This window comes from Oncorhynchus clarkii, chromosome 7, assembly GCF_045791955.1.
Source record: "Oncorhynchus clarkii lewisi isolate Uvic-CL-2024 chromosome 7, UVic_Ocla_1.0, whole genome shotgun sequence".
Classification (NCBI taxonomy): domain Eukaryota; kingdom Metazoa; phylum Chordata; class Actinopteri; order Salmoniformes; family Salmonidae; genus Oncorhynchus; species Oncorhynchus clarkii.
Window position 1 is genome coordinate 70,272,723 of NC_092153.1, and position 71,635 is coordinate 70,344,357.

General features: G+C 43.5%; 2 protein-coding genes, 2 non-coding genes and 1 pseudogene across 10 annotated transcripts; 3 read left to right on the plus strand and 2 right to left on the minus strand.

Annotated features, from left to right (window-relative positions):
• The window catches only part of LOC139413779 (nucleolar protein 56-like), a 3,381-nt pseudogene extending 363 nt beyond the window's left edge, over positions 1 to 3,018 (plus strand).
• LOC139414523 (small nucleolar RNA SNORA26) lies at positions 470 to 593 on the plus strand. Its single transcript, XR_011634899.1, has one exon. It is a non-coding gene; the product is annotated as a small nucleolar RNA SNORA26 (small nucleolar RNA).
• On the plus strand, positions 2,311 to 2,377 carry LOC139414521 (small nucleolar RNA SNORD57). The gene has a single exon (XR_011634898.1). It is a non-coding gene; the product is annotated as a small nucleolar RNA SNORD57 (small nucleolar RNA).
• A 9,381-nt stretch (positions 3,019 to 12,399) lies between the features above and the next one.
• Positions 12,400 to 42,869, minus strand: LOC139413781 (ubiquitin-associated protein 2-like). 4 transcript variants are annotated; one of them, XM_071161526.1, is made up of 28 exons: positions 42,806 to 42,869; positions 41,147 to 41,284; positions 40,875 to 40,952; positions 40,257 to 40,367; positions 35,415 to 35,583; positions 31,464 to 31,598; positions 31,304 to 31,370; positions 31,100 to 31,197; positions 30,784 to 30,836; positions 30,418 to 30,488; positions 29,798 to 29,948; positions 29,330 to 29,621; positions 28,660 to 28,925; positions 23,905 to 24,092; positions 23,314 to 23,587; positions 22,967 to 23,003; positions 22,704 to 22,872; positions 19,362 to 19,410; positions 19,150 to 19,263; positions 18,762 to 19,107; positions 18,532 to 18,623; positions 16,514 to 16,564; positions 16,321 to 16,411; positions 15,790 to 16,158; positions 15,577 to 15,681; positions 13,929 to 13,999; positions 13,498 to 13,680; positions 12,400 to 13,159 (listed from the first exon to the last, which is right to left on the minus strand). In XM_071161526.1, the coding sequence occupies exons 2-28, from the start codon at positions 41,240 to 41,242 to the stop codon at positions 13,064 to 13,066; spliced, it is 3,822 nt and encodes a 1,273-aa protein (XP_071017627.1). In that variant the 5' UTR covers positions 41,243 to 41,284; positions 42,806 to 42,869; the 3' UTR covers positions 12,400 to 13,063. The 4 variants fall into 4 exon arrangements, with proteins under 4 accessions (XP_071017627.1, XP_071017626.1, XP_071017628.1 ...); XM_071161525.1 differs by having other exon boundaries at positions 18,762 to 19,017; positions 19,060 to 19,263; XM_071161527.1 differs by having other exon boundaries at positions 18,762 to 19,263; positions 31,515 to 31,598.
• A 302-nt stretch (positions 42,870 to 43,171) lies between these two features.
• Positions 43,172 to 58,873, minus strand: LOC139413787 (DDB1- and CUL4-associated factor 12-like). Of its 4 annotated transcripts, none has more exons than XR_011634833.1 (9): positions 58,411 to 58,855; positions 52,799 to 53,089; positions 52,336 to 52,611; positions 52,154 to 52,214; positions 51,837 to 52,030; positions 51,643 to 51,708; positions 49,268 to 49,430; positions 48,267 to 49,157; positions 43,172 to 45,496 (listed from the first exon to the last, which is right to left on the minus strand). XR_011634833.1 is itself a non-coding variant. In XM_071161541.1 (9 exons), the coding sequence occupies exons 1-9, from the start codon at positions 58,471 to 58,473 to the stop codon at positions 45,338 to 45,340; spliced, it is 1,452 nt and encodes a 483-aa protein (XP_071017642.1). In that variant the 5' UTR covers positions 58,474 to 58,873; the 3' UTR covers positions 43,172 to 45,337. The 4 variants fall into 4 exon arrangements, 3 of the variants coding, with proteins under 3 accessions (XP_071017642.1, XP_071017641.1, XP_071017644.1); XM_071161541.1 differs by having other exon boundaries at positions 48,267 to 48,445; positions 58,411 to 58,873; XM_071161540.1 differs by having other exon boundaries at positions 48,267 to 48,445; positions 52,312 to 52,611; positions 58,411 to 58,861.
• Between the last annotated feature and the right edge of the window lie 12,762 nt (positions 58,874 to 71,635).

The following is a 71,635-nucleotide window of genomic DNA, read 5'->3' on the forward strand; positions in this document are numbered from 1 at the left end:
CTCATAGGGTACGTAGTAGTAGACCCAACAACCATCCACTTGGCAGTCTTGCTAACATGACCAAATGATTACTATACCAAATCTGTCTATCCCCTAAACTCTATATTGCGTGTTCCATTGGTGCTGACAGTCCCGCAGTATAAATGTCAGGTATGCCTTCAACCTGGTTAAGACTATCCTAACATTTCCTAACTTTTGCTCGCCCCTCCCCTTCTGCTTTATAGTGAGTGGTATGGCTACCGCTTCCCAGAGCTGATCAAGATAGTGACTGACAACTCTACGTACTGCAAGATGACCCAGCTGATCGGCAACAGAAAGGAGCTGAGCGAGGAGAGTCTAGAGAGCCTGGAGGAGGTAGTGATGGACAGTGCTAAAAGGCCCAGGCTGTCCTGGAGGCATCCCGCAGTTCCATGGGTCAGTCGCCAAGCCACACAGTATATTATACACACTTATAAAACCAACCCCTTTTTTGCCCATCTGGGACTTTAAGTGTCCTATATGACCAACACAGAGGGGAAGAGTATGATAGTTCTCTCATAAACCTGTAGTGTAGGCTCAAATCCTCACTGCGGATCCTGTCGGGAGATACAAAACGTATATTTCAGTCTTCACAGTAGAGATGTTTGTACATTGAATTCCCGTGTCTGGGTATCGAGACTGCCGCTGAAACTGTTTTCCCCTGGCTTTCTGTAGGCATGGACATCTCTCCCATCGACCTGATCAACATTGAGAGGTTCTCCAACCGTGTGGTCTCGCTAGCCTCCTACAGGCTGGAACTCCAGGAGTACCTGCGCTCTGAAATGAGCCAGGTGGTCCCCAACCTGGCTGCCCTTATAGGAGATGTGGTGCGTAGTAATTAGGTTCAGCAACTGTCCAATATACATACTCTTCCTAAGGGGACTGAATGATGTTTATACCAAATCTGTCAATCCCCTGAATTCTTTGTGTTGAGTCTTCCATCGGTCCTGACAGTCCCTGACACCTCAGCTCATGGTGAAATGTTCATCGGCCGACCTCTGACGTGGTGTTTCTTCCTTCTTTAGGTGGGAGCACGTCTTATCTCCCATGCCGGCAGCCTGGCCAAGTACCCAGCCTCCACCGTGCAGATCCTAGGCACCGACCGAGAAGGCCCTGTTCAGGTACTGGGGCACCCACTCCCTGCTGGGCGAACTGGCAGCTACTATGATGGCGGGGATGGGGCTAAGCAGAGAAGGGTGACTGGTGGTGTGACCCCTTCAGCGTGATCCCTCTCCCTTATGCACCCCCACAGTCTGAGCAGCTGCCTAGTGCGCAGAGGTAGATACTGTAACTCCAACATACTCAACCAATCATTTATTGTGTAGAAAAATCAACAATCAATGGTTGTAACATGTTTCCAAAGTGACTTTCACTGGAAACCCAACATCCATTCCCCACACAGGGCTCTGAAGACCCGTGGCAACACTCCTAAGTACGGTCTCATCTTCCACTCAACTTTCATCGGCCGTGCTGCAGCCAAGAACAAATGGCGTATCTCCCGTTACCTTGCCAACAAGTGCACAATCGCCTCACGAATCGATACCTTCTCTGGTGAGTTAAGATGTCTGTTAACCCATGAGGAGAGCAGAGGACAAACTTAGCTTGGGCCTGGGAGATCAAGGTCCTCTCGGCGTTCTGTTTCGGGTCCTGTTTATTATGACCCTTTTGGATTATTTGCAATGATGTTCTTATTTTTCGTCAACAGTAATCCACCTCTGGGTACATGATGGTGACTAGCTAAATACTGAGCTTTGGTGTCTTGACTACTGCTGCCACGTGCTCTCCTGTGGTGGTATTGACGTTTCCTCTCCCTCCCGCTGACAGAGGTGCCCACCTGTGTGTTTGGTGACAAGCTGCTTGACCTGGTGGAGGAGCGCCTGTCATTCTACGAGACGGGTGAGGCACCTCGCAAGAACCTGGATGTCATGAAAAGAGGCTGTGATACAGGTGAGCTATGTCACTGGCGTGGGATTAATTTTCTTGGGTTTGTGAGCATGCTTTTACAGCATTTGTACGGGAATAAAAATCTGGGGAAAGTAATGGAATTTTAAAATTGTGATTTCTAGGCCTGGAAGGGTTTTAGAAAGTCATCAAATCTGAAACATAATGGACATTTCTGTTTGTAATTTTAAGCATGGGATCAAAGCAGCCTCCCAGTGTCAATACATTACGTGTACTTTTGTATGCGTTGGTCATGAGAAATTTGGTTACAAGTAATGAAATTCCATCTGTCAATGTGTATGAACCCTGCTTTTAGGACTCTTTTTCCTTGTAGATGTTTAGCTAATCTGCTGTGAGTGATGACAACACTTTCCCTGACTCAAACGTGGGGGTTTAACTGATTTAATGAGCCTGACACAGCGCCAAAGCACATCAATGCTACTAGTAGCTAGTCTTCTATAAGTATTTGCTGTTTACCCATGCTGTTTGGCTTACCACTCCTAGGCAGGAGAGGTGGCAGCTGAGATAAAGATCAGATTGGAGAAAAGGGAGAAGAAACATAGGAAGTGGGAGAAGAAGCAGGCAGCCCTTTCCACAGGCGATGAAGAGGTATGTATTGGTTTAGCTCTGTCCGGAAACTGAAAGCATGTTTAGATTTGACCCTTCTACGTGGTTCTCTCTGTGTATGACATGCTAAACTAACTTGACTCCGAACCATTGGCTGGTCTTCTACTGTAGACCAAATCACTGAAGTGAATCGGACATTACAGCTCTTATCATACTGCAATTAAAACTAATGCCAAGGGGAAATTATGTAACATCCTAATGTGTTTTCTATTATGGGTTTATGCTAATGGGAGAAGGGAGAATGTGACGTCGCTGTGGTAAAGAAGCATGCAGCAGAGGAAGCTGTCCAAATGAAGGAAGAGGCTCCAGCAACAGAATGGAGACCCCATAGCCAAAAAGAAACGAAAGAGTGAGGCAATAGAGGTGGTGGCTGAAGAGGCCCTAGAGACCCCCCAGACTGAGAAGAAGAAATGTTGAATAGAGGATTTGGATGAGACTGAACATTTCTTAGTTTTGTACAGTTGATTTTTTTTATAGCTTATTTTTGACTTAACCCACCCAATGAGGTTGGAAGCAGATTGACTTGTGTAATCAGTGTTTGTCTCAATTTTATACCTTCCCATCCTCAACGCACTTCACACTGAAAGTGAATATTCAGCTCAGTGCCTTGAAGTTAATGTAATTATACAGTCGCATTATGTAAATACTTTCATGTCCATTTTCTCTATTAAATCTGTTTAGCGTCAACTTGCTTTCAACCATTTGTCAACTAAATATTATATACGCTACCTACCCGATGTGTCTGAAATATACTGAACAAAAATATAGTGTTGGTCACATGTTTCGTTTCTTCAGCTGAAATAAAGGATGGCAAAAATGTTCTATACACACAGCTAGTTTCTCTCATTTGTTTACTTTCCTGCTAGTGAGCATTTCTAATCTATCTGCCTGACAGATGTGGCATATCCATAAGCTGATTAAATGGCATGTGTATTACACAGATGCACCATGTGTGTTTAAAGACCACTAAAATGTGCAGTTTTGAGTGAGTGCAATTGGCATGCTGACTGCAGGGCCGTTCATTTCTCCACCATAAGCCACTGTCATTTTGGAAGTATGTCCAACCAGCCTCAACTGCAGACCTCGTATCTGTGCCAGCCCAGGACACATCTGGCTTCTTCACCTGGGGGTTGTGAGAGCAGCCACTCGGACAGCTGATGAATCTGGGTTTGTGCAACCAAAGAAGTTCTACACACACCTTTTCTCAGTGAGGCTCGTCTGCAATTCTTGACCTGACTTCAGTGGGAAAATGCTCACCTTCGATGGCCACGGACATGCTGGAGAAGTGGGCTCTTCACTGATGAATTCTGGTTTCAAGTGTACTGGGAAAACCATGTATGGCTTTGTGGGTGAGCGGTTTGCTGATGTTGACAGTGCCCCATCATGAGGTTATGTTATGGGCAGACAAACTACAAACACAATTGCATTTTATCAATGACAATTTGAAGGCAGAGGTAGTGATGAAATCCTGAGACCCCATTATCGTGACTCATGTCATAAGGATCTATGCACAATTCATGGGAGCTGAAAATATCCCAGTTCCTCCATGGTCGGCATACTCGTTACCCATTGAGCATGTTTGGGATGCTCAATATATATTTTTTAGATTTATTTAACCAGGTAGGCTAGTTGAGAACAAGTTCTCATTTACAACTGCGACCTGGCCAAGATAAAGCAAAGCAGTGTGACACAGACAACAGTTACACATGGAATAAACAATCCAATGACACAGTAGAAAAAAAGAGTGTGCAAAAGGCATGAGGTAGGCAATAAATAGGCCATAGTAGCGAAGAATTACAATTTAGCAAATTAACACGTGTGATAAATGAGCAGATGTGCAAAAGAGCAGAAAAGTAAATAAAAACAGTATGGGGATGAGGTAGGGAGATTGGGTGGGCTAATTACAGATGGATTATGTACAGCTGCATCGATCGGTTAGCTGCTCAGATAGCTGATGTTTAATTATGGTGAGGGAAATATGTCTCCAGCTTCAGCGATTTTTGCAATTTGTTCCAGTCATTGGCAGCAGAGAACTGGAAGAAAAGGCGGCCAAATGAGGTGTTGGCTTTGGGGATGATCAGTGAGATATACCTGCTGGAACGTGTGTTACGTGTGGGTGGTGTTATCGTGAGCTGAGATAAGGCGGAGCTTTACCTAGCATAGACTTATAGATGACCTGGAGCCAGTGTGTCTGGTGAAGAGTATGTAGCGAGGTCCAGCCGACTAGAGCATACAGGTCACAGTGGTGGGTGGTATATAGTGATTTGGTAACAAAACGGATGGCACTGTGATAGACTGCATCCAGTTTTCTGAGTAGAGTGTTGGAAGCTATTTTGAGGATCGGATCGGTAGGATAGTCAGTTTTACTAGGATAAGTTTGGCGGCGTGAGTGAAGGAGGTTTTGTTGCGAAATGGAAAGCCGATTCTAGATTTGATTTTGGATTGGAGATGTTTAATATGAGTCTGGAAGGAGAGTTTACAGTCTAGTCAGACACCTAGGTATTTATAGTCCACATATTCTAGGTCAGGACCGTCCAGGGTGGTGATGCTGGTCGTGCGGGCAGCAAACGGTTGAAAAGCATTTATTTGGTTTTCCTAGTGTTTAAGAGCAGTTGGAGGCCACGGAAGGAGTGTTGTGTGGCATTGAAGCTCGTTTGGAGGTTAGTTAGCACAGTGTCCAAGGAAGGGCCAGAAGTATACAGAATGGTGTTGTCTGAGTAGAGGTGGATCAGGGAATCACCCGCAGCAAGAGCAACATCATTGATATATACAGAGAAAAGAGTCGGCCTGAGAATTTAATCCTGTGGTACCCCCATAGGGGGGGAGGTTAGGACAACAGGCCCTCCGATTTGACACACTGAACTCTGTCTGCAAAGTAGTTGATAAACCAGGCGAGGCAGTCATTAGAGGAACCAAGGCTATTGAGTCTGCCGATAAGAATACGGTGATTGACAGAGTCGAAAGCCTTGGCCAGGTTGATGAAGACGGCTGCACAGTACTGTCTTTTATCGATGGCGGTTATGATATTGTTTAGTACCTTGAGCGTGGCTGAGGTGCACCCGTGACCGGAAACCGGATTGTGCAGCGGAGAAGGTACGGTGGGATTCAAAATGGTCAGTGATCTGTTTATTAACTTGACTTTCGAAGACTTTAGAGAGGCAGGGCAGGATAGATATAGGTCTATAGTAGTTTGGGTCTAGAATGCCACCCCCTTTGAAGAGGGGGATGACCGCGGCAGCTTTCCAATCTTTAGGGATCTCGGACGATACGAAAGAAGTTGAACAAGCTGGTAATAGGGGTTGCAACAATGGCGGCGGATAGTTTTAGAAAGAGCGGGTCCAGGTTGTCTAGCCCAGCTGATTTGTACGGGTCCAGGTTTTGCAGCTCTTTCAGAACATCTGCTATCTGGATTTGGGTGAAGGAGAAGCTGGGGAGGCTCGGGCGAGTAGCTGCGGTGGGGGCGGAGCTGTTGGGCGGGGGTTGGAGTTTCCAGGTTGAAGGCATGGCCAGCTGTAGAGAAATGCTTATTGAAATTATCGATTATCGTGGATTTATCGGTGGTGACCGTGTTACCTAGCCTCAGTGCAGTGGGCAGCTGGGAGTAGGTGCTCTTGTTCTCCATGGACTTTACAGTGTCCCAAAACTGTTTGGAGTTAGAGCTACAGGATGCAAATTTCTGCTTGAAAATACTAGCCTTTGCTTTCCTGACTGACTGCGTGTATTGGTTCCTGACTTCCCTGAACAGTTGCATATCGCGGGGACTATTCGATGCTATTGCAGTCCGCCACAGTATGTTTTTGTGCTGGTCAAGGGCAGTCAGGTCTGGAGTGAACCAAGGGCTACATCTGTTCTTAGTTCTGCATTTTTTTAAATGCTTATCTAAGATGGTGAGGATATTACTTTTAAAGAACGACCAGGCATCCTCGACTGACGGGATGAGGTCAATATCCTTCCAGGATACCCGGGCTAGGTCGATTAGAAAGGCCTGCTCGCATAAGTGTTTTAGAGAGTGTTTGACAGTGATGAGGGATGGTCGTTTGACCGCAGACCCATAGCGGATACAGGCAATGAGGCAGTGATCGCTGAGATCCTGATGGAAAACAGCAGAGGTGTATTTGGAGGGCAAGTTGGTCAGGATAATGTCAATGGGGGTGCCCATGTTTACAGATTTAGGGTTGTACCTGGTGGGTTCCTTAATGATTTGTGTGAGATTGAGGGCATCCAGCTTAGATTGTAGGACTGCCGGCGTGTTAAGCATATCCCGGTTTAGGTCACCTAACAGAACGAACTCTGAAGCTAGATGGGGGGCGATCAATTCACAAAGGGTTTCCAGGGCACAGCTGGGAGCGGAGGGGGGTCGATAACAGGCGGAAACAGTGAGAGACTTATTTCTGGAAAGATTAATTTTTAAAATTAGAATTTTGAACTGTTTGGGTATAGACCTGGAAAGTATGACAGAACATTTGTTATATAAATAATCTAATATCAAGCATTACTAGCAGACCAAAGCTCTGGTTAAACTGGATGCCCTCAGATAACTCTGGGCCCAGTGTCCTCAGTCAAGTTTAGAGCCTACGTGCAATAACATGATTATCCGAAGGACACACAGCTGCCATCACGCAAATATACTCCCCTGTAAACTACAAAGAACATCCTGCAACACTAACGAGCTTAGAGTGCCAAACTATCTCACTGACATTGACACTTGCATGCACTCCTGCAAAGACAGGAAACACCTGAGCCTAAAGCAGACATTACCAGTCCCTAAATCCACGCTTCCTTGACACACATACATTTCATGAGCACTGTACACTCACACTCTACCCCCCCCCTACTGGTCGAGTGCCAAGAGCAAAGGACTTTGCTGTGCACCAATGGGGCTCCTGCTCTGGCTAGAGCAGACCCGCCTCCAACTCTTCAGGACCAGTCAGAAGACCAACACGACAAGACTCCACCTACATTATTCTGTGTATACATTCTGCTGTAAACTCTGGCTAAGCACCCTTTTCTGGGCTGACTCCTTCTGAGCCAAAGGAATAGGGTCCGTGCACGTTAAACTGCAGGACAAGATATCTTTTGACTCAATATACTGCCTTTTTGCTATACTTGATTACACTCTGTCTAGCGTCCATGATTTGGTCTCACTCTTCTGTTTTACAACACCAACACTTTGCAGGCTATCTCTGCAGTAGATTGCAACTCATCCCCCTTTGGCAGTTCTATCATGACGGAAAATGTGGCCTTCCTAAACCAGGATTCAGACACGGCAAGGACATCAGGGTTGGCGAAGTGTGCTAAAGCAGTGAGTAAAACAAACTTAGGGAGGAGGCTTCTGATGTTAACATGCATGCAACCAAGGCTTTTTCGATCACAGAAGTCAACAAATGGGGGTGCCTGGGGACACGCAGGCTATCAAAATCTGGTCGTCTAGAGCGTTGGGGACAAAGAATAAAAGGATCAGATTTCTGGGCGTGGTAGAATAGATTCAGGGCATAATGTGCAGACAGGGGTATACGTGTACGACAGCATGTTCTAGGTACCGCCAATATCCAACAACTTCGCACAGCCATTGAAGAGGTCACCAGATACTGTTTTTATGATCTACACCCCTATCTTAAATTAGGCCCTAATCTATGGAATACAGATACCTTATTTCAATTGACTAACTCAGTAAAATCTGTCACAAGTTGTGTTTATTTTGGTTCAGAGTATTTCCATGTGGCTAGAATTGCAGCTAATGCTTTGTAAACGGGGATAGTTACCTTTGAAGTTCCCTGAGCCAGGAATGACTGCAGCTAGTTGCGCGCTCATTGCATCATTAAAAGAAGCAGTAATAAGGCCTCTTGAAAAAGCCAAACCTTGACCCAGAAAATATAACAAACTATCGGCCTATATTGAATCTTCCATTCCTCTCAACGTTTTTATAAAAAGTGGTTGCGCAGCAACTCACTGCCTTCCTGAAGACAAACAATGTATACGAAATGCTTCAGTCTGGTTTTAGACCCCATCATAGCACTGAGACTGCACTTGTGAAGGTGGTAAATTACCTTTTACTGGCATCAGACCGAGGCTCTGCATCTGTCCTCGTGCTTCTAGACCTTAGTGCTGCTTTTGATACCATTGATCACCACATTCTTATGGAGAGATTGGAAACATGGACAAGTTCTGGCCTGGTTTAGATATTATCTGTCGGAAAGATATCAGTTTGTCTCTGTGAATGGTTTGTCCTCTGACAAATCAACTGTAAATTTCGGTGTTCCTCAAGTTTCCGTTTTAGGACCACTATTGTTTTCACTATATACAGTGGGGCAAATAAGTATTTAGGCCCGGGCGGTGTGTTTGGGATCATTGTCATGCTGAAAGACCCAGCCACGTTTCATCTTCAATGCCCTTGCTGATGGAAGGAGGTTTTCACTCAAAATCTCACGATACATGGCCCCATTCATTCTTTCCTTTACACGGATCAGTCGTCCTGGTCCCTTTGCAGAAAAAAGCCCCAAAGCATGATGTTTCCACCCCCATGCTTCACAGTAGGTATGGTGTTCTTTGGATGCAACTCAGCATTCTTTGTCCTCCAAACACGACGAGTTGAGTTTTTACCAAAAAGTTATATTTTGATTTAATCTGACCATATGACATTCTCCCAATCTTCTTCTGGATCATCCAAATGCTCTCTAGCAAACTTCAGACGGGCCTGGACATGTACTGGCTTAAGCAGGGGGACACGTCTGGCACTGCAGGATTTGAGTCCCTGGCGGCGTAGTGTGTTACTGATGGTAAGCTTTGTTACTTTGGTCCCAGCTCTCTGCAGGTCATTCACTAGGTCCCCCCTTGTGGTTCTGGGATTTTTGCTCACCGTTCTTGTGATCATTTTGACCACACGGGGTGAGATCTTGCGTGGAGCCCCAGATCGAGGGAAATTATCAGTGGTCTTGTATGTCTTCCATTTTCTAATAATTGCTCGCACAGTTGATTTCTTCAAACCAAGCTGCTTACCTATTGCAGATTCAGTCTTCCCAGCCTGGTGCAGGTCTACAATTTTGTTTCTGGTGTCCTTTGACAGCTCTTTGGTCTTGGCCATAGGAGTGTGACTGTTTGAGGTTGTGGACAGGTGTCTTTTATACTGATAACAAGTTCAAACAGGTGCCATTAATACAGGTAACGAGTGGAGGACAGAGGAGCCTCTTAAAGAAGTTACAGGTCTGTGAGAGCCAGAAATCTTGCTTGTTTGTAGGTGACCAAATACTTATTTTCCATCATAATTTGCAAATAAATTCATTAAAAATCCTACAATGTGATTTTCTGGATATGTTTTTTTTCTCATTTTGTCTGTCATAGTTGAAGTGTACCTATGATGAAAATTACAGGCCTCTCTCATCTTTTTAAGTGGGAGAACTTGCACAATTGGTGGCTGACTAAATACTTTTTTGCCCCACTGTATTTTCCCTCTTGGGGATGTGATTCGAAAACATAATGTTAACTTTCACTGCTATGCGGATGACACACAGCTGTACATTTCAATGAAACATGGTGAAGCCCCAAAATTGCCCTCGCTAGAAGCCTGTGTTTCAGACATAAGGAAGTGGATGGCTGCAAACTTTCTACTTTTAAACTCGGACAAAACAGAGATGCTTGTTCTAGGTCCCACGAAACAAAGAGATCTTCTGTTGAATCTGACAATTAATCTTGATGATTGTACAGTCTTCTCAAATAAAACTGTGAAGGACCTCGGCGTTACTCTGGACCCTGATCTCTCTTTTGACGACTGTTTCAAGGACAGCTTTTTTCCATCTACGTAACATTGTAAAAATCAGAAACTTTCTGTCCAAAATGAATCCATGCTTTTGTTACTTCTAGGTTAGACTACTGCAATGCTCTACTTCCGGCTACCCGGATAAAGCACTAAGCAAATTTCAGTTAGTGCTAAATACGGCTGCTAGAATCCTGACTAGAACCAAAAAAATTTATCATATTACTCCAGTGCTAGACTCCCTACACTGGCTTCCTGTTAAGGCAAGGGCTGATTTCAAGGTTTTACTGCTAACCGACAAAGCATTACATGGGCTTGCTCCTACCTATCTGATTTGGTCCTGCCGTACATACCTACACGTACACTACGGTCAAAAGAGGCAGGCCTCCTAATTGTCCTTAGAATTTCTAAGTAAACAGCTGGAGGCAGGGCTTTTTCCTATAGAGCTCCATTTTTATGGAATGGTCTGCCTACCCATGTGAGAGACGCAGACTCGGTCTCAACCTTTCAGTCTTTACTGAAGACCCATCTCTTCAGTGGGTCATAATATTGAGTGTCGTCTGGCCCAGGAGTGTGAAGGTGAACGGAAAGGCTCTGGAGCAACGAACCGCCCTTGCTGTCTCTGCCTGGCCGGTTCCACTCTCCACTGGGATTATCTGCCTCTAACTCTATTACAGGGGCCGAGTCACTGGCTTACTGGTGCTCTTTCCTGACGTCCCTAGGAGGGGTGAGTCACTTGAGTGGGTTGAGTCACTGACGTGATCTTCCTGTATGGGTTGGCGCCCCTCCCTTGGGTTGTGCCGTGGCGGAGATCTTTGTGGGCTATACTCGGCCTTGTCTCAGGATGGTAAGTTGGTGGTTGAAGATATCCCTCTAGTGGTGTGGGGGCTGTGCTTTGGCAAAGTGGGTGGGGTTATATCCTTCCTGTTTGGCCCTGTCCGGGGGTATCATTGGATGGGGCCACAGTGTCTCCTGACCCCTCCTGTCTCAGCCTCCAGTATTTATACTGCAGTAGTTTATGTGTCGGGGGGCTAGGGTCCGTTTGTTATATCTGGAGTACTTCTCCCGTCTTATCCGGTGTCCTGTGTGAATTTAAGTATGCTCACTCTAATTCTTTCTCTCGGAGGATGCCTCAGGACTACTACCTGGCATGATGACTCCTTGCTGTCCCCAGTCCAACTGGCCGTGCTGCTGCTCCAGTTTCAACTGTTCTGCCTGCGGCTATGGAATCCTGACCTGTTCACCGGACGTGCTACCTGTCCCAGACCTATTATTTGACCATGCTGGTCATTTATGAACATTTGAACATCTTGGCCATGTTCTGTTATAATCTCCACCCGGCACAGCCAGAAGAGGACTGGCCACCCCTCATAGCCTGGTTCCTCTCTAGGTTTTGGCCTTTCTAGGGAGTTTTTCCTAGCCACCGTGCTTCTACACCTGCATTGCTTGCGGTTTGGGGTTTTAGGCTGGGTTTCTGTACAGCACTTTGAGATATCAGCTGATGTACGAAGGGCTATATAAATAAATTAGATTTTATGTCAACTCGAATCCCTAGCAATCTGTATTGTTGCTTTTCTGTAATTGGGTTGTGTACAATAATTTACAACTGGAAATATACATTTTAGGAGCCTGCCTTCTGCATAATGGTATTCATGAAACTGCAGATTGCAAATTTAAGGACAAAAAAAATGTATGAATCAAATCATGGACAGTCCCAGCTTGCTTATCCTTGAGATTGTTGCCCGGTAAACGGGGTGTCATTCGATGCGGAGTAGACAATTCCCGAACACAGCTAATGGAACTTTAGTGAACTTTGAATAACTAAAACAAAGTACAAGGCATGTTGTGACTACATGTAAGCAAGCTTCCAAAGATCAAACCTTTGTATCTTAGTTTCAAAGTGGGAAAGGAGTTTATTTCACCCTGTGAGTTGAGTGACTAAACCAATGGTTGAGTACATGTGTTGAATCACAAGAATATGCTGAGTGACTGGTTTACAGTACGGTATCATGTGGACCTGCAATGTTTTATATAATAATCCAATAAAATACATTTATAATTCATAACTGTTCAGAACTTTTATTTGTTGGACAATGAAGATTAAACCAATGTTATTGACATCCAATGCCTGGCTGTCACACGTCAGCCAACTAAAGGTGGGAATCAAATGTTGGAATAAAGGGGCGAAAAATAAAAAACTCAAGCTATCAACAACTTAAGTCACCCTCAATAGAAAAGAGTTCAGATGGGAGAGACCGAAGTTACAAAAAAATAAAATAAAAAGCTTTTAAAAAAGGCTTCACCATGAAAAATGATGCTTAGCAGTAATGTACATCAGGGTCATGTATGCATACAAAAATCATCCACGCCACATGATGCTTGTTCTGGTTCAAGTATATTCACCATCAACTTCATAATTACTTCTCATGATCTTTGATGCTCATCTTCCTGACATTTTGAAATAAAACAAAACATCCTTCAAAAAAAATAAAACAAATGCAGAAAACCACATTTCATGTCCTACCAATACATATATACTGTATAAATACATACATAAATATATTTTACATACAACAGCCATAAATTTGAAAAGGGGAATATTGAGTAGGGGGGGATGGGTGGTAGTGTGTTTTAGCTCGGTGCTGTAAAATGGTTTGTCCTTCGATGGTCTGATCAGTCAAGATAGGTGGGCACGCTGCAGTATATACACTCAGACACACAACCCTGTCAGTTGCCCCAGTATGGGGAGCTGCCGTAGCTGGACTTGTTGACCTGGCTCTTCTGCTGGATGCTGCTAGACTGGCCTCGCTGGCTAGGACCGCCCTGCAAACGGAGATGAGGACACCGTCACAAACTGGACATGACCATCACAAGTAAGGTACCACACTGATACACAACAAAGACGTAATGGGAATATAAACCAAAGGTGGGCTATGTGATGGCTTGTGTGAGTGCAGACTTTTGTTCAAGCTGCAATTTATCTGATTGACCTAAATCAGTCTTGATTGAAGACTTGACGGGTAGATACTGCTTGGCTGGAACAAAAGCCTGCAACCGCACCAGCGCATTGTAGGATTGTCCACCACCATCTAACCAGTGCCGTTGTGTGGCATGTTAAAGCAAGTTTATGCAGATGAGTGTTTGAGAGGAGTGTGTGTTACCTGTCCGTCCTGAGCCAGGTGATGGTGCAGCATCTGGGAGTGGGGTTGCTGGTGGGCAGGCTGCAGGATGTGGAGGAAGGGGGCAGGAGCATAGCCCCCTGGGGCCCCTCCAGGACCCCCCAGAGCTGAGGGCAGGTTGAAGGGAGGGGGAGTCCCCGTATGGAAACCCTGCTTATCAAAGGACTGGAGAAAGACGGAAGGAGAGCAAAGTAGAGGTCAGCGATTAGGTTTCTCTGGTGGAAAACAAACATGGAGAAACAAATAACATCTCTGTTAAGCCCTGGCAAGGACTTGAATTTCAATTATAATTGACAAGAGATAATTATTATTGTGTATCTTATCCTAGGAAAATAAGCCCTGGTGGACTAATGGGTATTGTAATGAACTAAACAAAATTTGAAATACAAACATGACTACATCAAAGATCTCACCTGGGTCTTGTTGTAAACACTGCCACTGATTTCTGGGATCCCGGTGTTGCCTGACGTCACAGAGATGCCGCCTAGCGTACGACAAAATATAAAATACTATAGTTGAAAAAAAACATTCAAATCACAGAATTACTTTAGCAATAAGTCCTGAGGTGTGGTAGTGCCTTCAGAAAGTATTAAGACACCTTGACCTTTTCCACATTTTGTTAAGTTACAGCCTTAGTCTAAAATGTATGAAATAGTTTCCCTCCCTCAATCTACACACAATAACCCATAATGACAAAGCAAAAACAGGTTAAGAAATGTTTGCTGATTTATAAAAAGTAATAAAACCTTACATAAGTATTCAGACCCTTTACTCAGTACTTTGTTGAAGCACATTTGACAGCGATTACAGCCTCGAGTCTTATTGGGTATGACGCTACAAGCCTTCTCTGCAGATTTTCTCAAGCTCTGTCAGATTGGCTGGGAAGCATTGCTGCACAGCTATTTTCAGGACTCTCCAAAGATATTCGATCGGGTTCAAGTCCGGGCTCTGGCTGGACCACTCAAGGACATTCGGACTTGTCGCAAAGCCACTCGTGTTGTCTGGTCTGTGTGCTTAGGGTCATTGTCCTGTTGGAAGGTGAAACTTCGTGCCAGTCTGAGGTCCTGAGCACTCTGGAGCAGGTTCATCAAGGATCTCTGTACTTGGTTTCATCAGACCAGATAATCTGGTTTCTTATGGTCTGAAAGTCTTTCAATGTCTTTTGACAAACCCCAAGTGTGTGGTCATGTGCCTTTTACTGAGGAGTGGATTTCGTATTGCCACTCTACCATAAAAGGCCTTATTGGTGGAGTGCTGCAAAGATGGTTGTCATTCTGGAAGGTTCTCCCTTCTCCACAGAGGAACTCTGGAGCCCTGTCAGAGTGACCATCGGGTTCTTGGTCATCTCCCTGACCAAGGCCATTCTCCCCCGATTGCTCAGTTTGGCTGGGCGGCCAGCTCTAGGAAGAGTCTTGGTGGTTCCAAACTTCTTCCATTTAAGAATGTGTTCTTGGGGACCGTCAATGCTGCATAAATTTTTTGGTACTCTTCCTCAGATCTGTACCTCGAGAGAATTGTGTCTCGAAACTCTACAGACAATTCCTTTGACTTCATGGCTAGATTTACCACAACTACAATCAAGTTGTAGAAACATCTCAAGGATGATCAATGGAAACAGGATGCACCTGAGCTCAATTTCAAGTCTCATAGAAAAGGGTCTGAATAATCCCCTTATTGCTATTATAAACTGGTTACCAACTTAATTAGAACAGTAAAAAGTAATTTTTGTCATACCCATGGTATAGTCTGATATACCAAAGCTTTCAGCCAATCAGGGCTTGAACCACCTAGTTTATAATGCCTCAAAGCATGCCAGGACAGCTTATGACACTATACTTTCAAAATAATGTATCAAATGTTATTGAAATGACAAGTTACTGACAATATTATGTATTTATTTAACCTTCATTTAACCAGGCAAGTCAGCTGAGAACCAGTTACAATTTTCAAAAATTAAAAAGACAGAAACATGGACAACTCAAGAGACAAAATAGTTCAAGCATGGTAACAATAGGGGGACAGATGGTAGGTAAGATGACAGTGAAGTGATGGGTGATGTACCTTTACCAGCACCTGTAGCAGCAGATTTGGCCTGACTCTGGGATGAGTTGCTGTACCCTTTGCTGTAGTCCACTCCTGCTTGGCCCTGGGTCAGGTCCTCATACCCTGAGGACACCACAACAACATACTGACATCAACTCTGTCCTTTCCTCAGAGGTCGACTAGATTGTTGGTGTTTGTGTGCGTCTCGCTCGCTATCTCACTGTAACCGACCTGAGCTGAAAGTGTGCTGGCCGTAGCCGCTGGGCTGCTGCTGGAAGGGGCTTGCTGAGGGGTTACCCAGACCCACACCATGCTGTTTGGCTGGCCCTTGTCCCTGGGGCATGAACATGGTGTGGCCGTACTGGAAGGCAGCGCCGGGCATCCCGGGATAGTAGGGCAGGCCCGTGTAGCTGTAGCCCGGCGGGAGGAAGGCCTGCTGCTGCTGGCTGCTGTGGTGGCCCTGAGGCTGGGGCTGGCCTTGAGGCTGAGGGGGTTGAGGCTGGGCCTGGGTCTGGCCTTGTTGGGGCTGCTGTTGGGCTGACAAGTTGCTGGGGGGTGCAGGGGAGGTGGAGTCACCCCTGCCAAACTTTGTGACTTCACCTGCAGAAGGGGTGGGAGACATGGAGGTGTCCGCTAAGTGTCTGTGATTGTGTCGGATGCTATTTTCAAACAAATACAAAAAATTACAGGAACTTGTTTCAATAGGCTGATTCCAATAAGTTGACCGACGAGTTTGAGAGTAGCGATGCCAGAGTAGCTTACCTGAGTAGGGGTTATTGGCGAGGCTCCCATCTCTGCCAGAGAGTGCTGTGGGGCCAGGGAATGTGATTCCATAATAATCCTGCAAAGAGGGCTTTACACAGAGAGACAGGATCAGAAAGGACATCCTAATGCTTGTCCTGTCTTTTCACAAACACTTTCATTGATTAGTGAAGGGTAAAGGGTTGAGACTCACCATAGGCAGTCTGGACTGCAGCATGTGGAGGTCCTCATAGCCATAGATCTGCTGTGGAATACACACAGGGCAAGTACAGTCAATTGGAGGAATAGTAAGTCCAGATAACAAAAGACAGATGCTTTGAAAGTAGTTTATGGGACAGGTGAGACAGTTGCACGCACGCACACTAGTGTTACCGAAACCAGATTTAGTATCATAATATTCAAATCAAATGTTATTCGTCACATACTTCATAAACAACAGATGTAAACTTAGTCAGTGGTGGAAAAATGGTGATACTTGAGTAAAAGTATAGATACCTTAATAGAAAGTTACTCATGTAAGTGTTAGTCACCCACTAAAATACTACTTGAATAAAAGTCCAAAAGTATTTGGTTTTAAATATACTTAAGTATAAAAATAAAATCTAATTGCTAAAATACACTTAAGTATACCATTTTTTTAACATTTTTTTTTAATATACTTGATTTTACATTTTAGGGATAGCCAGGGGCACACTCCATCACTCAGACATCATTTACAAATGATGCATTTGTGTATAGTAAGTCGGCCAGATCAGAGGCAGTAGGGATGACCACGTGTTCTCTTGATACGTGTGGGAATTGGACCCTTTTCCAGTCCTGCTAAACATTCAAAATGTAACAAGTACTTTTGGGTTTTAGGGACACTTATAATACATATATAGCCAAGTATGGAGTCAAAAGTACATTATTTTCTTTAGGAATGTAGTGAAATAAAAGTAAAAATATAAATAATAAAGTACAGATACCCCAAAAAATGACTCCCTGTCACTTCTTGGCGACAGGGGAGCAGTATTGAGTAGCTTGGATGAATAAGGTGCCCAGAGTAAACTACCTGCTACTCTGTCCCAGATGCATATATATGCATATTATTAGTAGTATTGGATAGAAAACACTCTGAAGTTTCTAAAACTGTTTGAATAATGTCTGTGAGTATAACAGAACTAATATGGCAGGCGAAAACCTGCGAAAAATCCAACCAGGAAGTGGGACATCTGAGGTTTGTAGTTTTTCAAAGCTTGGCCTACCGAATACACATTGAGATATGGATGAGGTTGCACTTCCTAGGGCTTCCACTAGATGTCAATCGTCTTTAGAAACTGGTTTGAGGATTCTACTATAAAGGAGGGGCTCATGAGACCTGAAGTTTCTAAAACTGTTTGAATGATGTCTGTGAGTATAACAGAACTCATATGGCAGGCGAAAACCTGCGAAAAATCCAACCAGGAAGTGGGACATCTGAGGTTTGTAGTTTTTCAAAGCTTGGCCTACCGAATACACATTGAGATATGGATGAGGTTGCACTTCCTAGGGCTTCCACTAGATGTCAATCGTCTTTAGAAACTGGTTTGAGGATTCTACTATAAAGGAGGGGCTCATGAGACCTCTGAGTCAGTGGTCTGGCAGAGAGCCTCGGTTTCATGACGCGCGCTCCCGACAGAGTTACCTCTCGTTCCAATGCTTTTCTGAAGACAAAGGAATTCTCAGATTGGAACATTATTGATGTTTTATGTTAAAAACATCCTAACGATTGATTCCATACATCGTTTGACATGTTTCTAAGGACTAACGGAACTTTTCGAGTTTTGTCTGGATGAAGTGCCTGCGCCTCATGAAGATGGATTACCGGGCTGAACACGCTAACAACAAGTGGCTATTTGGACATAAATGGAATTGGAGCCAGTTCTGTCAAGTTGTGGGAAGTGGAGGTATGATGTTTTCATTAGAATGCATGCCGTCGCTTGCTTTTCAAAAGTGGCACATTTGCAAGAAGACTGACTAGCTTACTTCTGCCCCCTTAAGAAGATTCAGACAAATTACTAGACAGACACGATCCTCTCAATCTGTATATGACGTGAGACACATTTGACAGAAGTACCGAAAGTAAAAAAATAATCTAGTTCCAAACTGTTTTTTATGTTGTAGTATTGAAAAAGTACCGAAGTTGTGGTATACCGTGCAACACTAATGCACACACACACACTCACTCATTACCGGGTAGGCTGGCAGCAGGCCTCCTGGGCCCATGATGTACTGATTGGGCAGTAGTGGGGGCCCTCCCTGGGACAGGTTAGGATGAGCTTTACCTGGATAATACAAGGATACACACTGCTTCTAGACAATACAGTTTCACTTGTATGCTTCATGTTTCTGGCTAACTCTGTGTGTGTGTGTGTGTGTGTGTGTGTGTGTGTGTGTGTGTGTGTGAATATATTTGTGAGTACCAGTTGAGGAGGAGAGCAGTGGTGCAGTCCTGGGGGCCGAGGAGAGGTTTGATTGGGCTGTGGTTCCATTGGCGCTGAGCCCCAGTGCTTGGCTGGCGTGTAGCCCGCTGGTGCCACCCATGCTACTGACCATACTGTTCATGTGGCTCATGGTGCCCATGATGTGAGCCATGCTGCTGTTGACCTGGTGCAGAGACTGGGCCGGGGCCTGGTGCAGCGACTGAGCCTGGGCCTGGTGCAGCGACTGAGCCTGGGCCTGGTGCAGCGACTGAGCCTGGGCCTGGTGCAGCGACTGAGCCTGGTGCAGCGACTGAGCCTGAGCCTGGTGCAGCGACTGGGCCTGAGCCTGGTGCAGCGACTGGGCCTGGTGCAGCGACTGGGCCTGGGCCTGGTGCAGCGACTGGGCCTGGGCCTGGTGCAGCGACTGGGCCGGGGCCTGGCCAGTTGAGTAGGAGCCAGACGAGGGCGCCAGAGAGCTCACACTACTGTCCACACTGGTGTACTACAAAGAGAGGGATAGAGAGTTAAGGAGGAGATTGTACTCTGCATAGACCTCTCTAAAATAAATGTATGTGTGAGTGTGTGTTAAGCCATACTCACAGTGAGAGAGCTGGAGCCGAGCACTGAGGAATGACTACTGCTGCCATGACTACAAGGTAGAGAGAAGAAGACCCCTTAACTTTATCCACGTTTTGTTACGTTACAGCCTTATTCTAAAACGGATTAAATGATTTCCCCCCCAATCTAAACACAATATTCCATAATGACAAAGCGAAAACAGGTTTTTAGAATTTCTTGCAAATTGATTAAAAATAAAAAACAGAATTAATGATTTGGAAAGGCACACGCCTGTCTATATAAAAAGTCCCACAGTTGACAGTGCATGTCAGAGCAAAAACCAAGCCATGAGGCCAAAGGAATTGTCTGTAGAGCTCCGAGACAAGATTGTGTGGAGGCACAAATCTGGGGAAGGGTACCAAAAAATGTCTGCAGCATTGAAGGTCCCCAAGAACACAGTGGCCTCCATCATTCTTAAATGGAAGAAGTTTGGAACCACAAAGAATCATCCTAGAGCTGGCCGCACAGCCAAACTGAGCAATCGAGGGAGAAGAGCCTTGCTCAGGGAAATTTCTGACAGAGCTCCAGATTTCTTCTGTGTAGATGGGAGAACCTTTCAGAAGGACAACCATCTCTGCAGCACTCCACCAATCAGGCCTTTATGGTAGAGTGGCCAGATGGCTGCCACTCCTCAGTAAAAGGAACATACAGTGCCTTGCGAAAGTATTCGGCCCCCTTGAACTTTGCGACCTTTTGCCACATTTCAGGCTTCAAACATAAAGATATAAAACTGTATTTTTTTGTGAAGAATCAACAACAAGTGGGACACAATCATGAAGTGGAACGACATTTATTGGATATTTCAAACTTTTTTAACAAATCAAAAACTGAAAAATTGGGCGTGCAAAATTATTCAGCCCCCTTAAGTTAATACTTTGTAGCGCCACCTTTTGCTGCGATTACAGCTGTAAGTCGCTTGGGGTATGTCTCTATCAGTTTTGCACATCGAGAGACTGACATTTTTCCCCATTCCTCCTTGCAAAACAGCTCAAGCTCAGTGAGGTTGGATGGAGAGCATTTGTGAACAGCAGTTCAGTTCTTTCCACAGATTCTCGATTGGATTCAGGTCTGGACTTTGACTTGGCCATTCTAACACCTGGATATGTTTATTTTTGAACCATTCCATTGTAGATTTTGCTTTATGTTTTGGATCATTGTCTTGTTGGAAGACAAATCTCCGTCCCAGTCTCAGGTCTTTTGCAGACTCCATCAGGTTTTCTTCCAGAATGGTCCTGTATTTGGCTCCATCCATCTCCCCATCAATTTTAACCATCTTCCCTGTCCCTGCTGAAGAAAAGCAGGCCCAAACCATGATGCTGCCACCACCATGTTTGACAGTGGGGATGGTGTGTTCAGGCTGATGAGCTGTGTTGCTTTTACACCAAACATAACGTTTTGCATTGTTGCCAAAAAGTTCAATTTTGGTTTCATCTGACCAGAGCACCTTCTTCCACATGTTTGGTGTGTCTCCCAGGTGGCTTGTGGCAAACTTTAAACAACACTTTTTATGGATATCTTTAAGAAATGGCTTTCTTCTTGCCACTCTTCCATAAAGGCCAGATTTGTGCAATATGCGACTGATTGTTGTCCTATGGACAGAGTCTCCCACCTCAGCTGTAGATCTCTGCAGTTCATCCAGAGTGATCATGGGCCTCTTGGCTGCATCTCTGATCAGTCTTCTCCTTGTATGAGCTGAAAGTTTAGAGGGACGGCCAGGTCTTGGTAGATTTGCAGTGGTCTGATACTCCTTCCATTTCAATATTATCGCTTGCACAGTGCTCCTTGGGATGTTTAAAGCTTGGGAAATCTTTTTGTATCCAAATCCGGCTTTAGACTTCTTCACAACCGTATCTCGGACCTGCCTGGTGTGTTCCTTGTTCATGATGCTCTCTGCGCTTTTAACGGACCTCTGAGACTATCACTGTGCAGGTGCATTTATACGGAGACTTGATTACACACAGGTGGATTGTATTTATCATCATTAGTCATTTAGGTCAACATTGGATCATTCAGAGATCCTCACTGAACTTCTGGAGAGAGTTTGCTGCACTGAAAGTAAAAGGGCTGAATAATTCACGCCTAATTTTTCAGTTTTTGATTTGTTAAAAAAAGTTTGAAATATCCAATAAATGTCGTTCCACTTCATGATTGTGTCCCACTTGTTGTTGATTCTTCACAAAAAAATACAGTTTTATATCTTTATGTTTGAAGCCTGAAATGTGGCAAAAGTTCGCAAAGTTCAAGGGGGCCGAATACTTTCGCAAGGCACTGTAACTGCCCGCTTGGAGTTTGCCAAAAGGCACCTAAAGGACTCAGACCATGAGAAACAAAATCCTCTGGTCTGATGAAACAAAGATTGAACTCCTTGGCCTGAATGCCAAGCGTCACACCCGGAGAAAACCTGGCACCATCCATATGGTGAAGCATGGCGGTGGCAGCATCATGCTGTGGGGATGTTTTTCAGGAGCAGGGACTGGGAGACTAGTCAGGATTAAGGCAAAGATGAACAGAGCAAAGTACAGAGAGATCCTTGATGAAAACCTGTTCCAGATTGCTCAGGACCTCAGACTGGGGTGAAGGTTCACCTTCCAACAAGACAACGACCCTAAGCACACAGCCAAGACAATGCAGGAGTGGCTTCAGAACAAGTCTCTGAATGTCCTTGAGTGGCCCAGCCAGAGCCCAGACTTGAACCCGATCAAACAGAGACTTGAAAATAGCTGTGCAGCCACACTCCCCATCCAACCTGACCGAGCTTGAGAAGAGAAGATTGGGAGAAACTCTCCAAATACAGGTGTGCCAAGCTTCTAGCGTCATATCCAAGAAGACTCAAGACTATAATCGCTGCCAAAGGTGCTTCAACAAAGTACTCTGTAAAGGGTCTGAAACCTTATGTAAATGTGATATCAGTTTAACATTTTTTCCACATTTGCAAAAATGTCTAAAAGCCTGTTTTTGCTTTGTCATTATGGGGTATTGTGTGTAGATAGATAAGGGGAAAAAAGTATTTAAGCAGTTTTGGAATAAGGTTGTAACGTAACAAAATGTGGAAAAAGGGAAGGAGCCTGAATACTTTCCGAATGCACTGTATAAAGGACATTCATTCATTTATATATACACACACCACTTGCCTTCTGCTCTTGATTTAGATATATATATATTCACAATCAAGTATATTCATCTCAATAGATACTAGAAGTTAACTGCATTTGTAGCCTATAGTGGCAAACTTGAACTCTGTATGCATAAATTGCCTCTCACTCATGTCAATACAAGCACACATCCAAAGACGTCAAGGGAAAAGTGAGTAGATGTGTGTGTTACCTGCTCAGTGTTGCCAAGCTGGCAGAGGGCATGTCGTGTGGCAGACTGGGAAGTGCTGAGCTGTGGGGGGGTATGGAGGAGGGCATGAGGGCAGAGGGGGCAGGAGCACTGCTGGTACTGATGATCGGAGAGGGAGATTCTGGCTTTGGAGTGGAGGAGGCTGATGAAGCTGGGAAGAAAGAGAGAGGGAGAAACAATCACAATTTAACTACAAAAGTAGCAGCACTGAATGAATGATTGATTTAATGAAATGTGTTACTTACTGTCCATCGCAGACGTCCTCACACTGTTCAGACCGTTCTGTTGAGACGAGCAAACGACCAAGTTTGTATTCTTCACTCAAGTCAACTTATCTTTATTATCCGACAGTGGGAAATTATTTTATCATACAACAACAACTGGTGCGTCTCACAATTACACAAGCCATGACAGTGTGGAAGGGTCTTATTCATTAGTGCACACCGTAGCAAAACGTTTTGCAACGGAAAATAAAAACAAACGCTTCTTATTGGACAAGTTCAGGTCGTTCCTCCATGTTTCAGTCCGTTTGGTGCCGAACGACTACGACTCCGGTGGCCTTCAATGTTAGATAACCTAAACATCGACTCACCATGATTGGTCCGGGGGCCTCTTTGCTCTGGGAGAAGGCCAGGCGTGAGTGAGGGGCCACAGGCCCACAGTCATAACCGCTTCCCAGTGAGACGAAGGGAGAAGTGGAGGAGGAGGAGGGCACTGAGGAGGAAATGGAGGAGGAGGGAGTGGAGGAGCTGACCATACCCATAGCGGAGGGGGCGAGGCTGGGCATGGCCACCGACGGGGAGTGGTAGATGGGCTCAGAGGAGGACAGAGGGAGGGGAATAGAAAGAGGGGTGCCCATAGATTCACTGGTGACAAACAGAGAAGAAGGTTTTAGTTATAAACATGCCATAAGTACAAGTACATAGTATAAAGTATTCAAATAGACTTCTAGTCCAAGGGGTGTGGTTGCATGGTCTTCAGTCTGTTGGCCACCCCTTTGATCTGTTCAGGAGAGTGCAACATAACATAATACATATAGCTAGACATAGAATAACATAGAAATGTTGTGCAGAACAGATAGACAATCCTATCAGGCACAAAGGGGAATCACGTAAACTCGTTACTCTTCTATCTGCAACATTTAACCTAACTGAATACACCTGTGGTGGAAATTGTGACCCACCTGAGGGGTTTGGAGTAGAGGTTGGTCTGGCTCTGTGGGGCGGGGGCCCTGGAGGCCACGCTGACACATGTCTCCACGGGGCCAAAGTCCGGCAGGGTGGCCTCCGAGCCAAAGTCCAGCGCTCCGAACTGAACGTTGAGACCGGGGATGTCGGCAGAGCCGGGCATTTCCACCGCCGACGAAGGGATCTGGACAGAAGGGGAGGGAAAGCTCTCACTCAGAGTGGGCATACTGTCGGTAACATTATCATTTACAATCCTTGCATCTGAGAAGATCAGCCTGTGTAAGGATCTGCAAAGATTTGCTTATCTTGATCCCCAATACCCTCAAACGCCCTTAGCTTCTTAGTTTAGAGCAGTGCGCTACAATGCTGGGCATTGATCAAATTAAGCATCAAGACATTGATCTAATCAATCAGGTGTGTTAGATGGCGCCGGAGAAGAAGGCTGACGTTTTACGTGTTCCTTTCCAATTGTGTTTTTTTGTTCGTTTCTTGGCATTGTTTGTAACTTATTTTGTACATAATGTTGCTGTTACCGTCTCTTATGATCGAAAATAACTTCTGGAGATCAGGACTGAGATTACTTACCATGGACTGGCAGAATCCTTTTTTTCCTTTAACGAGTGACGAGCTCGATGCGAATTATATACTGCTTTCCCGGGAACAGGTCCAGATCCCCGTCATTTGCGTGAAGAGAAGGCGGAGAAAAAGGGGCCGGAGGGCAGTTTGCCTTCTGAGAATTCGTATGCGATTGAATAAACCCCCACCTCCTTCCATTCTGCTAGCAAACGTGAAATCTTTGGAAAATAAAATCAATGACCTACGTGGAAGATTAAACTACCAGCGGGACATTCAAAACTAATATCTTACGCTTCACGGAGTCGTGGCTGAACGGCAACGTTATCAACATACAGCTGGCTGGTCATACACTGCACCGGCAGGATAGAACAGCGGCGTCTAGTAAGACAAGGGGCGGCGGACTAGGTATTTTTGTAAATAACAGCTGGTGTACAAAACTCTGGACCACCTATACTCCACACACAAAGCGCTCCCTCGCCCTCCATTTGGCAAATCTGAACACAATTCTATCCTCCTGACTCCTGCTTACAAGCAAATATTAAAGCAGGAAGCACCAGTGACTAAATCAATTTAAAAAAAGATGAAGCAGATGCTAAGCTACAGGACTGTTTTGCTAGCACAGACTGGAATATGTTCCGGGATTCCTCCGATGGTATTTACAACATCAGTCATTGGCTTCATAAATAAGTGCATCGATGGCGTCGTCCCCAGTGACCGTACGTACATACTAGAGGTCGACCGATTATGATTTTTCAACGCTGATACCGATTATTGGAGGACCAAAAAAGCCAATACCGATTAAAATCGGCCGATTTTTTAAATATTTTTTTATTTGTAATAATGACAATTACAACAATACTGAATTATTTAAACTTAATACAATACATCAATAAATTCAATTTAGCCTCAAATGAATAATGAAACATGTTCAATTTGGTTTAAATAATGCAAAAACAAAGTGTTGGAGAAGAAAGTAAAAGTGCAATATGTGCTATGTAAGAAAGCTAACGTTTAAGTTCCTTGCTCAGAACATGAGAACATATGAAAGCTGGTGGTTCCTTTTAACAGGAGTCTTCAATATTCCCAGGTAAGAAGTTTTAGGTTGTAGTTATTATTGGAATTATAGGACTATTTCCCTCTATACCATTTGTATTTCATTAACCTTTGACTATTGAATGTTCTTATAGGCACTTTAGTATTGCCAGTGTAACAGTATAGCTTCTGTCCCTAGCCTCGCTCCTCCCTGGGCTCGAACCAGCAACACAACGATAACAGCCACCCTCGAAGCAGCGTTACCCATGCAGAGCAAGGGAAACAACCACGGACTCAGAGCGAGTGACGTTTGAAACGCTATTAGCGCGCGCTAACTAGCCAGCCATTTCACTTCGGTTACACCAGCCTCATCTCGGGAGTTGATAAGCTTGAAGTCATAAACAGCGCAATGCTTGACGCACAACAAAGAGCTGCTGGCAAAACGCACAAAAGTGCTGTTTGAATGAATGTTTACGCGCCTGCTTCTACCTACCACAGCTCAGTCAGATACTTAGATACTTGTATGCTCAGTCAGATTATATGAAACGCAGGACACGCTAGATAATATCTAGTAATATCATCAACCATATGCAGTTAACTAGTGATTATGATTGATTGATTGTTTTTTATAAGTTAGCACAGTTTTACCAGCAACTTACCTTGGCTTACTGCATTCAAGTAATAGGCAGTCTCCTTGTGGAGTGCAACGAGAGAGAGGCAGGTCGTTATTGCCTTGGACTAGTTAACAGTAAGATTGGATCCTCCGAGCTGATAAGGTGAAGATCCCATGAACGAGGCAGTTAACCCACCGTTCCTAGGCCGTCATTGAAACTAAGAATGTGTTCTTAACTAACTTGTCGAGTTAAAAAGATTCAATAAAGGTGAAAAAAATAGAAAAAAAGTGCCAAATCGGTGTCCAAAAATACCGATTTCCGATTGTTATGAAAATTTGAAATCGGCCCTAATTAAATCGGCCATTCCGAGTAATCGGTCGACCTCTAGTACATACCCCAACCAGAAGCCATAGAGTACAGGCAACAACCGCACTGAGCTAAAGGTTAGAGCTGCCATTTCCAAGGAGTGGGACTCTAACCCGGAAGCTTGTAAGAAATCCCGCTATGCCCTCCGACGAACCATCAAACAGCCAAAGCGTCAATACAAGACTAACATCGAATCGTACTACACCGCCTCTGACGCTCGTCGGATGTGGCAGGGCTTGCAAACTATTACAGACTACAAAGGGAAGCATAGCCAAGAGCTGCCCAGTGACACGAGCCTACCAGATGAGCTAAATTACTTTTATGCTCACTTCGAGGCAAATAACACTGAAACATGCATGAGAGCACCAGCTGTACCGGAAGACTGTGTGATCACGCTCTCCGCAGCCGATGTGAGTAAGACCTGTAGACATGTCAACATTCACAAGGCCGCAGGGCCAGAAGGATTACCAGGACATGTACTGCGAGAATGCGCTGACCAACTAGCAAGTGTCTTCACGGACATTTTCAACCACTCCCTGTCTGAGTCTGTAATACCAACATGTTTTAAGTAGAACACCATAGTCCCTATGCCCAAGAACACTAAGGTAACCTGCCTAAATGATTACCAACCCGTAGTACTTACGTCTGTAGCCATGAAGTGCTTTGAAAGGCTAGTCATGACTCGCGTCAACACCATTATCCCAGAAACCCTAGACCCACTCCAATTTGCATACCGCCCTAACAGATCCACAGATGATTCAATATCTATTGCACTCCACACTGCCCTTTCCCACCTGGACAAAAGGAACACCTATGTGAGAATGCTATACATTGATTACAGCTCAGCATTCAACACCACAGTGCCCTCAAAGCTCATCAATAAGCTAAGGACCCTGGGACTAAACACCTTCCTCTGCAACTGGATCATGGACTTCCTGACGGGCCACCCCTAGGTGGTAAGGGTAGGTAACAACATCCGCTAATCTGATCCTCAACACAGGGGCCCCTCAGGGGTGCACGGCCAGGCACGACTCCAACACCATCATTAAGTTTGCAGATGACACAACAGTGGTAGGCCTGATCAACGACCACGACGAGACAGCCTATAGGGAGGAGGTCAAAGACCTGGCCGTGTGGTGCCAGGACAACCTCTGCCTCAACGTGATCAAGACAAAGGAGATGATTGTGGACTACAGGAAAAAGAGGACTGAGCATGCCCCCATTCTCATCGACAGGGCTGTAGTGGAGCAGGTTGAGAGTTTCAAGTTTCCTGGTGTCCACATCACCAACAAGGTCCAAGCACACCAAGACAGTCGTGAAGCGGACATGACAAAACCTATTCCCCCTCAGGAGACTGAAAAGATTTGGCATGGGTCCTCAGATCCTCAAAAGGTTATACAGCTGCACCATCGGGTTGCATCACTGCCTGGTATGGCAACTGCTCGGCCTTCGACCGCAAGGCACGACAGTGGGTATTGCGTACGGCCCAGTACATCACTGGGGCCAAGCTTCCTGCCATCCAGGACCTCTATAACAGGCGATGTCAGAGGAAGGCCCTAAAAATTGCCCAAGACTCCAGCCACCCTAGTCATATATTGTTCTCGCTGCTACCGCACGGCAAGCGGTACCAGAGCACCAAGTATAGGTCCAAGAGGCTTCTAAACAGCTTCTACCCCTAAGCAATAAGACTCCTGAACTAATCAAATGACTACCCAGACTATTTGCAACCCCCCCCCTTTTATTCCACTGCTACTCTCTGTTATCATCATCTATGCATAGTCACTTTAATAACTCTACCTACATGTACATATTACCTCAATTACCTTGACTAACCAGTGCCCCCCTGTGTATGGTCTCGCTATAGTTATTTTACTGCTGCTCTTTAATTACTTGTTACTTTTATTTCTTAATTGTATCATTTTTTTAAACTGCATTGTTGGTTAGGGGCTCGTAAATAAGCATTTCACTGTAAGGTGTATTCAGTATTCATCCCATGTGACATTTGATTTGATTTAGAACTAGGCTAAGCGCCTTAATAGCAAAGGTTGATCATTACTGACCTGCACACTGGGTGAATCTCGGAAGACTTTCCTTGATTCCCCCGTCTTTGATTCCTTGACTTCACACAGGGAATCGAGGAAAGACTTGACTTTGGTTCCTTACCTTGGAGGTGGGAGGTATCCTTCGTTTCTGAGCCTTTAGTTGAGGAACGCGGTGCTGCTGCTGCAGCGAGCTGCTGCCCTGAGGGTCCGGTCCTGCGCTGGGGGCAGGCTTGGCACCGATGGCGGCCAGGGGGGGTCCCTGGCTGGGGGAGGGGGATTGGGCTGGCGGGGGGCTGGACTGGCGCGCCAGGGGCAGAGAGGGGGCGCCGTGTCTCTGGACTAGATGGCTCAGCACCAGGGACGGCTCAGGCTGCAGTCTAAACTCCCCTGGAGGGCAAAAACACACAAACACAGATCAGCCAGGCATATGGACACAAACACCACATTAAGACATATGGTCATTTATTTTTTGAAGCCATATGCCAGGTATTTGAAATGATAGATGAATTTGATAAATCTCTAATTAAATCTGATAAAAAGTGTTTGAGTGTGTGGTGGGTGTTGTTCTTTGTGGGGATGTGAAATCCCACACAAGGACAGTAAAACAAGGAAGATTCTTCCCACGTACCCCACTAGGACAAAGGCTATTTTAAACTTAGGGGTTAGGTTTATGGTTAGGCCTACAATTAGGGTTAGCAGTTAGGTGTTAAGGTCAGGGAAAATAGGATTTTGAATTTAAATAAAGTTTAGGTCCCCACGAGAATAGAAAAACAAGTGTTTGTGTGTCTCACGGCTGAAGTGGGAGGTGAGTGAGGTGGTGGTGGTGCTAGGCTCTGGGGTCTTGATGTCCCAGCTGGAAGTGGAAGGCGGAGGGAGGACCGGGGGCGCTACTCCTAACCCTGGGAGTCTACTCCCCAGAGAGGTGCTGCTGGTCCCCTGTGTGCTGGGAGGGGGGGCTGCCTGGGAGGAGGGGAGAGGACCCAGGCCTGGGCCCTTCAGCTGCTCCAAGATCTGGGCCCCTGGACTGGACTGACTCCTCTTAGACTGACCCAGGTCCCCAAAACCTGCCCCCAGCACTGACGACTGGCAGGGAGCGAGCGAGACAGAGAGTTAGCTTGGGGTGCTTGCAAATTGTTTAAGACATATTTTCAGAAAGAATGGGGCGCTATGATAATACAAGAAAAATATGGTGATCATGTACAGGAAATATGTATTTGAAAACTGTAAAGGAAACAAGTGTGTGGGAGGGTATGGCTCACCAGGGCGGCATGTGCGTAGCTGGTACTGCCTGTGCCGACGGCCGACCCGTTGCGGGCGGGGTGATGGTGGGAGTTTGTGAAGACCAGGCTCTGAGAGGAGGGTGCCTCTTCTCCTCCCACTGGCTTCTGCAGCATAGACACATGGTCCAGGCTACAGGAGATACACATACAATTATTACAAAATAATACTATTTCTATTATACACATACACACAGTCAGAATGGGGACCTGCTACAGAGATACACATCACAGCCACTATGAGAACCCGGTCTACAGGTGAAGGATCCATTCATCCAGGATATTGTGCATGTATAGACCTGGGCCAAACATATCACTCCATGGAATAAACCTGGCAAAAAGGTAAAACTGTTGTTTTGTGCACCGCTGGGCACTAGTATTGTCCTATATTTTGTGCGCCGCCCTATGGGAATCCCAATCGCAGCCGGATGTGATACAACCTGGGATCGAACCAGGGTCTGTAGTGACGCCTCTAGCACTGAGATGCAGTGCCTAAGACCCTGCTCCACTCGGGAGCCCATATATATATATACAAACACAATACCAAAATCAGTGTTGAAATGTGCCCTAGTTGGTTGTGCGGATGTTGAGCAGGGAGTTACCTTTGCCCAGGTATGATGTGGTTCTGAGGTGCCGGTGCACTTGAGGCAGTGAACACTTGTGTCTCAGAGAGCTGAGGGAAGACAGAGAGGGTTACGGAGTTGGTGACAAATGCAATAGGCAGAGTTGTGAGATGCAAGCAAATCTATGGTTTTGTTAAATTACAATCCACAATGGCCAATCTAACACTGTCCACTTCAAGGAAAGCTCCATATCAACTAGCATAAACCTTTTCAACAAACAACTAACGCTGTATGAGAACTAGTATATTGTATTTGTTCCATCTGAAGATAAATCTCCAAAACGTGAACATAAGACTTACAGCTCCCTCCACCCCCTGACCACTACTCCCCAGTACTCAGACTCACATCCTCGCTCCAGTCCTCAGCAGCCCAGTCCTCCAGAGTACTCCTCCAGGCCACTGCATGGTGAACACCAGTGAGGGGTTAGAGGTTATTGAAGGTCAGAGATGAAGGGGGAAAAACAGAGGCTTTATGGAGAGGCGTTAGAATATGAACTGAAGTCCAGGGACATTTCCCTAGCACTAGTCTACAAGGAACATTAAAAACAATGAACACATCCTGACCAATGAATACATCCAGAGTTTATATTTTTTTCAACTCATTGGTGGATGTGTGCACACAATTTTTTGAAAAGCCCAGTGTTTCATGGTTCTGGCCTCACCTGTCCCGTCTGTGCTGTTGATGGCTCCTGACTCCCAGGAGTCATCTTGTGTGGTCCCTGTCCTCTGTTCTGCAGTGTAGTCTGCTGGGTTAAAGGTCCTGAGGAGAGGAGGGGTCTAGGTGTAAGAAAAAGCAGTGTACGAGGAACCAGACAGGTGTGTGTGTAAGAGTTGGTATGTGCAGGTGTGTATATTCCATAACTCACCCCATTCCCTGGGCTGAGAACCTGCTTCCCGCTGGCACCCTGCCCCTTCCTCTGCCTCCAGATCCGACTGTAGTACACACACAGACAGACACACACTAGGTCAACACACAGAAAGCATGGAACCAAACAAATTGTGTTTAGTTAAGATACCACAAGTTACCTGGGAGTGTTGACTGGAACATATGAGAAAGTGCCACTAAATGACACTCACCTCTACCCCCTCTCCCACCCCTACGGCCTCGCTCTGACCCTCTGTCCACCGGGACCGCTTCCACACCATTCTCCTCTGGCCGCACTGCTCAGAGAGACAGAAAGAAAAAGGGAGAGAGGGGAAGGGACAGGACTTAGTAACTGGATAAAATGTGTTGCCTTTTAACCAATTCTGCTAAATAGTGCATCAATGACTAATAATGGCTTAGTGACAAATAGGCTGCCAATAAATTCTTAGTAAATGCTCCATGCAGTGTTACCTAATCCAAGGTATGGTCAATGAAATAAACACAGACTAATACCCTTTACAGACAGATTATATGGTATGTTGTCTATAAAAAAAATGCTGCCAATGTTTTATAGAGCCCAAATCATACAGTCCCATTTTTACCACATTCTTTTATATCGCCCATGCACATGCCGGCAAGTACAGGAATGGGAGTAGTCATGAGCGATGTGGGTGGACGTCTATTTTAATACATCCATTAAATATATGCCATCACAAAGAAACCCATTATTCATGTGTTTTAGGCAGGTCCTAAGAAACATTATAAGACTAATAAAATGTATTTTCAAAAGAATAGAAAGGCATATTTTGAGTTTAATTATGTTACTGGTCTGTGCACCCTACAGCCTACGCCATGCTCATGAAATCAATAGTTATTTTAACAGAGGACTCACTTAGGCTACCCTGATCACAGTCAACACATAAGAATATAATGTAACAGAATAAAATACAAATAATATTTCCCCACACAACTTCCACTTTTTTGATCCACGTTTTATCTCTTTCCTACCCTCACTCCGCTTTGTTGGGAGCAGGCATAGGGTCTTACATTGAGAGTATCTTCATCGTCAATCTATACTTTCAAAAGCATGCGAGTCATTTCACAACCTCCGCTGGCTTTTGGAGTCATCTATATTAGAGGTTGACCAATTCATCGGAATGGCCAAATAATTAGGGCCGATTTCAAGTTCTCATAACAATCGGAAATCTGTATTTTTGGACACCGATTTGGACGTTTTTTAATGTTTTATTTAACTAGGCAAGTCAGTTAAGAACACGTTCTTATTTTCAATGATGGCCTAGGAACGGTGGGTTAACTGCCTTGTTCAGGGGCAGAATGAAAGATTTTTACCTTGTCAGCTCGGGGATTCAATCTTGCAACCTTAACTAGTACAACGCTTTAACCACCGGATTACATTGCACTCCACGAGGAGACTGCCTGTTACGCGAATGCAGTAAGAAGCCAAGGTAAGTTGCTAGCTAGCATTAAACTTATCTTATAAAAAACAATCAATCACTAGTTAACTCCACATGGTTGACGATATTACTAGTTTATCTAGCGTGTCCTGCGTTGCATATAATCGATGCGGTGCGTATTCGCAAAAAAGGACTGTCTTGCTCCAATGTGTATCTACCCATAAACATCAATGCCTTCCTTAAAATCAATAAACAAGTATATATTTTTGAACCTGCATATTTAGTTAATATTGCCTGCTAACCTGGCTTGTTGCGAACTCTGTGAAGACTATTTCTTCCTAACAAAGACAGCCAACTTCGCCAAACGGGGGATGATTTAACAAAAGCGCATTTGCGAAAAAAGCACAATCGTTGCACGACTGTACCTAATCATAAACATCAATGCCTTTTCTAAAATCAATACACAGAAGTATATATTTTTAAACCTGCATATTTTGCTAAAAGAAATCCAGGTTAGCAGGCAATATTAACCAGGTGAAATTGTATCACTTCTCTTGCGTTCATTGCACGCAGAGTCAGTGTATATGCAACAGTTTGGGCCGCCTAATTTGCCAGAATTTTACGTAATTATGACATAACATTGAAGGTTGTGCAATGTAACAGGAATATTTAGACTTATGGATGCCACCTGTTAGATAAAATACGGAACGGTTCCGTATTTCACTGAATGAATAAACGTCTTGTTTTTTAGATGATAGTTTCCGGATTCGACCATATTAATGACCTACGGCTTGTATTTCTGTGTGTTATTATGTTATAATTAAGTCTATGATTTGATAGAGCAGTCTGACTGAGCGATGGTAGGCAGCTGCAGGCTCGTAGGCATTCATTCAAACAGAACTTTCGTGTGTTTTGCCAGCAGCTCGTCGCTGTGCTTCAAGCATTGAGCTGTTTATGACTTCAAGCCTATCAACTCCCGAGATTAGGCTGGTGTAACCCGATGTGAAATCGCTAGCTAGTTAGCGGGGTGCGCGCTAATAGCGTTTCAAACGTCACTCGCTCTGAGACTTGGAGTGGTTGTTCCACTTGCTCTGCAAGGGCCGCGGCTTTTGTGGAGCGATGGGTAACGCTGCTTCGAGGGTGGCTGTTATCGATGTGTTCCTTGTTCGAGCCCAGGTAGGGGCGAGGAGAGGGAAGGAAGCTATACTGTTACACTGGCAATACTAAAGTGCCTATAAGAACATCCAATAGTCAAAAGTATATGAAATACAAATCGTATAGAGAGAAATTGTCCTATAATTCCTACAACCTAAAACTTCTTACCTGGGAATATTGAAGACTCCTGTTAAAAGGAACCACCAGCTTTCATATGTTCTCATGTTCTGAGCAAGGAACTTAAACATTAGCTTTCTTACATGGCACATATTGCACTTTTACTTTCTCCAACACTTTGTTTTTGCATTATTTAAACCAAATTGAACATGTTTCATTTTATTTGAGGCTAAATTGATTTTGTTGATGTATTATATTAAGTTAAATATGTGTTCATTCAGTATTGTTGTAATTGTCATTATTACAAATAAATAAAATAAAATATATATATTTTTTTAAATCCGTCGATTGTTTGGCTTTTTTTGGTCCTCTATGTCTAAACTTTATTTAGGCTACATTATTGAATGCTAAATGTTTCTGATCAGTGATAGATGAGCAAAGGAATAGATGAGTTAAACCACCTCCACTTATTTGCCCAGCCAAAGAATTAACCAAATATACATATGGAGAGTCAGTTAAACAAAATCCCATTGGTTGATTAAGACAAGTCACAGGCTTTTGGTTGGGAGTAGACCTAGGCTACAACTGCAAGTCAAGAGCAAAATTATCCACTTGTTAAGCTACATAACATGCTGGCAAAATGTTCTGATCAGTGCTAATGAATGAGCCAACTAGACAAGATGATCATGAGCAGAACGCACCTGAACTTAACTAACATTTCCACAGCCTAATTGTAGCCTAACCAAGAGCCAAACAGCGAATGAGTGAAAAGAAAAATCTGAAATGTATGGATTTATCAAGACAAGTCCCCACGCTTGTCTCAAAGCGGCAGGAAACTGTGCTAAAATAGTTGACCACACGTCAGACTATTGCTTCAAATATATTATAATAATTGGAAGACAGTTTCAGTAAGCAACAATTTGATGCCTTCAATGACATTTGCCTACTTTATTCCCATATTTTTCGTAATTCTGTCATTTATTCCCAGTTATTCTCTATGGAGCCATCCAGTTGTGGCTAAGAAAACAGTACATGTGGTGGGCTATGCAAAGAAATAGGTTTAGTGACATGCCTCGCAAAGTTTAGAGGATAGTAGTAACGTCCGCTGCCTAGCAACCATCAAGAGTTTAAGAGCATAGTGCGTGCCAATCCCATCTCAACATTACGGCTACATTTCATACTAAGCCGAAGGCAGGCCTTGATACCGGCAACACCATTCAGATATAAAGAAAAGGCAGAAAAAGTTGGTGGGATGCTAAAGTTGTCGGGAAAACATATTGGTTTGAAAGGTGTAGAACTGTAATAAACAACTGAAATCCTTTGACTTATCATTCACCCTGGCTCTTAGGTGATCAATTAGGCAGTGTTATAATGCCTTGTTTATTAACATATGGATAGAATTTGAGAGACTCCGTGGCCCCCTACCTCTCTCCCCCGGGCGGCTGCGATTGCTGGCCCCTCTGCCTCTCCGGTTGCTTCCCCCGCGGCCCCTGCTGACCTCCCTCTCTCCTCCTCTCTTCTCCCGGTTCTCCTTGCCCTCCGCAGGGCCTTCCTTCGCTAGGGGTTTCTTTTTCCCCACTGTCTCCCATGAGGTCTGAGAGAGAAAGAGAGGTTTTAAAAAGTTTGATCTCTCCTTATTGACACATCCTCACTTGCTTTGAAAGGGGGGGGTGTATAGGGAAATGGGAACAAGAGGTGGAGGGATGGAATTAGAGGGGGTGATAAGAGTAGAGGATGGGAAGGAGGGGGAAGAGAACGACAGATTAAAAGGTTACAAGTCAGATCCTACAACTGCTTGAACTTCTTCCTTTCCCATGAACTTCAAAGTACAAAATAGTCAATGTGAGATCATGTATTTATGTAATCGACATGTGGTTGTAACCCTGTATACCCCTCCTACTGCAGTGTCACAACGTCACTGACAAAGACAGACATCATGAAGGATTCATGACCACAGGGTTACGGGAACAGCAGTAGTAGATTGGGCTTGATTGGAAGGGCTGTGACAAGGGTTGTTGAGCGATTCATTGCCTACAAAAAATGTAGCTACTCTATTGTTCCTGCAAGCATGGGGGGAGGCCGATGATAGAGGGCACCATCAGACCAACTCCTTGAACTTTGCAGTTGTCACTCAAAAACACTATTTTCTGCACGTGCCGCACAAAAACCTGTCCCTGATATTCACACCTCAATACAACACATTACATTTAACTTCACACTTTTTGGATATTGGATGTAGAACTCATTCTGATATGACATATCTGACATCACGCTCTGAACTCCCATATTCTATTTGTAGGACACGTAGAGATGCATTGTGTCATTCATTTCGATATGAGAAACATGGATTTTGTTTTCACATGTTATTTCTGCACTTGTTTGCACTATGCTATATTCTTTGGGCACCATGTTGTTTCAATAAATATCCTCAGGCCTCAGTTTTGGATCTATTCCTTTTTTTGACAGCGTGCAGGTCTCTATTTCTTCCAGACACTTTCAGTCGTAAGGACCTTAAAAGAGAGCAGAAGGCCTCTGATCAGATGTGAGTAACATACCATTATTTAGTAATCACACAGGGAGAAAATCTGTTCGCATCTCACTTTCATAGCTCAATGAGTGACACACTGAGTCTGCGCACTTTTCATCAATTCCCCCCCACCACTCCAATCCCCCCCCACCACTACCACCACTCCCTATCCCAAACATACATATATATATATATATTTTTTTTACAGATCTACACGATTCACGTGGATTACTTATTTGGAGATAAAAACGGCAAATATCTCAGAAAAGTGATGTTTGCTTCCCTGAATAAATCAGAAAATGAACGCAAGATGGCGCCGATAGAGATGGCAGCTTCGCTTCTAGTCCTTAGGAAACTGTGCTGGATTTGATGTTTTATTTCTTACACTGTTAGCCCAGAAAATCTTAAGTGTTATTACATACAGCCAGGAAGAACTATTGGATATCAGAGAGATGTCAATTTACCACCACAACCAGACTCTACGACCAGGAATATGACTTTCCCAAAGCGGATCCTTTGTCTGCACCTCCCAGGGCATCTGAACTGATTCCAGAGGCCGACACAAAACAATGCAGCCAGAGGAGAGGGTGCCGGAGCGGTCTTCTAGTGAGGCTTCGGATGCGCCCACACCACCCACCGCTTCCGAGTATACTACTCACTAATGTCCAGTCCCCAGTTAACAAAGTCGATGAAATCAGGGCAAGAGTTGCTTTCCAAAGAGATATCCGAGATTGTAACATACTCTGTTTCACGGAAACATGGCTAGCTTGGGACATTCTGCCGGAGTCCGTACAGGAACAATGGGATTTTCAGCGCATCGCACCGACAGGAATAAACATCTCTCCGGTAAGAAGAAGGGCCGGGGAGTATGTTTCATGATTAACAACTCATGGTGTAATTGTAACAACATGCAATAACTCAAGTCCTTTTGTTCACCTGACCTAGAATTCCTCACAATCAAATGCCGACCGTATTATCTCCCAAGAGAACTCTCCTCCGTTATCGTAACAGCCGTGTATATCCCCCCGCAAGCGGATACAAAGACGGCCATCAAGGAACTTCACTGGACTATGCAAACTGGAAACCATATATCCTGAGGCTGCGTATATTGTAGCTGGGGATGTTCTCAAATCAGCTTTGTTAAAAAGGCTACCTAAATTCTATCAGCATATCGATTGCAGTACACGAGCGAGTAACACGCTCGACCATTGCTACTCTACCTTCTACAATGCATACAAGGCCCTCCCCCACCCTCATTTTGGCAAATCCGACCATGACTCCATCTTGTTGCTCCCCTCCTATAGGCAGAAACTAAAACAGGAAGCGTCCGTGCTTAAGTCTATCCAACGCTGTCTGACCAATCGGATTCCACACTTCAAGATCACTTCGATCACGTGGACTGGGATATGTTCCGGGTAGCCTCAGACAATAACATTGACGTATACTCTGACTCAGTGAGCAAGTGTATAAGGAAGTGTATAGGAGATGTTGTACCCACTGTGACTATTAAAACCAGAAACCGTGGATTGATGGCAGAATATTGCGCAAAACTGAAAGCATGTACCACCGCATTTAATCATGGCAAGATGACAGAATACAATCAGTGTAGTTATTCCCTCCATAAGGCAATCAAACAAGCAAAGCATCAGTATAGAGACAAAGTGGAGTCGCAATTCAACGGCTCAAACACGAGACGTATGTGGCAGGGTCTACAGACAATCATGGATTACAAAAAGAAAACCAGCCCTGTTGCGGATATCGACGTCTTGCTTCCAGCCAAACTAAACAACTTCTTTGCGCACTTTGAGGACAATGCAGTGCCACCGACACGGCCCGCTACCAAAGACTGTGGGCTCTCCTTCTCCGTGGTCGACGTGAGTAAAACATTTAAATACGTCAACCCTCGCAAAGCTGCCGGCCCAGGCGGCATCCCTAGCCGCATCCTCAGAGCATGCGCAGCACAGCTGGCTGGTGTGTTTACGGACACACTCAATCCCTATCCAAGTCTGCTGTCCCCACATGCTTCAAGATGGCCACCATTGTTCCTGTTCCCAAGAAAGTAAGGTAACTGAATTAAATGACTAGCACTCACTTCTGTCATCATGAAGTACTTTGAGAGACTAATCAAGGATCATATAACCTCCACCCTAGCGGTCACCCTAAACCCACTCCAATTTGCTTACCGCCCCAATTGGTCCAAAGACGATGCAATCCCCATCATACTGCACACTGCCCTATCCCATCTGGACAAGAGGAATGCCTACGTTAGAATGCTGTTTATTGACTACAGCTCAGCATTCAACACCGTAGTACCCTCCAAACTCATCATTAAGCTTGAGACCCTGGGTCTCGACCTCGCCCTGTGCAACTGGGTCCTGGGCTTCCTGATGGGCCACCCACAGGTGGTGAAGGTAGGAAACAACATCTCCAGTTTGCTGATCCTCAACACTGCGGCCACACAAGGGTGCGTTCTCAGCCCCCTCCTGTAATCCCTGTTCACCTACGACTGAGTGGCCATGCTCCCCTCCAACTCAATCATCAAGTTTGCAGGTGACACTACAGTGGTAGGCTTGATTACCAACAACAACGAGACAGCCTACAGGGAGGAGGTGAGGGCCCTCGGAGTGTGGTGTCAGGAAAATAACCTCTAACTCAATGTCAGTAAATCAAAAGAGATGATCGTGGACTTCAGGAAACAGCAAAGGGAGCAACCCCCTATCCACATCGATGGGACAGCAGTGGAGAAGGTGGAAAGTGTTAAGTTCCTTTGTGTACATATCACCAACAAACTGAAATGGTGCACGCACACAGACCTCAGGAGGCTGAAAAACTGTGGCTTGTCACCGATCACTAACTTTAACAAGTGCACAATTGAGAGCATCCTGTCGGGCTGTAAATTGTTTTGTGCCTGCTACGGCAACTGCACCGTCCTCAACCGCAGGGCTCTCCAGAAGGTGGTGCGGTCTGCACAACACATCACCGGGGGTAAACTACTTGTTGAAGGACACCTACAACAACCGATGTCACAGGAAGGCAAAAAAAATCATCAAGGACAATAACCACCCGAGACACTGCCTGTTCACCCCGCTTCCATCCAGAAGGCGAGGTCAGTACAGGTGCATCAAAGCTGGGACAGAGAGATAGAAGCTGTTTTTCAATCTCAAGGCCATCAGATTGTTAAACAGCCACCACTAGCAGAGAGGTGGCAGCCTACCTACAGACTTGATATCACTGGCCACTTTAATAAACGTCTAGTCACTTCAATAATGCCACTTTAAGAATGTTTACACATCTCGCATTACTCATCTCATATGTGTATACTATATTCTTTACTGTCTTTTGCATCTTAGCCACTCTGTCACTGATCATTCATATATTTTATACTTATATATTCTTATCCCATTACGAGATTGTGTATTAGGATTTATTGTGGAATTGTTAGATATTACCTGTTAGATACTGCTTCACTGTCAGATCTAGAAGAATAAGCATTTCACCACACTCGCAATAACATCTGTAAACCGTGTGTATGTGACCAATAAAATTTGATTTGAGCTGTTATGTTTCAGAGGAGACATATAGTAGTAGTACATTGTTTTGTGCCAGAAAACAAAAATTAGCCTTTGAGGCGACTGTGCAAAACTAAATTAGCTACGACTAGCTGCCCATCACCCAGAGAGAAGGAAAGTGGTTGAAGGAAATTGAAAAGGTAGCATTAGCGTTAGTCCCCTGTGCCCTACCGTGTCAGAGGTGCTCTCAAGAAGGAAGTTGATGGCTCTGTTAACATCCTCGTTGCAGTCGTGGAGCGCTACCATGCACTCGTCCTGGTTCTTTCCGGTCACCTCCATCAGCTATGGACACACGGGCACACACAAATATACACGAGTGCTTCATTTGAATCCACAACAAAACATGACAGAATATACAAGGACCCTATGTATACTGATGTTGATAGTATGTACCGCTTGTGTGTGTATCACAGAAGGAAATATTTGTCACTTCTAGTTGCATAGACAGTATTAGAAAAGGAAAAGGTCTGCACTCTTAGAATTTAGGTGTGTGGGGGAGGGGGACATTTTATAATAATATAATAATATATATATTATTATAATATATATATTTTATTTTAAATTAGATTAGTGCGGACCCTCTTTCTCTAGTACATGCAGTCACAAACATACACTCACAGGCTTAGAATGGTTTCCAAAGTTAACAGGAGAGCACAGCACAAGTGTGTTCATTCCTGCTGATTCCAGATGGAATTAAGGTAGGCCTCTTAATGGGCAACAAACATTCCAACAGACACACGCCAACATTCAGCACTGACACAATGGCCTCGGCAATGCCCGCCCATTCACCTGGTTCACTTTGTCCTCAAAATCAGAATCATTCTTGTCATAGATCATCTGGGCGAGCCGGATTTGCTCTGCGGTCGCCTGCAGGCGAGAAGAGGTAGAGCAAGGAAGGATAAATTAGGAGGAAAAGAGGAAGGTGGTGGAGGAGGAAAAGAGGAAGGTGGGGGAGGAGGAAAAGAGAAGGGAAGGAAGGAGAAGTAATGTTTTGAAGAAATTCATTAACACCTGAAGACCTGCTAAGTATGATCAAGTGAATTGTACTGTGTGTCCCTCACCTGGAGCTGTTTCTGTGGTTGAGTTGTGTGGGTGGCAGCAGGCAGCACTTTATCCCGAGTGCCCCGGGCTTTGTCGCCACCCAACGAGGTCATCATATACAGTATATACAAAACAATGTATGTACAAAATAGAAAAATCTGGAAGACAAAACAGAGAGAAAGAGGGATTGGGGTGGGAACAAAGGTCAAATGTGGATAGAAAGTCACACCAATAACGCAATCAGTATTTTCCCTACTCACTGTAGACAGTTAAATAAAGGTTAAATAAAAATACAAATAAATTACAGGTATAAGACAAACACGTATTTAAATTTAGGCCCAGGTTGTTAGGATAGTCCTGATTTTATTTTATTGCAGTTTATTTTGAACTGAAATGCATTCCCTGGTCGTGGACAGGAGTAGCCTGTATCAGACATCCATCCACACGTCAACAAAGTCGGATGGGATTGCGCAACACCAAGTCTAAACACACAGTGATCTGACTGTATTGGCATACATCTACGGTGAACAGTATCCCTAGCTAGACATACTTTATAAACTAGACTGTATAAACTGCGCGTTGAATACGGAGATTGAATAGTGAGATCTTCACACATTACACTGCTTGGTTCATATCAGACAATGCAGCTGCAGGTCAGTGGCTACCATTGGCAACTTACAGTAATGAATCCAAAAACACTGTCTCTAAAATATGATTATTTAGAGCAGCAACACCAGTTTGCCTTTGCGAAAGCAATGGACTTGGAAACCTAGCAAATAGTCTGACGGGGCCTATTTGTATTTACAAAGCGAGTTCATTATCATGAAAGCTAATGAGCTATTGGATCATGTCACTCGCCAAGAGGTTTCACCAACAACAAAACAAGTTACCGTAGCTATCGAATTTGGCCTCATCACCTCTAATAGTAGCTGGCTACTCATAAATCATTAATCTAGTTACACAATATATGACATGAACACACTCGAACGGTAGCCAATATAATCACGGCCATCAAATGGGTGCAACGCAAACAATAATTGTTATTTATAGCTTGCCATAATTAAGTTAGAATTTAAAAATGCATACCTACATAAATGACATTTATAATAAATTCCGTGTCTTCACACGTTCGATACGTTAACTCAAATGCAAGCGCGAGCGTTTCAAATACACGAATGTGGATTCTAGTCCTAGCTGCCAAATAATACACAACAGTGACAGACAGTGGGACCCCTTTGTCCTAGTTAGCTAAGTAGCTAGCTAGCTAGCTGGAAATGCAATTTAGGCTATTTATTGCAAAAAAATATACCAAAACACGACGAACGGACATTCCTGTTCAAACATTATTGAATGTTGACCAACGGGGGTTCTCCCCAAGTGACAATAACAAACAACCGTTCTTCAGGTATCAAATAATTATAGTTTGCTAGCTAACCACAAAGCTTTATCAATTCAATTCTGACGAAAATGGCCACAGCGTATGATCCAAGCTCCGACATTACTTGCCAGGGAACAAGCCAATAGAAAATAACGAAATAAAGAGTGAAAAGATGGTTTAAAGAGACAAATGAATCGGTGATATTACACTTCAAGAGGGACAAGACTATACAAGGGTTTAAATGAGCTCAAGTATAAAGATAAATATTGAGTGCCTGAACGAGATTTGTTTTTTGTATTACCTGCTAACCGCTAACACGCTCTACTCAGTCAGCAGCAGACAAGGTCACGTGATATACGGCGTAGCTGCTGTCGTTGCTTTCCTCAGTGGGAGACAAGTGCGCATGCGCGCGTCGTCCTCTTGGGGGTCATTGATATTCACAGCAAGCCATAAAGGGTCGTTGATATAAGTAAAAGTTTTAGAGTATAGCCAGGGTCACCTATGATGTCTATGAATAATGTATCAGTAATTTGTCAGTAACACAGAAACCCTGTCCGTACAATGAATTGAACTTTGTAAGTACTGTAGGGCTACAATATCACCCAATGAGCAATCCGAGTAAGTCCAGCACAAATATAATGAAATAAACCACACACAAACAGCAATATGAAATAAGAGAAATATTACATTTTTAATTTATCATTATTTTCATTTTAAAGATTTATAGGTTGGTTTCGGCTGTTGTTGACATCATACAATATCCCCAGGTTCAGTAATTTCTAAAAACATTCATGAGGTGTGTAAAGGTATAAAATAGGTCACCACCAAAGTAAAGACAGGGGTCAGTTCACACACTCCCTGGAACATATACATAAAAAGGTATGCATTTGTCCCTATGCATTTCACACACACATTTATAAAATACACTTTAAAAGTGGTTATTTGTTCAACTTATGGTCGTAATTGGGTCTCTTTTTGTTCTCGCATTATCATGAAAACTCTCAAAGTTCCAAAAAGCAAAACTATGTCAGCCTACAAGTCTTTCACAGAAAGACTATAGAAAGGCAACAAAGTCACTCAAATATACCCTGCCTTTGCACACAAGGAAAAGAGCAGCTACACTCATCCCTTGACAGAAAAAAAGAAGTGACAAAAACGATGGTGCCTCCAGATGTATTCAACTCCAACCCCTTCCCCCTACATCCTATGCGCTTGTCCAGGGATGTATTCATTCAGACCATGACCTTAGCAAACCATTTTGCAATGGAAACCGTTTACTCCAAACAAAAATCCTTTCCAATGAAAACAAGAGTTTCTATTGGACCAATTCAGGTAAGTCTCTCCCTGCTTCATTCTGCTTGCTTCTAGTGAATACACCTCAGATCTGTTAATATTGGTAAAGTCTTGGCAAAATGGCAACAATGCCATCTGGCTATCAGAGGGCATTGATGGAGTGGTCACCATATTGCTAACACCTATTAAATTCTCTCAAATCTACACAAGTGCCTAGGAGGAAAGGGCAAGGGTCTGATTTGGGATTCAGGCGCTTAAGGTCAGCACTGTCTGCAGGTTTTCATCCTCGTTTTTATATCAGCAGCTGGTTTAGAACATGGAAACCACTGGGTTGTCACAAAGCAGGATCAAAGAGTTAGCAAGATAATGTTTCAAAAATGTCCTCAAACAACTCCATATTTCCTAGTTCAAAAAGCAAGAGGGTGTTGAATTTGAAAGGGTCTAAGTAAGGGATAATCCACAACATCAACAGCCATGTATGAATGTTTATCCAAGTTAGCTAGCTGACTTAATGATTATGCTTTGTGATATACACAACCACTGACATGAATGGACCAGTAACTGGGAAGAAAGAGAACCAGCAGACACTGCGTTCCGCACGGCCCTGACGTTGAATGCCCCGGCCGTAAACCATAACTAAGGGTGATAGTGAAAGGGGGATAATAAATTATAATAAAGATAGTAGTAATATCAACAAGTGTACGTTTATGTCAAATCACACAGTCAGAATCAAAATAAAATAAGGATTCTTCAGGATTATTATTCATTGCAGAATACCTATGGCATTTAGTATCTACAGTCATCACTCCTTTACATCATCAGTCAGGGAAAAACAAAAAAAACAAGTGGCTGCCGCTGTCTGATTGTTGTACTCATCCTCTGCTTCTTCTCACCTTGCGTCTGTTTGGGTAGTTTTTCCATCGCTACGGCTCTTATTGGTTGCCATGGCACAGGGTGGTACGCTACCAACCAATGACCATGTCCTTTTTCAGTTTCTTAGAAAAGTTTAACTATACTCCTGTTCCTTCCTTCAGAACTTTGTCTCTTATGTTCCCCCCATCCTCAATATTTTATATTGCCATCAGTTTCGGAGAGAGAAGGGGAACAGTAAGGAGTGTGTCTCCAATGTTCGCACAAGGAAACGGTCTATGCCAGTATGACATACTCCCAAAAACAGACAAAAAAATTGTAATAAAACGTTAAACTTTCATTTGAGTTTTTCAAAAGCGGACCTCTCAGCTCATTACAACATAACTGGTTAATCATCTATATAAAAAAACAGGGAGCAGAGATGAAAGAACTGAATATAAACAGGGCAAAGTGCAAGGGAGGATGGAGGGATGCAACAAGGAGGTGTTGACGAGATACACATTGGCAATATGGAAGCCGTGATAAGAAAAGAGGGGGTCCAAGATCATGCTCCTGAGTCCACTAAGGAGGGACACCAGTGAGTGAAACGCTAAAAGGAGGAAGAGGAGAGAGGGTGCTGGGTAGTGGGGTAAGGAGAGAATAGCGGAGGAGAATAGAGGAGAAGGGAAGGCTAGCTCCAGAGGGCTGCGTAGTTGCCGTGAAGGCCTGAGCACAGCGGTCCGCCGGCCACAAACAGCTTGGTGCCGGAGTCGTCGTAGCAGTGTGTGTACACGGCGTTGGGAAACGAGTTGATGTCCGAGAAGTAGCTCCTCCACGTCTCGTCATGATTCTGAGGGAGAACGAGAGAAACAGGTGTGAGGGGAGGGGATGACATCAATGTTTCCCCTATATGAATTTAAATTGTGGCCTCACTGGGGGGGATATATTTCCAGGATGGTAAAAAGTTTTCCAGTGTAAACTTTAACCAGATATAAAGCATGTAGAAAAATTATAATGGAGCAATATTTTTTTTTTAAAGATTCTTTTTGAGACCTAACACTGCTGCTGAAAACAAGGGTGAAAGAACACTGAGGGGGAAATGGTTCTTGTTGTCTTGTGCTAACATCTTGTCAAGGCAGGTCCAAGATAGACTACAAACACATGAGGTCAGGAGTCACTGAATCACAGTTTCTTTTAGTGTACCCTAAAGTCAGCTGTTCATAAATATGTTCCGTGTCATGACAGTACTGTCAATAGTCACAATCTAGAAATGCTGGAGTAACCAGTATTTCATGCCATTCTTACAACAGCATTAAGGAGATGCACTTTATATACAAAAGTGTGTGAACATCCCTACAAATTAGTGGATTCAACTATTTCAGCCGCACCAGTTGCTGACAGGTGTATAAAATCGAGCACACAGTCATGCAATCTCCATAGACAAACATTATCAGTAGAATGGCCTTACAGAAGAGCTCAGTGACTTTCAACGTGGCACCGTTACAGGGCGCCACCTTTCCAAAAAGTCAGTCCGTCAAATTTCTGCCCTGCTAGAGGTGCCCCGGTTAACTGTAAGGGCTGTTATTGTGAAGTGAAAACTTCTAGGAGTAACAACGGCTCAGCCGCGAAGTGGTAGGCCACACAAGCTCACAGAATGGGACTGTCAAGTGCTGAAGCGCGTAGCATGTGTAAAAATCGCCTGTCCTCGGTTGCAACACTCACTACCGAATGCAGTGCCAACTGTAAAGTTTGGTGGAGAAGGAATAATGTCCTGGGGCTGTTTTTCATGGTTCAGGCTAGGCCCCATTAGTTCCAGAGAAGGAACACTACAACATCCAATGACATTCTAGACGATTCTGTGCTTCCAACTTTGTGGCAACAGTTTGGGGAAAGCCCTTTCGTTTCAGCATGACAATGTTCATACAGAAATGGCTAGTGGAGATCAATGTGAAAGAACTTGACTGGCCTGCACAGAGCCCTGACCTCAACCTCATTGAACACCTTTGGGATGAATTGGAACGCCGACTGCGAGCCATGCCTAATCACCCAACATCAGTTCCCGACCTCACGAATGCGTTTGTGGCTGAATGGATGCAAGTCCCTGCAGCAATGTTTCAACATCTAGTGGAAAGCCTTCCCAGAATTGTGGAGGCTGTTATAGACCAACTCCATATTAATACCCATGATTTTGGAATGAGATTTGTGAAGAGCAGGCGTCCACATACGTTTGTTCATGTAGTGTACTACAAACAGACCAGCACAGGCTGCTCCTCCCAATCCATGCAGAGGCAGGTATTCACACAGGGTTAATGAACTGGGGACACAGGAGACACCTGAACCAGCAGATCTACTAAACTGTGAAAATGTGGATATAACATCAGAGAGGGGAGAGATATTCACAGATCTCTCAGCCATCAATAGCAGTGAGAACGTTAAACAAAAAATTTACACTGGGGCTACAACACGTTGACCCAAGCACTCCTGTTGACCACTCAAACACAGTGAATCAAGTGGCTTATGGAGGACAGGTGATTATGACGTTTACTGCCACTCTGGTCTTCAAAAATTACAATTCCATGTGGTGTATTGTGAAGTCAAACCACTCATCGCCCCCTGACAGTATCAGACTGGGCTTAGTTCATCTCCAACCTGAAGTGCATGCAGTCCAGCATGAAGCCCCTGAGCAGACTGAATACCTGTTTGACTGTAGCACAGTGGGTAAGCTACCAGCCTTTTACTACATGCGGCTGGATGACTGTTTACCCCACAGTGTGGGCTCCCAGAAGCATGCCACTCGCCATGAAGATACTACTGCACTGTTGGAGCTAGGAACACAAGCATTTTGCTACACACGCAATAACATCTGGTAAAAATATGTACATTTGATTTGAAGGAAAAAGTGATCAAGGAGATAAACCGAATGGAAGGACAAGATCTCATCATGAGAGAAGAGGCCATGGAATTGGTCTCAGCCATGGTGGCTGTAAAGAAAAAAGGATAGAAGAGTGAGAATATGCATTGATCCAGTCCATCTCAACAAAGCACTCCTCAGGCCACATCATCCCATGAAAACAGTGGAGCAGGGGATCTCAGACATGCCTTCATGTTGGATGCCAAGTTTTGGTTCTGGCAGAGCACACTTGATGAAGCGTCAAAGCTCACCAACTTCTTGACCCCAGGGGGCAGATATCACTTCCTACGCATGCCCTGTGGAATCTCTACAGGAAGTGAAGTGTTTCAGGAGGTGCATGGAGCAGCTCTTCGCAGAACAACCCTGTCAAAATCATTATGGTCGACATCCTGGTCAGGAACACGACGAGCCCCTCCGCCAGATCATAGACAGGATAAAAGCTCTTAATCTCAAACTAAATCCAGACAAATGTCGCTTCAGGGTCTCAAAAGGTCCAGTATGTATACCCAGTATGTTCCCAGAAGAGTGGAGGCTGTATTAGCAGCAAAGGGGGAACCAACTTCATATGAACGCCCATGATTTTGGAATGAGAAGAGCAGGTGTCCACATATTTTGGCCATGTAGCGTAAATAGTAATAGCAGGACACTTCAAGTTAAAAGTTCCTGAGATGGGTATACAAAAGGGGAATAATAAATAAAATAATCGTACCAGCCAGCCCTTCCCTGTGGTGAGTTTGAGGATGCCCTCTCCTGGGCGCTGCCGGAACCCGCCGGCCAGGCTGGAAGGGTCCTCCAGGAACCTCTGGGCTCTGATGTCATAGAACAGCAGGGAGCCCTGGCCTGTGCCCACAGTCACTATGTGTTCATAGAAACTCACCGAGCGGATGCCTGTGAACGAGCACACACAAACAAGTTAATACCTTGCCTTTAATAGCTTTATAAACGTCTTTAAAAAAGCTGTAATAAATTTATTTCAAAAGTACTGCCTCTGCACTTCATTGTAATGCTGCGTTCAAATGCTACTCGGAAACTCGCATTTCCCAGTTGGTGAAGTCGTAAATACGACATCAGTGTGTCCAAGAGCTTTTGAATTCGGAACAACTCTTCAACCAATTATATTTTAGCTAGTTAGCTAACGTTGCTAACAATAATAATAATTTAGCAAGCTGACTAACGTTGCTAATAATAATAATTTAGCTAGCTGGCTAATGTTGCTAATAATAAATCTAGCTAGCTAACGTTCCTAATAATATTTTAGCTAGCTGGCTAACGTTGACAATATAGCCAAACTAACTACATTATTCACATTAAAATAATGTACAAATAATGTAAATGGATTTGTTTAATCATCTTTTGGTTGAAAAGGACAGTGATGAAACGGCACAACTCGTAAATTCGGGTTTCATTATTTTCTCCCGCCTTTCCAACTCGTAATCCCGACATGGAGGGCCATTCAAGTGAAATTTCAGAGTTGGTAACTCCTATTTCCGATAATTCCGACACCACTTGAAGGCAGCATAAGTGCAGAGCGGGTCTTGGCGAATGTTTGGATTTTGTTTTGCTTCTTGGTGGAATGTGTTTGTAGTACCTCGTGTTGCCTCTGGAAAAATGGAATGAAATGAAAGTTACAGAAAGTTTACAGAATGTATGCTATAGTGTTCTATATACCCTGTGTGTGTCAAACATTGTAGTGTGGTGTCAATTCCTTACCACTTCCCCTCTCCCGGGAGCTGACTGATTTGATGTTGTGAGTGGGCTGCCGGGGGTCTAGGAAGGACACATGGGCCTGAGATCCCACCGCATACACCGACCAGTCCTGACCGTACGCCAGACATACATTCTCCTTGCAGTGAGGCAGCTTTGTGGACAGCAGCTATGAACAACAGATACACAGGCTTGTTAGACAGGGATAGACATGTACAGTACCAGTCAAAAGTTTGCACACACCGGGGCCTCCCGAGTGGTGCAGCGGTCTAAGGCACTGAATCGCAGCGCTAGCTAGTTCCAGCCGACAGCAACCGGGAAACTCAATATGTGCAACTTAATATTAGGAAAGTGTTCCTAATCTTTGGTATAGTCAGTGTGTTGTAGGCCACATTTTTAATAATAGCCTATGTAAATAGGCCTACTCTACATGTTGCTGCTTTCATAAGCTTTGTTCAGCTGTAAGTTCTTTTGACTTCTCATAAAAATGTTCCATCTTGATATTGTTTGCTAAATTTCACTTATTGTTCCCTCTCATATTTTCCATTCAAAATAGAGCTGTGATGTAAAGTCAGTCTATAGGCAATTTTCTAATTGTTCCCATTTGAAAGCTGCAATGCTTGGACATTTGGAGCCTATTTGGGAAATACTCTAAATAACTAACTTGTCTTAATGGTTTTGATAGGCTATCAGTAGGATTTGGCTTTTGGCCGTTTGGTTGGCAACGGCAAGGAGGGATGCATGCATCCTTTATTTTATAATAGACTAAGCCTTGCCCAACTAAGGTTTGTTCAAACTACTAGTTAGATTTTTCTATCTCGCTATTGTTTGCTCTACCTCTAATTATTCCCTTAGGCCTATCATGTTTTTAGGTTATTCAAAAACAACTTCAAACTTTGAGAGAGCCTAGAACTCAGCTAGATAAATTAATTGTTTAATAATGAAATAGCACGGCGGGAGAAAGACAGCATGCATAAAAAATTAAGTCATATTCATATCAAATGGAGAGAAAATACCAAATGTGGATTTTAAAATAATTAAGACACCAGAGTGTCCTCTATAAAAACTAAAATAGGTTTCAGATCAACTGACATTGAGAGAAAGATAAAAACATTTGACTGGACATTCTGCGCTGCTTTGGTGAACATCTTATCTCTGTCTACATTGTTAAGTTGCATTCTGTAAATGGTTAACATTTTTTTTAAATACAGTGCATTCGGAAAGTATTCAGACCCCTGGACTTTTCCCACATTTTGTTACGTTACAGACTTATTCTAATATTGATCAAAAATGTTTTTTTTCGACACCATCACTGCAGGGATGGTGCCTAGGTTCCTCCAGACATGATGCTTGGCATTCAGGCCAAAGAGTTCAATCTTGGTTTCATCAGACCACACATGGCCTTTAGATGCCTTTTAGCAAACACCAAGCAGGCTGTCATGTGCCTTTTTACTGAGGCTTCCATCTGGCCACTACCATAAAGGTCTGATTGTTGGAGTGCTGCAGAGATGGTTGTCCTTCTGGAAGGTTCTCCCATCTACACAGAAGAACTCTGGAGCCCTGTCAGAGTAACCATCGGGTTCTTGGTCACCTCCCCGACCAAGGCTCTTCTCCCCCGATTGCTCAGTTTGGCCTTTCAGACAACTCTAGGATGTCTTGGTGGTTCCGAACTTCTTCCATTTAAGAATGGAGGCCACTGTGTTCTGGTATCTTTCCCCAGATCTGTGCCTCCACTGACACACAGGTGTGTTTCTTTCCAAATCATGTCCAATCAATTGAATTTACCACAGGTGTACTCCAATCAAGTTGTACAAACATTTCAAGGATGATCAATGGAAATAGGATGTACCGGAGCTCAAATTCGTGTTGCATAACAAAGGGACTGAACAACTATGTACGCTAGGGTTTGGCGATGTTACAATGGTATCAGATATCGAAGATGATTGACAGCCATCGTCGATTTCAAATAGTCTGTAACACGCAGTAAAGAGCTGACCGGGCAGCCCACAGCAGGCCCTGCCAAATGGCATATTCCTTTGCTTTGGGCATGCATAACCTACATTTTGTTACAGCCTTATTCTAAAATGGATTAAATAAATAAAAATCGTCACCAATCTGCACACAATACTCTATAATGACAAAATGAAAACATCCTTTTAGAAATTCAAATAGAAAAACAGAAATGTCTTATTTGCACAATCATCTTGACCAGAAATGTTTGGTATGCGAGGACATTCAACAAAAATGCAGTACTGTTTAATATTGACTCATGACGACACCAGCCAAGTCTTCATAATCTCCAATGTCCCCAAACAAGTACACAGTCACTGAACCAAACAAGCATTGCTATGCAGAGCGGAAACAGATATACTCAAACAGACCTTGCTCAAGTTTTGCTCTGCCTTCCAAAGGTGGAAATAGCCATCCAGGGACACTGCACCAAGCTCCTGAGAGAAGGCAAAACAAGATAGTGTGTAGGTCCCCGTAAGTACAGGGCTATAGTACAACACAGATTTTTACTAGAGAACACAGGCTGTGGTTTGTCTCAGAGGTCTAGGAGGGAGGTATGTCTGACCTTGTGGTTGTTGTTGAAGGCCAGGGCGCGCACTTTGCAGTTGTAGGGGTTGGTGTATTCCTTGGGGATGTCCTCCAGGGCACGGTGGGAGATGTGGGAGTAGCAGGGGACCCCCTCTTCGTCCTGCTGTCTCATGGAGTGGCTCAGAACCACCTCAGACACCTCCCACAGCCCCATTGAACCATCCCGGGACCCTGAAGAACAGCAGCACATTGATTGGTTAGTTGATTTTATACAGAGACAATATTACACACATAAAAAACTATCGCAGATGAACAATGGTGTGAAGGTCTTCCTATGGCTTAGCAGTGTGTCACCTGACACAGCCATTCTGTCGCTGATCCACGCAATGGAGAAGATCCAATCTTTATGGCCATCCTGAAAAACAGAACTTGTTTCAATGTATGATCAGGCTTGCTTAGGCTGTCTCAGCCACCAGTGCTGTCCCACTTTGTGTAGCTCAGTACCAACACACCAAGAAGAGAGGGGAACCACTCACGTCCCCCACGCAGACGGGATCCAGGGTAGGAAGCCGGTAGACGGCCAGGCTGTTAGGGTTGTCTCCGCCGGTGGCCAACAGAGTGCCGGAGGGGTTAAGCTCGATGGCGTGGATCCCACAGCCTTGCTGGTCCAGCCCAGACACTGAGCCACTACCAGGGAGGAAGGGGGCCCCTATTGTACCCGCAACCCCCCCGGGGGCCCCTCCTCCGCCGTGTCGGTCCTTCAGCATTGGGATGCGGGTGATCTGCCCTGTCAGAACATCTGCCACAAATAGCTGGGGAGAGGAAGAAAGAAATCTGGTAAGAGAAAAAGTTAAATGGTCTGGAATCATTGGGGGTCGCATTTTTTTGGTTCATAATAGGTCAGTTCAAGGTTTTCCGGTTAACAGCAAATGTTTATACACTTTTTCCATTTTGAAAGAAGAAAGCAGAGTAGAGTAAAACAAGAGGCCAATGTCTCACCGTATTGCACTTGGTTCCACACACCACCTGGCGGTGGTTGAGCCACTGGGAGGCAAACACCTTGTTGAGGCGGCCAAGGGAGAACTCCCGCTCCTTGAGGATGCCCGGGAGGCGGCCAGCAGCAAAGCCCCGCAGGCTACGCTGGAGCCGCCACTCATGCTGCTGCTGCGGCCGAAACTCTCGGCCCCGGAGCGCACACACCACCGAGCACTGACTACGCCACCACTGCTGAGCGTGCCGGGACGAGGAGGACACACGCGTCCGCTTGCTCGCCGACTGGCACCAGGCCACCTGACGGAGGAGAGAGAAAGAGAGGAGAACAGTTAGTACAAGGCTTAAATTAAATGCACCAAGTAAATCAAGAACACTGACTATTTAGAACAAGGCCATTCCAAGTGAATATGGAACAAAATGTTCATTACATTTGCCATGCTCCTGCAATTCAATAAACAGTTGTATTTTAGGCTAGAGAACGTATCTTTGACAGTTTGACTTTATGTGCATGTGCTAACTGCAGCTCTTTGCTAGGTGTAGCAGAGATTACACTCGCTGTAGTAGGTGATGTGTATAGTGTTGAGTCAGCCACATTCATAAACACACTTTACTCAAAGCCAGTGGCATGTCGTTCGTTAGTAAAGATTGAAAAAAGTAAGGGGCCTAGACAGCTGCCCTGAGGAATTCCTGATTCTACCTGGATTATGTTGGAGGCTTCCATTAAAGAACACCCTCTGTGTACTGTTAGACAGTTAACTATTTATCCACAATATAGCAGGGGGTGTAAAGCCATAACACATACGTTTTTCCATCAGCAGATATTGATCATAATGTCAAAAGCCGCATTACGTCATGCCTAAATTTGCTAATCTTGCCAATGAAAAAAAAATATTAAAAGTAATTGGCAATATCAGTGGGTTTTGTGATGAATGAGCCATCTGATTTAATGAATGACAGAGCTGAGTTTGCCCTTTTGCCCAACATTTCATTTAAGGTGCTCCAAAGCTTTTACTATCATTCATCTTTGTTTCATAGAACAGTTAATTATTTCTATTCACCTTAGTCACATACTGCAAATTGAGAAATTATGTTTGCCAATCGGTTGTGCTGCCAGACTTATTTGCCATTCATTTTCCCTCATCCCTCTCAACCATACAATTTTTTAATTGCTCATCAATAGTAATTTCTTAAATGGGTGCATGCTTGTTAGTAACTGGAATAAGAAATGTCATACATATGTCAAGTGCAGTGTCTGCTTGCTCCTCATTACACACTACAGACCAACAAATATGAATTACATCAAAAAACAAAGAAATCACTATAAAACTTCTATGACCTCATACACTATATACTGGAACTTTATACCTTTCTGTTGATATCACGTGTGGTCCTCCCACTACAACTCGCCAGGAAAGCATGCAGTTTATTAGGCAACAGATGATAAGTTATCATCACAGGGTGGTGAAAGTGCAAGGTGATGAGCTTGATGCTCCTTTCCAATAAATATCGAGGGACTTATTCTGGTGACATCATCATCGATGCTTGGCTGCCTTTTGACAAATAAACAATCTTGCTATTTTTAATCTCATCATGTAGGCTCAACAGTGTGCAGATACAGTACCTCATCTGCGCGCTTTCAGCTAGAGCACACGTGCCAATACCAGAGGGGACACATGCTATATAAAGCTTTTTTTTATTTTTACGTGAGACAAACATCAGTAGAGTTGAAAATGCAATGGAAACCCATTGAACTTTTTTATTCAGTAGATGGGATTTGAACCGCAAAAGGTATTTTTATGTGCACTATGTCATCACGCACTGCCGTTTACCTGCAACAACTCTATTTAATGGAAACATCTCTGGCCGGAAACCGCGCATGTTGATTTGATGCAGATTTTAGAATATTTGCATGAAAATCTGTCACCAATTGGATGGAAACCTGGCTATTGAGAAGTTAACCTTTCTAACGATACACTTATATCTCAACCCGAATTGCGAGCAGAGCAGACTACAAAAATGTGAGTATCAATGAACATTGATTCTGGGAAATAATTCCTCAGTTTGTCGCACTTGGCATTGCGATACCAATAGAAGCATTTTAGCCAAAGACTGCTATACTTGCTGTTTAGTCTGCGTTTTTAAAATAACCATAAATAACCACAAAGCACAATTATATAAGGAATTGTCAACTCGTTCTCGTTCTGAGAAATAAGGTATGCTACTTGATTTCAACATGGACAGGCTAGCATGCTGTTCAAACAGTTGGAAACGGACAGACGGGTGTGTTCATAACAATTCAACTGTTCTGCCTTGTAAGCTAGAAAATAGATCCTAGTTGGCTAAACTTGAAATATAATGAATACATGGCTACCCACTAGCATGTGGGCTTGTGCTTGAGATATTGTTTATGAGACCTGTGTTAATTAAGCAATAAGGCCCGAGGGGTGTGGTATATGGCCATAAGGGCTGTTCTTATGCATGACGCAATGCGGAGTGCCTGGAAACAGCTCTTAGCCATAGTATATTGGCCATATACCACAAACACCCGAAGTGACTTATTGCTATTATGAACGGGTTACCAATGTAAATAGGGCAGTAAAAATTAGGGATGCACGATATATTGGTAAGCATATCGGAATCGGACGATATTAGCTAAAAATGCCAACATCGGCATCAAGCCCGATGTCTAATTCAACGAAGATGTGCAAAACCGATGTCAAAGCTGACGTGCATATGTATATAACGTAGGTAGATGACGTAATGACAACACAAAAAATATATATAGCTCTACACAGCATTCCTAACCTAGCCCACAATGTCTGCTGTGTGGATCGAGCAGTCAACAAGTCAAGCAGTCATTTGAAAGAGTAAGAAAATTTCAGCGAGACAACTTAAAGGCGAAATCCATTAAAGCCAAGATAATGGAATTCATTGCCCTTGAAAATGAACCGTTTTCTGTTGTGGAAGATGTTGGCTTTTGCCGACTGGACGAGCACTGGTACACCCTACCAAGTAGGCGCTATTTTTCAGATGTTGCTCTACTGGGGTTACAGCGATGTCAGCCCCATAAGCATTATGAGTCTGATAGCACAGTGGGTCGACGAGGATTTTGTACTGAGGTAAGCCGTATTGCATGCTCAAGAATGTGCCGGTTCTCATACCGCTGCAGCCATTTCAATGGCATTTGAGAACATGTTTGAAACATGAACACTCCGAGCTCCATTCGAACAACTGACTCGAGAAATAAGCTCAACTGCATCTGCAGCGGGCGTGATACCGTGTCATGGCATTGAAATGCCTGCTCAACAAAAATGCCAACAGACCATCGGGTTAAGTCGAAAGAGACTGAAAAAGCGATGCGGTTGCATTCTCTCTGAGCCTCTATTGTGTCACCACCATGGTCGATGCCAGGTACAAGGACCGCTACTTCGACGCAGACAAGAAACAGAGTTTACGTGAAATGTTAAAGACACAGCTGGACAAGATGGAAACGGACACAGTGACAGCGTGTACCGAGGAAGAGGCCACGGACAGAGCTGAAACTTCACTACTTGACATGCATGATGAAATCCTGGTTGAGACTAAACAAATGAACAACGAAACAGCACAGCAAGTAAGTGAAAGAAATAGGTTTTGATTATGTTTTACTGGTAATGAGGACATAGCTGCAGGCTGCATCACATCCGCAGTGATTGGGAGTCCCATAGTGCGGCGCACAATTGGCTTAGCGTCTTCCGGGTTTGGCCCAGGGTACGCGGTCATTGTAAACAAGAATTTGTTCTTACCTGACTTGCCTAGTTAAATAAAAGGTTACTTAAATATATTTAAGTTTTAAAAACGTAAATACCAAACAAAATAACTTTTGGGTCATTGTGTGTGCGTGTCAACTATTTAACTGAAATGGAATGCTTAAAAGCCCGGTAAAATTTAACATATCGTTATCGGTATCATTTTTTTGGGGCAAGGAAAATGTATATCGACCAAAACTTTAATATCGGTTCATCCCTAGTAAAAATACACTTTGTCATACCCGTGGTATACGGTCTAATATACCACAGCTTTCAGCAACTCAACATTCAGGGCTTGAACCACACAGTTTATAATTGTCTTTATACCATGGCATTGTTGAATACTTGTTCCTGATTGTCTTGAATAGTATTTTAGAGGACAGATTATTTCCCTATAAACACACTGTATATTTACAAGGTAGAATTCAATAGCTATAGTTCATTCTTACATGTTCTATTTTGAGCTGATTTTGAAAGCAAAAGTCAAATTGAAAACATTACTGATATTATGAAAATCGAATTCAACAATAGGACAGATGGTTTGGTTAGCAAAACTAGCAAGTTTGTTTGGTTACCTTGACAACTACTGTAGCTATCTATTAAACTTGCTAGCTCCTTCTGGCTCCCGAGTGGTACAGTCTAAGGCACCGCATCTCAGTGCAAGAGGAGTCACTACAGTCCTTTGTTCGAATCCAGGCGGCATCACAATTGGCCGCGAGTGTGAGTCCCATAGGGCAGCACACAATTGGCCCAGCGTCGTCTGGGTTTGGCCGTCATCGTAAATAAGAATGTGTTCATAACTGACTTGCCTAGTTAAATAGAAGTTTAAAAATTAAATAAAAACAGGTGTCATTCGTGCAGGCCAATTATATATTTGCTGAATTCAACTAACATGTCACCTTTGGATTTCTTGGTCGTCAATTCATACTTGCATTGTTGTAACATAGGAACTAACAGTGTTATTACTTGGACATTAATGCAGTATGGGCTTTGTATGTGGTCGTGGTACATCAACATGGGAACACGATGCCGGATGTGGCACTGAATTTGGGGGCAATACTTTAACAACTCTTTTTACATACATTTTAATTCACAAAAATGTTTGCCTAACCAACCACATGGATATAGTCTAAAATAAGAACTGAATTGAGTTTAACGCAACTATATTCGGTATACAACATATGACTTAACCACCCTTATCCAGTCGAATAGGACATAACCTAGCTAAAATTCCTATGATTTTACACAGCTACTGATATTGTATTCCATTCTCAGAATGATTATTCTATATAGATTTCCATCCATCCCCTACGATCCAATATTACATCCCGTGCTTAGGAAAAAGCATTAGTGGTTGTAGGCCTAGGGCCTAACCAGAAACACTCACACACGTCTAATTTAACTAGCTAACTAATTTAGCTAGCTAACCAGTTAGAGAAACGGTCCATGTAATAAAAAAAGACAGTCAAACGACACAACTTTTAAAATAGAAACATGAACTAACATAAGCTAAGCACACTGGCCAGTGAGCTAGCTAACGTTAGCCATGGCATTCTAGCTAGTAACACGGATTGAGTTCCTTAGGAAGCTAAAGTTAATGTTACTAATAGTTATCTAGTTACTGTAACGTTACACTTTAAAAAAATGGACGTGCTTTTTTTAATCTGCGTGGCGTTAGCTATCGAGCTAAATTCGCTACGAATATGTTAGTAGTTAGCTAGCTCAACCAGTCAAGGCAAAGTGGTAACGTTAGCTAGCCAACTAGGCTAACCAAGATTTGCTCGAATGGCTAACGGCAATTGACTGAAACACCAGTCTGTTTCCTCATACCTGTTGTTGTTGGTCCTTGGACTCCCCTGCCTTCCTTTTCCTGCTAACTGTTTTTCTCGCCATAATCTGACACACACAAATCCCTCACCCACATGGAGGCCAAATAATGACGCTAAGTACTGGGTCATATAATGGCGATAAGCTATTTTGTTGTCTTGCTCGGAGTGTAGCAGCGCCCGGCGACGTGGAAGGACGATCACATAAGGGTGAGGTTGACGAGCTAGCTTCCCTTCCACTCCGGCCTCCGAAACTCAAACTCTAGCTACGCGCGTAGATTAGCTTGTAACCTACTAAAATGTGTTTCGGTCGAGGAGCCAAAATATGAGACTCCCCTACAGTACAAATCGATTTTTATATTTTATCCAATTGTTCTTTCTTTACAAATCGCGTCACCAACGGCAACAACATTCTGCCGCGCGCAGCCGCAGTCAAGTTAAACATCAACAAAAACAAGGTCGAACGTGCACGTTTACGATAAAGCGTGCGCGTTCACGAACCATTTGTCATTGGCGTCATATTTATGCTTCCGAACTCTTTGCTCCAATGATTTATTGAAAAAGCACAATATTTTTTCAATTCAGAGTTCATGCAAACATCAAATGCATGAGACTAACAGATTACATTGATCGTGCCAAAATAAATGTGCATCACATAGAATATATTGTAATATTTCCTGGACAGGTAATCCCCCCAAAAAACTATAGAGAAGTCACTCTGTAACAGGCTGACAACACCCCTTGCGTCGCGTGCGCGAGCGTTGCAACATAAATTTAGAAATCTATATTATTAAATTATTGTGCCAACGAACATCTGCGTTGCCAAGGGCTAACACTATTCCACTAACCCAAACCAGCTGTGCCCGTGCGCCATCGTGCATAAATCAAATCAAATCAAATTTTATTTGTCACATACACATGGTTAGCAGATGTTAATGCGAGTGTAGCGAAATGCTTGTGCTTCTAGTTCCGACAATGCAGTAATAACAAGTAATCTAGCTAACAATTCCAAAACGACTGTCTTGTACACAGTGTAAGGGGATAAAGAATATGTACATAAGGATATATGAATGAGTGATGGTACAGAGCAGCATAGGCAAGATACAGTAGATGGTATCGAGTACAGTATGTACAAATGAGATGAGTATGTAAACAAAGTGGCATAGTTTAAAGTGGCTAGTGATACATGTATTACATAAGGATACAGTCGATGATATAGAGTACAGTATATACGTATGCATATGAGATTAATAATGTAGGGTAAGTAACATTATATAAGGTAGCATTGTTTAAAGTGGCTAGTGATATATTTACATCATTTCCCATCAATTCCCATTATTAAAGTGGCTGGAGTTGAGTCAGTGTCAGTGTGTTGGCAGCAGCCACTCAGTGTTAGTGGTGGCTGTTTAACAGTCTGATGGCCTTGAGATAGAAGCTGTTTTTCAGTCTCTCGGATTGATCATATTTTCACTAATCCTGCTGAGCTTTGCTCCAAAGAAATATCAGTTCCCACTGGCTGTAATGACCATAACATTGTGGCAATAACAAGGGAAAGCCAAAGTGCCAACGGTTGGGCCTAAAGTAATACAGTGGGGAGAACAAGTATTTGATACACTGCCGATTTTGCAGGTTTTCCCTACTTACAAAGCATGTAGAGGTCTGTAATTTTTATCATAGGTACACTTCAACTGTGAGAGACAGAATCTAAAACAAAAATCCAGAAAATCACATTGTATGATTTTTAAGTAATTAATTTGCATTTTATTGCATGACATAAGTATTTGATCACCTACCAACCAGTAAGAATTCCGGCTCTCACAGACCTGTTAGTTTTTCTTTAAGAAGCCCTCCTGTTCTCCACTCATTACCTGTATTAACTGCACCTGAACTCGTTACCTGTATAAAATACACCTGTCCACACACTCAATCAAACAGACTCCAACCTCTCCACAATGGCCAAGAGCAGAGAGCTGTGTAAGGACATCAGGGATACAATTGTAGACCTGCACAAGGCTGGGATGGGCTACAGGACAATAGGCAAGCAGCTTGGTGAGAAGGCAACAACTGTTGGCGCAATTATTAGAAAATGGAAGAAGTTCAAGATGACGGTCAATCACCCTCGGTCTGGGGCTCCATGCAAGATCTCACCTCGTGGGGCATCAATGATCATGAGGAAGGTGAGGGATCAGCCCAGAACTACATGGCAGGACCTGGCCAATGACCTGAAGAGAGCTGGGACAACAGTCTCAGAGAACACCATAAGTAACACACTACGCCGTCATGTATTAAAATCCTGCAGCGCACGCAAGGTCCCCCTGCTCAAGCCAGCGCATGTCCAGGCCCGTCTGAAGTTTGCCAATGACCATCTGGATGATCCAGAGGAGGAATGGGAGAAGGTCATGTGGTCTGATGAGACAAAAATAGAGCTTTTTGGTCTAAACTCCACTCGCCGTGTTTGGAGGAGGAAGAAGGATGAGTATAACCCCAATAACACCATCCCAACCGTGAAGCAATGAGGTGGAAACATCATTCTTTGGGGATGCTTTTCTGCAAAGGGGACAGGACTACTTCATCGTATTTTTCTTATTTCGTGGTATCCAATTGTTTAGTAGCTGCTATCTTGTCTCATCGCTACAACTCCCGTACAGGCTCGGGAGAGATGAAGGTTGAAAGTCATGCGTCCTCCGATACACAACCCAACCAAGCCGCACTGCTTCTTAACACAGCACGCCTCCAACCCGGAAGCCAGCCGCACCAATGTGTCGGAGGAAACACTGTGCACCTGTTAGCGCGCACTGCGCCCGGCCCGCCACAGGAGTCGCTGGTGCGCGAGGAGACAAGGATATCCCTACCGGCCAAACCCTCCCTAACCCAGACGGCGCTAGGCCAATTGTGCGTTGCCCCACGTACCTCCCGGTCGTGGCCGGTTATGACAGAGCCTGGGCGCAAACCCAGAGTCTCTGGTGGCACAGCTGGCGCTGCAGTATAGCGCCCCTAACCACTGCGCCACCCGGGAGGCCCGACTTCACCGTATTGAGGGGAGGATGGATGGGGCCATGTATCGCGAGATCTTGGCCAACAACCTCCTTCCCTCAGTAAAAGCATTGAAGATGGGTCGTGGCTGGGTCTTCCAGCATGACAACGACCCGAAACACACAGCCAGGGCAACTAAGGAGTGGCTCCGTAAGAAGCATCTCAAGGTTCTGGAGGGGCCTAGCCAGTATCCCAACCTGAACCCAATAGAAAATCTTTGGAGGGAGCTGAAAGTCCGTATTGCCCAGCGACAGCCCCGAAACCTGAAGGATCTGGAGAAGGTCTGTATGGAGGAGTGGGCCAAAATCACGGCTGCAGTGTGTGCAAACCTGGTCAAGAACTACAGGAAACGTATGATCTCTGTAATTGCAAACAAAGGTTTCTGATACCAATTATTAAGTTATGCATTTCTGATGTATCAATTACTTATGTCATGCAATAAAACGCAAAATTAATTACTTAAAAATCATACAATGCGATTTTCTGGATTTTTGTTTTAGATTCCGTCTCTCACAGTTGAAGTGTACATATGATAAAAATGACAGACCTCTACATGCTTTGTAAGTAGGAAAACCTGCTAAATTGGCAGTGTATCAAATACTTGTTCTCCCCACAGTATATAAGAGATCATACAAAATGTTTTGATGATGTAAAACATGTATGTTGGTCTGATGTGTACGAGGAAGTGATTCCAGATGCAACACTTAAAGTATTTCTAAAATTATTCATGCCAGTTGTTGACAAAGCATGCACCTGTTAAGAAATTAACTGTGGGGCCTCCTGAGTGGCCCAGCGGTCTAAGCCACTGCATTGCAGTGCTTGAGGACATCACAATTGCCATAAAAGTTTGCTTATCGACCTGTCCCCAAATTAATATAGTTGGTTCAGAGTTCGTTTTGATATTTCAACCTGCTTGTCCTGATCACATCTGGTGCGCGAGCGGTCTGGTCAGCATGTTAGGCAGAATGAGTCATTCTGTCAATGAAAGGGATATTTGGTCAATAAAATAAACAATCATGGCATCAAAAGCCTGCAGTTTCACATTACCACAGGTATCAACCAATGAAGTGCTCAAAGCGTTCATGTGCTTACCTGAGGAAAAGTCACCTGGGCTCGATCTCATTGACAAAAAACGACTGACTAGCAGCACCCTATATTGCAGCGCTAATTAAGCTTATTTTTAACCTCCCATTACTCAAGGGAAAGTTTCCTAGATGAATGGAAGCATGCAAAATTGTGTCCAATTCCAAAAGACAAAAAAAAATGACATTTTAGTGTATCAAAAAGTAGCCTACTGCCGTCATTTAGTAAGATTTTGGAAGTGCTTCTACACCTGCATTGCTTGCTGTTTGGGGTTTTAGGCTGGGTTTCTGTACAGCACTTTTGAGATATCAGCTGATGTACGAAGGGCTATATAAAAATAAATTTGATTGATTTGAAGTAATTGTCAGTAACCATGTATGGGAGTATATAGAACAAATGAAAATGCTCAAAGCCTACCAGCATGCATACCGTACGGATCACTCGACTGCAACAGCTCTGGTTGATTTAACAGATCAATAACTTAGGGCCTGGTTGCATAAAACATCTTCAGTGTATCCCTTAAGGATTTACCTCAAGGAATAATTTCCCCTTACCTAGGGGAATTGTTTAAGGCGGTTGCATAGGGCCGCGCAAACGTTTTCCTTAGGTAATGGCATACTTAAGGGGTTTTACAGTAGTTTGAAGGCATGTATGGCAGAAATTCTCTGGTTACCACGATTCACTGTATGAAGGTGATCTCGTCAAATAAAATCACATTTATTTTAGGAGATCACAAAATAGAACTTCTACATTCAAGACAGGATGTTTCTTGGAGTTACTTTTTTCTCAACTAGTTTCTATTACTTTCTAGCATGTCAGGTGAGCTTACATAGTAGGTAGCTTGCGAGCTAGCCAGGTAGCCATGGATTGTGCACATTCCATTGTTTAGCTAAGTAGCTAGCTAGCTATACACCTAGCTTTCTGGTAGATATTTTCCATTTGCAAACAGGGCAGAGGAAAGCAACATTCAACTCCAAAAATGATATTTAAATTGACACCCATACTGAATGAAGCACTTAAGGGACCTCGTGGGCACCCTTAAAATTTTCCACTTAATTTAAGAGGGAAATTAGCTGTAAAATGTTGTACTTGCTGTATACAAATGTTTTCCCTCTGGTGCTATCCAAATATATGGCAACCATGTTTGCTGATGATACCACTGTATGTAACAGGCAATTCTGTAGGGCTGTTGAAAGAGGCTCTTGAAGCTGACATAAGTATTTCAAATTGGATAACCCAGAACAAATGAGTGCTAAATATAAAGGAAACCAAGGCAATGCTAATATGTACGAAGAGGAGAAGGAAGACGCTACCCTCCTTACAGCTGACAGTTGGCGGACACCAATAGAAGAGGATTTAGAGACACGGCTGTTTGTTGTTTAGCAGCACACGGTCTCTCTTGTTCATCACACATTTCACAGCTCTGCAACAAAATCAGAACCTCGTGTATTCACAGCATTGTGAAATATATGCCAGAGCAAATTTTAAAACAAACCTCAAGCTCTCATCCATAGTCAAATTAACTACTGTACTGCTCTATCATCTGGAGTAATGCAAGTGTTGGTGACCTAAACAGACTGCAGATAGCGCAAAATAAGGCAGCCAGAATGGTTCTATAATGTGGTTACAAGAGGTCTTCCAAAGAGTTACATAATGCACTCAAATGGCCGACAGTCAAGGAACTGACAGAAAATACACAAATCCTTTTTCATTAAATTAACCACTGAAAGACCTACCGGTATATAGTATAAATTGAATATGGTGAAAGACAAACGCTGTCGTAACACAGAGCAGAACCTTGGTCTCCTTTAGACCACCAAACCCCAAATTAGAGCTGGGCAAGATAGCTTTTAGTTTCAGGGCAGTAAAGACCTGGAACGTCTTGCCAGAATGTTCCAAAAACTTGCCAAGTAGTTGTTTTAAGAGATTAATTCACAAATGTCTTGAACAACTGAAGTTGGTCTTAGAGGATATTGTAATATGTTATGTTTAAATTCATATATGCACATGAGGTTCTGGGGGGTCGGGGGGTGTATTATGTATAACTCGTATTATGTATAGGTAATGGCAATGTGAGATCCTAATAAAAATGTTAAAAACTGTTAGAGCCCTCTAGATTGATGATGAATTGAAAAACTGCATGGTTCAAAGAAATTATGCCTAAAAGGTGGCAAAGAAGTCAGGCTGCTCAGCTGATTGGTTGACATAATTTAAATTGAGAAATGTTGACTAAACTTAACAAAAAAATGAAATTATATTACAAAACCAAGATAAATGACATAAAACACAATGGAAAAAGACTTGAGTACCTGATATCATGGGCAGAAAGCCAAATTAATCTCCATCGTTCATTGAAGTTGATGGGTCATTTCTAACAAAATCTTTCAATATTACCAATCACCCAAGTGGTGCAGCAGTCTAAGTCACGCAGTCCCTGGTTCGAATCCACGCTGCATCACATCCGGCTCTAATTGTCCCAGCGTTGGCCGGGGTAGGCTGTCATTGTAAATAAGAATGTGTTCTTAACTGACTTGCCTAGTTAAATAAAAAAACATTGAAATATATGTATGTATATATATATATATTTCAATTACTATTTCACTAGGAAAGTGAAATGACAACATTTTATTTTTGTATAAAATATCTAATAATGAAAGAATTTGGTCAAGTTAATGTGGGAGGTGGAAAAACAATTGTTATCCATAAGCTGCCAGGTATAGTACAACATTACAACATTGATGGGATACTATTGAAAATGGTAGCAGACTGAATTTCCAACCATATTTGCTATATCTTTGGCTAAAGCTTAAATGTGTGTGTGTCCACAGGCGTGGAAGGAAGCTAAAGTAATTCCACTGCCTAAAAATAGTAAAGCACAATTTGCTGGCTCTAACAGCTGCCTGCTCTTAGTAAACTGATGGAGAGAATTGTGTTTGCTATTTTTCAGAGAACAAATTAACTGACTTTCAGTATGCATATAGAGAAGGGCACTCAACTTGTACTGTTCTGACTCAGATGACAGATGATTGGTTAAAATACATGGATAATAAGATGATAGTTGGAGCTGTATTGTTAGATTTAAGTGCAGCTTTTGATGTTAATGATCATAAATTGTTATTGAAGAAACTCACTTGCTATGGCTTTACATCACCTACCATCAAATGGTTGGAGAATGATTTATGCAATAGAACCCAGTGTTCTTCAATGGAAGCTTCTCTAACAGCAGATATGTACAGTGCGGTGTCCATTAAGAGTAACAGCCCAAGGCAACTGTCCTATCTATTTTTACAATTGATTTGCCACTGGTCTTACACAAAGCTAGAATGACTATGTATGTGAATGATTCCATTACATTTCATCACCCAAAGTCAGTGAGCTCATTGACATTCTAAATAAGGAATTACAGCCAGTCACAGAATGGGTGATAATAATAAACGGGTCTTAAATACAACTAAAAGCATTGTATTTGGTTTAAAACATTCTAAGACCTACACCTCAACCATTGAGCAAGTTGAGGAAGCTAAACTCCTAGGTATAACATTGGAAGCTATATTAACATGGTCAAGTCATATTGACAAAGTGGTTCTGAAGTTGTTTAAAAAATATATATATATACATGTTCTGTTTTTTGGCACAACAATAACTTGTACTAGCTGTTCAGGCTCTGGTCTTGTCCCATCTTAATTACTGTCCGTTAATATGGTAAAGTGCAGCAAAAGAAAGACCTCGAAAAGCTACTGCTGACTCATAACAGAGCAGCACACCTTGCCGTTAACTGCACATACAGAACTAACATGCATGCCAGTCTTTCTTGGTTGAGGGTTAATGAGAGATTAAGTGCTTCTCTACTAGTTTTTATGAGATGTAGTAATGTAATGAATATTCCAGATTGTCTGCATAATGAAATAAAATTCAGCTCAGACACCCATACATTCTCCACAAGATATTTACATTTAAGCCATTTAGCAGACACTCGTCCAGAAGGATTTACAGCATTCATCTTAAAATAGCTGGGTGAGACAACCACATATCACAGTCATAGTAAGTACACAATGAAGTAGCTATCAGCAAAGTCGGATATAGTAAGGGGGAAAGATTCAAGTGCGTGTTAGTTCACAAAAGGCTTTTGGAAATATAACACTCAACAAAAATATAAAAACGCAACAACTTCAAAGATTTTACTAAGTTACAGTTCATATAAGGAAATCAGTCAATTGAAACAAATTCTTTAGGCCCTAATCAATGGATGGGAATACAGATATGCATATAAAAAAGAAAGGAGGACCAAGGCACTCTTCATATAATTGATTAAAATGCCTTTATTAGTATGGCACGTTCAATAGAAACAAAGTTTTTTTTAAAAACCGACACGTTTCGGCTGCATAGCCTTCGTCAGGGAGTACAAAAAAAAGGAATACAAAGCTTTTCAATTAGCCCTAATTGAAAGAGGGAGTGGTTACACAATTGGACACACCTAGTAAGCAATACTATACACATTAAAAGGTGAAATACTGTAGCTATGTTATCATAAAAATACAACTCCAAACTAGAAGTATCAGAACACTAAAAGATAGTTCTAACCTTACATAGGACTGGGAGAGGTGTCAAGAATAAAAAAGCTATATATTCCATAGTACACTAGAACACAGCAAAACATGAACAACAGTCGAACCATAGCTGAGGGCAATTGAGCAAAATGTCCACTAGATGACAGCAAATGGACCCATCACGACCCTACAGGAAGGGTGAGAAATCCATATCTTCATTTAAACCAGGGTATTTAGGTACCTGTAGTTTGTAAATCCCAAAACTTTCCCTTTGGTTTAACTGTTTAAGACGGTCCCCTTTTCTAATAGAGGCCGGAATATGATCAATACCCATAGCTTGTAGGGAGGCAGGGTTGCCATGGTGTAGGGACTTGTAGTGCCTTGCCATGGGGTAGTCTTCATTACCTACCCGTATGGCATACTTGTGTTCCGCTAAGCGGTCTTGAAGGCGTCTCTTTGTCCGTCCAATGTAGAACACCTTGCACTGTAGACATTCCAATCTATAGATGACATGAGTGGTTTTACAGTTAATGAAATGCTTGACGTAATACTCAATTTTAGAAGCTGTGTCAACAAAATACTTCTGTGCAATATTACTGCAATGGTTAAATTTAAAAGAGCCCTTGGGTTTGTGGTCAAGACAAGTTTTTTGAGTCACCCGGAAGATAACTGTGGACTAATTTGTCATTTAGGGTAGGACATCTCTTAAAGCTTATGACTGGTGGCTCAGGAAAGACTTGGCTTAGTAGCGTATAACTTTGGATGATTCCCCAATTATTTGAATGAATCTTTTAATGCTCTCTGCTTTTGAGAGCATGCTTATGTAACAAAATACAATCTCTCTGATGTATCACGAGGCTCTCCCCTTCGCAACAAGTTCTCTCTGTCAAGTAATCCAGCCCTTATACCGGCATCTTTCAGGACCTGAACGCTGTAGCACTGATTCAAGAAGCGATTCTCCAATCCAGCAGATTTGACACTGTAGTCTGTTTCCTGATTGCAAATTATGTGGACTCTTTGGAATTGGCCACATGGAATGTTTTCTTTTAGCCTTTTGGGGTGAAAGCTGTCTGCCCTCAGAATGGTATTCCCATCTGTAGGCTCCCTAAAGATTGATGTGTGCAAATAAACTTTGTCATTTTTACTAATGCCGAGGTCCAAACAATGAATGTTATCCTTGCTGTACTCCATAGTTAGTTTGATGTTAGGGTTGATGTTGTTAAGGTATTGGTGGAAGGAAATAAGTTCATCTTCTGAGCCGGACCAAAACAGGCAAACATCATCAATATGGAGTCCCCACCATATAATCCGGTCAAAGAAATGGTTATTAGAAGGATCCAAAATGAAGTCATTTTCCCATTTACAAGCCAGCGTAGGAAGGGCGGTAGCTACCATGGCACACCCTTTGACCTGTTTAAAGATACGGTCCTGAAAGATGAAGATGTTATGATTAAGAGTCCATTCAGTCAGTGAGACAATGAATTCTGATCTCAGTCTCAGGTCGGGTACTCAAGAAATGGTGCATAGCTGCCAAACCTTGTTCATGCTCAATGGTGGTGTATAGAGACTCCACATCCATGGGGACTAAAAAGGAAGCTGTACCTATACTGTTCAACTCCTTAATTTTGTTCAACACATCTGTGGTATCTTGAAGATGGGCTGGGAGTGACGTCAGAAAAAGCTTAAAGTAATCAATGTACTTAGAGATGGGTTCTGTCAGACTTTCATTACAAATAATGACTGGTCTGCTGGGGGATTTAACATTTTTGTGGACCTTTGGAAGAAGGTAAAAAGAAGCCATACTGTCCTTGAAAATAAATCTGAACTCATTGTCTGAAATGTAGCCATTCTCCTTAGCTTCTGTGAGGATCCCTTTCAATTCTGTTTTTAGGTCCTCGTTAGGGTTGAAGGTAAGAGATTGGTAGAATTCATCATTGTCTAATTGACGGTAGACTTCTGTCACATATGTCTTTACTCCACACTACTGTAGGTTAGAACTACTTTTTAGTGTTCTGATACTTCTAGTTTGGAGTTGTATTTTTAATGATAACATAGCTACAGTATTTCACCTTTTAATGTGTATAGTATTGCTTACTAGGTGTGTCCAATCAATTGTAACCACTCCCTCTTCCAATTAGGGCTAATTGAAAAGCTGTTAAAAAGAGGACCGTGTATTCCTTTTTTTTGTACTCTGATGAAGGCCATGCAGCCGAAACGCGTCGGTTTTAAAAAAAAAACGTTTTTCTATTGAATGTGCCATACTAATAAAGGCATTTTAATCAATTATATGAAGAGTGCCTTGGTCCTCTCTTTTTGATGACCAATTTACCCCTTTTACCAAAGAGCACCTTAATCTACCAAAATGTACTATTGTGTACCTTAGTAGCGCTTCCCTCCCTCTTTCTACAGATATGCATATGTTGGTCACAGATACCTTAATAAAAAAGGGGCTTCACAAAGGGCCTCAGGATCACATCACAGTATTTCTGTGTTCGTTGTCCGTAGCTTATGCCTTCCCATACCATAACTCCACCGCTACCTTAGGGAACTCTGTGCACAACATCAGCAAGCTGCTTGCCCATACGACACCATCTGCCGGGTACAGTTGAAACCGGGATTCATCCGTGAAGAGCACACTTCTCCAGCATGCCAGTGGCCTTCGAAGGTGAGCCTTTGACCATTGAAGTCGGTTACGACACCGAACTGCAGTTAGGTCAAGACCCTGGTGGAGGACAACGAGCATGCAAAGGAGCTTCCCTGAGACGGTTTCTGACAGCTTGTGCAGAAATTCTGGTTGCTGGTCTCAAACGAACCCGCAGGTGAAGAAGCCGGATGTAGAGGTTGTGGGCTGGCGTGGTTACATGTGGTCTGCAGTTGTGATGCCGGTTGGACATACTGCCAAATTCTCTAAAACCGCATTGGAGGCAGTTTATGGTCTAGAAATGAACAGTAAGTTCTCTGGCAACAGCTCTGGTGGACATTCCTGCAGTCAGCATGTCAATTGCACACTCCCTCAAAATATCTGTGGCAATGTGTTGTGCGACAAAACTGCACATTTTAGAGTGGCCTTCCATTGTCCCCAGCACAAGGTGCACCTGTCTAATGACATGCAGTTTAATCAGCTTCTTGATATGCCACCCCTGTCAGGTGCATGGATTATCTTCGCAAAGGAGAATTGTTCACTGACAGAGAGAAATAAGCTTTTTGTGCGTATGGAACATTTCTAGGATCTTACATTTCAGCTCATGAAACCGACCTGTTGCATTTATATATTTGTTCAGAATACATGTTTTTTTGGGGAGGTTCTGTGGGATTATTTAAGATACTCTTTGAAGAGATAGACAGGGACTCTTCTGTCCTAGATTCAGGGGGAAGCTGGTTCCACCATTGGGGAAAGAGGACAAAGAGGAGTTTGAACTGGGTTGAGTGGGAGCTGCCCTCCCAAAGGGGTGAGGGGGTCAAGAGATCAGAGGTGGCAGAACAGAGTACTCGGGTAGGTTTTGAGCAGAGCCTGAAGGTAGGGAGGGGCAGTTCCTCTTGCTGCTCCATAAGCAAGTTCCAATGGTCTTCTAGTGTATGCAAATTTTGACTGGAATCCAGCTGAATGTGCAGAGGAGCGGGGTGACATGGGAGAATTTGGGTAAGTTGAATCCCAGGCAGGCTGCAACATTCTAAATAAATTGCAGGGGTTTGATGGCACAAGCAGGGTGCCCAGCCAACAGCGAGTTGCAGTAGTCCAGATGGGAGATAAGTGTCTGGATTAGGACTTGCGCCGCTTCCTGTGTGAGGTAGGGTCATACTCTGCGGATGTTGTAAAGCATGAACGAGTCACTGCTTTGATTTTGGTAGAGAACGGCAGGGTGTTGTCCAAGGTCACGCCTTGATTCTTTGTACTCTGGGATGGGGACACTGGAGTTGTCACCATGAGACTCCCCAAGAGATGGTGAGACTCCCCAAGTCCAAAACAAATTCACGGCAATGCACAGTATTATACAGAGCCATGATGATCGCATCGAACTCCATTCCATCTCCAATTTCGAACAACAAAATTACCTTAACTGCAGAGACTGTGATGGGACATGTTTTATTGTATTGTTTGTATTATATTTTTGTTGTATTGTTTAAATATCATTGTATTTTACATTTGTGTGAATGTCCATGTCTACAAGTGTACCAATGTTTTGTTACTTGTCATGTGTGTTTTGTGCACCCCAGGAAGAGCAGCTGCTGCAAAAGCGAATGGGGTTCCAAATCAACTACTGGTGCTTGCCTGTTCATGTCACTGCAACGTTACACAAGCCCTTGATCAGGACTCTCAGAACCATTACATTACACAAAACATTGGACGAAGGCATCTTCTGTATGGGGGAGTTGTGTTAAGAGCCCCGACATTCTGTCTCAATGTTAACACGCGTTGCGAGCGGTACGGTTTTGGAAGCATAAACACCTCATCTTTCATATTAGCGAGAAATAATTTTCAAAAAAATAAAAAGACCTGCACACTTTTATAAGGTTATGGCTAGTGTTCCCATACAGCCATTTTTCCTGTGAACACCACTGTGCTAA

Coding starts and splice junctions, on each gene's coding strand:
- LOC139413781 (XM_071161524.1), bottom strand. CDS start 41,242: ATGATGACCTCGTTGGGTGGCGACAAAGCCCGGGGCACTCGGGATAAA. Junction 22,873..22,966: donor GAGGACGTCTGCGATGGACA/GTAAGTAACACA, acceptor CTTTCTTCCCAG/CTTCATCAGCCTCCTCCACT. Junction 18,624..18,761: donor ACTGCTCTCCTCCTCAACTG/GTACTCACAAAT, acceptor TGTATTATCCAG/GTAAAGCTCATCCTAACCTG.
- LOC139413787 (XM_071161540.1), bottom strand. CDS start 58,473: ATGGCGAGAAAAACAGTTAGCAGGAAAAGGAAGGCAGGGGAGTCCAAG. Junction 52,031..52,153: donor CGACAGAATGGCTGTGTCAG/GTGACACACTGC, acceptor GCTGTTCTTCAG/GGTCCCGGGATGGTTCAATG. Junction 49,431..51,642: donor CAGAGCAAAACTTGAGCAAG/GTCTGTTTGAGT, acceptor TGTTGTTCATAG/CTGCTGTCCACAAAGCTGCC.